The 62943-nt window shown below is 37.4% G+C and overlaps 2 protein-coding genes across 3 annotated transcripts; both read left to right on the top strand.

The window, feature by feature from the left end:
- Positions 1-2220: 2220 nt before the first annotated feature.
- On the top strand, positions 2221-41924 carry LOC129239068 (uncharacterized). 2 transcript variants are annotated; one of them, XM_054874349.1, is made up of 2 exons: positions 2221-3086; positions 41032-41924. In XM_054874349.1, exon 2 carries the CDS (start codon positions 41058-41060, stop codon positions 41922-41924), a length of 867 nt encoding a protein of 288 aa, XP_054730324.1. In that variant the 5' UTR covers positions 2221-3086; positions 41032-41057. The 2 variants fall into 2 exon arrangements, with proteins under 2 accessions (XP_054730324.1, XP_054730325.1); XM_054874350.1 differs by lacking the exon at positions 2221-3086 and adding an exon at positions 27830-27906.
- A 13-nt stretch (positions 41925-41937) lies between these two features.
- LOC129239067 (glucose dehydrogenase [FAD, quinone]) lies at positions 41938-44266 on the top strand. Its single transcript, XM_054874348.1, has 2 exons — positions 41938-42054; positions 42122-44266. Exons 1-2 carry the CDS (start codon positions 41938-41940, stop codon positions 43844-43846), a joined length of 1842 nt encoding a protein of 613 aa, XP_054730323.1. The 3' UTR covers positions 43847-44266.
- Positions 44267-62943: the final 18677 nt, after the last annotated feature.

The following is a 62943-nucleotide window of genomic DNA, read 5'->3' as shown; positions in this document are numbered from 1 at the left end:
CTCCTATTTGTGGTGTTCGTCTTGATGTTGTTCCACAAATGGAGGGACCTACAATTTCAAGCCGACTCCGAACGGCAGATATTTTTATGAGGAGCTTTTTCGTGGCAGAAATACACTCGGAGGTTTGCCATTGAATGCCGAGGGGCGACCGCTATTAATATAGAAAAATGTGTTTATTAATTTTGCTTTCACCGAGATTCGAACCAACGATCTCTCTGTGAATTCCGAATGGTAATCACGCACGATAGGCTTTATTAAATTTCTAGAGTTCATGAGCTTCTAAAATGAAATTAATAATTGAAAAATTAGAAATAAAAAATTTACTCAAAACAAAACATTCTTTATAAATTAGTTATGCGTCCATTAGCCATCCAAATACACGTGGAATTTTCTGACACTGCCCGATCTGCAAAATCAATGGGTGTCCTTGCGAAGGAGCTTAATGCTGCTGAGAGTCTTATCCATCGAGTTGACAATAAAAATCTCCGGTATAAATTCTATGTTTGCGCAGAAGACAGTTTAAGACAAAAGACCAACCGCAGAAATGACCAGAATACTGATAGATATGTTCTAATCCTAAAAAGGTTTCTGTTGTCATTCACACAAAATTTCCAGCCGTTGTTATACAATAGTTTTAGGTGTTGCGAGCAATTGAGAGCATGCTACCACACTTCTTTACTCAAAGATTTCGAGCGAATTCTGCTGCACATATTGAGGCTATGGAGACACTTGTGAAATCCTAGATTGATAGTGTACGTGGTGATAGCCCACACATCTTTCAGCAAAACTCTGGTGCTTCTTCACACGCACCTGTATAATTCTTAGGTGTTTGGCCGAACTTCTCGGGATGTGCATGTTGATGGAGTTCTGCAAAGACCAAATGGTTTTTACCTGAAGCTATTTCAGCAGGAAGCCTGGAATTCATATGGCTTTAAGAGCCGAAATCAATAGAGCTGATAATTTTGCAATTTTTCCGAATAAAACGCGCAATATTGTGCACAACTTAAGGCATCACTACCTAAATCCCGGATGGCGTGCATCTTTTAGAAGATATTTTGCCCAGCTTCCGATGTGCCTACCGATGAAGTTCCACAAATAGAGGTGACCACAGCGACTAGCTTTTATGGCAAGCTCTTTCATGGCAGAAATCTTCTCGGAGTTTGGCCATTGCTTGTCGCTATTAGGAAAATTTGTTCTATAATTTCATGTTCCAAGTTTGAAATGGGCTTCGCAACCGGAGTCCATATTAAAAAAAATATATGTAGGAAATACGCAACACCTTCAGGGAAGAAAATTTATCAAAAATCAACGAGAATTTCGAGCCACTTCAAGCTTGCACTTTATTATAAATACTAAAATTTAATGGGCTATAAAATTCGTTCCAAATGTTTGATTTTAAATTCTGATTAAAAAGTTACTGAAATTAAAGCCTTTTGTATTTTTGAAATCTAGCGTTATATGGAAAGTTATTACCCAATTAATTTTCAGTATGAACCGCACCAGAACTAAGGTGATATGGGTATCAAATTTCACTGAAAACTCGAGCATACCAGTTCAAATAAAGTGAACAAATTTGTGGCATTTCATTTAGTCTAACTGTCTAATTGATAATTCAGGTGTTAATGTGCGTTGATGAGTGTATTTACCTGCATATTACCAATACTTAAGTGCCAATTTAAAATTTGCCCAAACCCAAAAATGTCGCGTAGACGGCTGCTCAGCACTTGTAACCTATAAAGACCTGCACGCTCCCCGCCTTTGCATTCCCCTACACAGTACCAAAGCTATGAAGGATGTGCAGTTGCATAAATTTGGATTTAAAACTTGATTTGGTGGACAATCGAAAAAATTCGAGTCAAAAAATTCCAATTTGGCCTTACTGCATGACCAAAAAGCTTCAACCAAACCGGAATAGTTGGCAGACGTGAGCCAAGCCGGGTGGCTCTTATGGAAATTGTACAGTGAATAAAAGCAAACCCACTAGACATAAAATAAACACAAACAGAGAGTAAGAGTAAGAGTGAGAGTGAGAGTGAGAGTGAGAATTAGAGTGAGTGTGAGTGTGAGATCACAGTTGAGCAAAGTAGAAAAGCTTTCGCCAATTGTTGGTTGTTGATCGAATCATTCGATGATGGTCATGACGGCGCCGAATGAAAAATGCAGCGAATGAAGACTTTTGGAATTTCGACCAGAGCCAACCGATCATTGGACAAAGTGCAGCCGAGCAATAAACAGATGCGTACGGCAAAATAGCGGCCTGTGAAGTACCGTGTACGAAAGAAAATGAAAGTGAAAGAGATTTAAAAGCGTGCAGAAAACAAAAATAAATAAAGATAAAGTTAAAAAAAAAAAACAAAAACAAAAGAAAGAAAAAGACAAATGCAACATTAAAAACATAATCGAAGATAAACGAAAGTGTTAAGTGAAAAACAGTGAAGTGTGTGATGCGTTTCATATAAGACAAGTTACATTTTTAGCAATTCAAAAACAGAAAAAAACGCGGCGACTGCGCGTAAAGTGTAAAAATATCAAGTAACCAAAGGAAAGACATGCTTACCTATATAATTTTCCATGCAGCAGACTAAAAATAACTTACCATAACCATTGCGGAACGTAACATTCGAGAAAAAATACATACAGCGCATGGGAATTTCTTCCGTTAGTGATTTCCTCATTACACCTGCTTCGTAAAACTTTCGAGATTTTGAACACAAATTTGCGTGTTCACGTGAAATTACAGCAAAAATCAAACATGCAAAACGTACAATTCGACGCGTGCGTGGCGCGTGCGTGACTAAATTGTGGTAGGCCTAGAAAAAGATACCCAAAAAAGAAACTGTCAATTGTGGAATGTGTCCGATTTAAGGGCAAGGCAACGAAAGCGGAAGAGTACCTGCATACTCACACATACTTACATATATGTATCATAAAATAACACGGCACAAAGCAAGTGGCGCAAGAAGAGCAAAAAAATTGCTTCAAATATCCGACGCTAGAAAATTCACTCAATCGTTTGAATATCTCTAGCTATGGCGGGAAGCACTGATCACTTCTAAGCTGTGACAATGTTTGCTTGAATTAAGAAGGTAAGCGCAGAGTGTTCTCCCAAAAAATTTCGAATTATTGAATATTTCGAAATATAGTTTTTAAGGCGCTTACTTACTAAGTGCAGACAACCTAAGCTTAAATTTTTGGCGACAAAATATAAAATAAAACACTTTATTGCACATCAAAATACTTTAGAAGTGCGAACAACTTTATTTATTGGGTATGGAAATAAGTCTCCGTCATTTCTTAGCCAAAGTTACGAATTACTTTAACAATTAATGATATTATGTGAAGTATGTGCCATTGGAAGCTATAACTTTACTCAATCTTTCAGGCAGCATACGGATTCCTGTGACGAAAAATTCGAGTTCTTTTGACTTGTTCCATTCAATGAGCCAGTTTGCGGTGCTCTCGTAAGAAGTGAACCACTCTCCAATAAGGGCTGACTGCATTGATCGGAACAGATGGTAATCCGAAGGTGCAATGTCTGGAGTATACGGCGGGTGGGACAAGATTTCCCAACTCAGTGCCTCTAAATATCAAAATCAGTTTGTCTTGTCTATCGTCACATTCCAGCCGTTTTTCTTTGACAGCTCGATTCATTTTAGCTCGCATTAGCTGCAGTCGGTAATGATCGCCAGTAATGGTTTCAGTTGGTTTAAGGAGTTCATAATAGATGACACCCTTCTTATCCCACCAGATGCACAAATATTTTTTTGAAGCATAAATATTTTTTTTTCGCTGTCGATGAACTGATTCACCTGACAGGCTCCAACATTTTCAACACTTAGGGTTATCATAATAAATGCATTTTTCATCGCAAGTGACGATGTGATGCAGAAAACCTTTTCTTTTCTGCCGTTCAAGAAGCGTCTCACACATCACCAAACGTCGCTCGATATCCCCCTCTCCTTCAATTGATGTGGCACGCAGTTAGCGACATGCGTCTTCATCCAATAATTGTTGTAGTTGAGTATCTATCGAATTTTTTCGGTGCCCCTTCGCGTTCTTTATCACTCACGTTGAAATTGGCACTTTGGAAGCGTCGAAACCACTCTTTACCAGTTGTATTTGATAGGGCCGGAATACTGTAATTATTGACCAACATACGGCATGTTTCTGCTGCGCTTTTCTTTAAAAGGTAATAATGGCATGGCTTCCCGTAACTGCTGTTTTTTGCGGAACGAACGTAGATATTTTTAACGTCAGATGAAAAAGGATCTTTACGCTTCAAACGAATGACAACAACTGCGATCGAGAGCTCACATATGCACCTTCAAATCACCAGTATATTACTAGAGCGAACACAAAAATAGTATCAGCAGCGACACCTCTTTTACGAGGGCGGAAACTTATTCCCATACCAATGGGAATACCGAAGTATTCATTAGGATTTAGATGGAAAATGAACCGATAAAGAATTCAAGATATCTCCAATTTTTCCATTTAGCACTGCCCCACATTCTCTCAACTGTTTGTGTATGTATGAACTCCGGTGTCGGAGCAAAATCGACCTTCGCCAAGTGATCTTTGGCCGACTTGCGGGTTTCGGTCCAGTGCCATTATCGTGATGTTAGCTGGTGGTTTTACAAACATGTGCCACTTTCTGCATTTGATTTGCGATAAGATGGGCTCCTCTTTCGTTTATCTCCATAGCGCGTCTTTGCTGATGGTGTTCGACCAGAATATTCTAGAGATAATGTGGAGGCATTTGTTGAGGAAAGATTGTAGCCTCTGTGTGTTGGTGTTGGAGACCAGCCATGTTTCACTTCCGTACAACAATATAGACTTCATACAATACATCAGCTGAATATTCGCAGTTTAGTGCGTCTGGAGATTCGCGATCGATCTCGCCTAAGATTTGTATTCGCTCGCACGCCGCCCTTACTTTGTTTAGTCTGCAGTTGACATCTTCATCTGCTGCGCCGTCTATCGTAGCAGAAGCTCTCGACAAATTCCATCAGACACCCGTCAACCACTATAGGTCTTGCTTTATTGTGGTTGACTCTCATAGCCATTGTCTTGGCGATGTTGACCTCCAGACCGACAGTGCCTGTCCGTCCCTGTCATAGGCGAGGTCCAGGTAAATGTTTAACTTTAGCGTTATGAAATCCTTCTATTTCTATTATATTTGTTTGGTAATACTTCCAATCGTCAGAATAAATTGTGCCACCATCTGCAATGTTTTCAATAATTTTATCAAGAAGGATAGAGCCAGTTCTATTAGGAACAGTGACAATAATCGAATCTTTTGTTTCTCTACATGTGCCACCAAACACTTACTGTTCGGGTAATACTCGACAATAATTATTTTTACGTTTCCAAACAAACAAATTTTCATGAATTTTCACAATGCAACCTGGTCCACCTATCTTCTTGTTTGGCTTATTCTCCACATACAAGTCATTCATAATTCACGCATGTAATTGTTAAAATCTATAGCAGTTTTATCTGATAAATCAAGCTGCTTTTTACAATCGACGTCAACACCTCGCACCAGCCGTTTATGAATCTCAAAGCTGAACAAAATGAAATTCTGCTTAACTCAAACCAGTTGTCTTTCCTAAGTCTCACTTGCTGATCACACTGTCTTAAATTACATTTCCAAAAGTTACGTTTACTAAATTAAAGTTTCATGTCATGGGAATTGGTACATTTTAGTGTTTTAGGTAAAATATTTCGCTGCTGCAAAAATAAAATTGCATTTCGTTCTGTTTTTGGCAAATCCCAAATACGCATTTTCGTAGCACTATAAATGGGGTTAAAAGACAGCAACAACAAGAATACCAAAAGATTACTTTGTGCACAAACGAACAACAAGATTGCTCTTTATTGACGAATTGACAAAAGTTTTGCGTTAATACGTAAATTTTGTTTTTGAGTTGCTCAAAATGAGAATTTTCATATGTAGGAGCTGCTTTATTGGTTTTAACTACAGACGGCCGGTATTTTTTACCGGTAAGCAGTTTAAATTCTTCAATTTGGTGGGATGTCTGGTGTATACGTTTATGTACCTTTTCGGGACTTAGTATATCTTTGCTTGCTGAAGTATCAGTTGTGTGCAGTGTCATTTGTTTAATTTATCACTATCTAAATTTTGTAACCGGTAAAAATTACCGGTGGTCTGTCTTAACGTTTGTATTTCGTGTTATAATTAAACTGGATAACAGTTAATTTTATGTATATTATAACTCTGTCATTTTATTTTAGAATAAAGTCATGGATGGAAGAAGTAGGTAGTCCAGGCCCTTCAAAGAGGGTTAAAATAGGAAAAAAAAATTTTGAAGAAGCTGTGGAAAGATGGCTGGAAGAAATTAATTCTGATGTAATTGATTTAGATTCAGATTCTGATTATGTGGAAAGCGGCCATGACACTGAATCAGAAATAGAAGCAGAAGATGAGGACACTGATAATCCACCTACTGATGTATGTGAAAATATTAGCTGTTTCTATGGTAAAAATCGGTTTAAATGGTCAAAAGATCCTGCAGTACCTAAGCATACCAGAACATTGTAACATAACATTGTTGTCAAGTGCCCAGGCGTTAGAAGTCACACGGCACATGCTGCAGATCCTGAGGAAGTTTGGAACCTACTTTTTGACAATAATATCCTTAATATCATTCTTCGTTCAACCAATGCAAAAATTGCGAAAATAAGGCAGATATATATATACGGCGAAAGCATGTCGGATCTTCGAGACTTAGATCTCTTAGAATTAAAATCATTACTGGGATTACTAATTTTAACTTCGATATTTAAATCCAACCACGAAAATATTCGATTTTGATATTTTCAGATGTGTAACGAATATCAACTGTTTTCAAGTAATTGTTTCTTGTATAAGGTTTGATGATTTGGAAACCAGAAACGAACGAATAAAAACCGATCAACTGGCTTCTATATCGGAAGTTTTTAAAGCATTTATCGCAAACTGTCAATCTATATACTGTGTTGGAGAAAATGTGTGTGTAGATGAGATGTTGGTTGCATTTCGCGGCAGATGTAAGTTTAAAATGTATATGCCTCTCAAACCAGCCAAATACGGACTGAAGATAATGGCGCTTACCGATGCAAGGACGGGATGCCTCTTTAATGCATATATTTACTGCGGAAAAAATTCGGATGGATATGATCTCAGTAAGGAAGAAAATACATATTCAAAGCCTACACAGGCAGTGCTAAAACTAGCGAGACCTATTTATAACACAAATCGTAATAAAACTGCTGATAATTGGTTTTCGTCAATTGAATTATTGAATGCGTTGAAAACTAAAAATCTAACCTATGTTGGGACATTGAAGAAAAATTAAACAGAAATTCCACCTTCGTTTTTGCTGTCAAGACAAAAAAAAATTGACTCGTCTCTTGATGGATTTACAAGCAACATGACATTATTGTCTTATGTCCCAAAAAAGAGCAAAGTTGTATTGCTTATTTCGTCAATGCATCATAATCAAAACAATTGTGTTCAAACTGGTAAACCAGAGATAATTGAATTTTATAATCTAACAAAAGGCGGAGTTGATAGACTAGACCAAAAATGCAGTATTTATTGTTGTAGCCGCAGGACTCGTCGTTGGCCCATGGCTATATTTTATAGACTTCTAGATATAGCATCTGTGAACTCATTTATTGCGCATCAATCTTATCGAGATAATAAGAAAATGGAGCGCTATGATTTTTCTAAACAATTAGCAATGATGTTGGTACAACCAGAAATGAAACGCAGATTTCAAAATACGCACCTTCCACGTGAAATTAGACTTTCCTTGCAACGTATACTAAAAATGGAAAATCCACACCATAAAGTATTTCAGTCAAGCAATGCGAAAAGAATAACCTGCAGGAGATGTCCAGCTAGCAAATATATATCAGATATATATTAAATAAATTTTTCAATTGCTTTGCAAAAATTTTATAAATTTAATATAACCGGAGGTCTGTACCAAAATTACCGGTGGTCTGTACTAACGTTCATATAATTTGACGTCTGTAGTTAAGGGTTAAGTTGCTGATCGTACCTTTCTGCGTACTAGGGTGCGCTTTGGTGCAATAAAGTGCTAATACGCTACTGCAAATCTTCTACTCGTGTCAAATTGAGTTTTGTACATTTATAAAGTGTATCTAATTAAGATTCATCATCATCATCATCATCATTGTTGACGTGACGGTACCTCAATAACTTCGACCAAAAATCTTGATTCTTTGTAAACATTCTCCAGTTTTTCAGTTCAAGGATCTTGGCTTCCTTAGGTGACTCCTTTCTTAAGGCACATACAGGTTATTATTGTAGATCCATTTTGAACTCATGCTTAGCACACGTCCAGCTTACTTAAGACGCTGAAACTTGAAGTATGCGGCGATTTGGAAGACGAGAAACAACTCCTTTAACAAATTCATTTTAATATTTTTTTGCTTCAGATGATTGTTGCGAGTTACGATTTAAACCGCAAAACAACTTTTTTCGAGGCGCCTCCGGAGTTTCACTGTTACTCATTCAATTTTCCATATTTTGCAATGAGAATTTAATCAAATGTTTCATTATTATACAGGGTGGCGAAAAATTAATCGCTCAATTGTGTTTTGAACAACTTTTTAGCTAAATAAAAAATTATAATTTTAATTGATGGAAATCGTTGTTTTGACTTTTACGCGCTCGTTTTCTTGTCTGTTTGTATACTGCAGCTGTCTTCTTCACAAGTGTCAAATATAACTGACATACAACGCGATTTGCAAAAAGTATAAATCTTCCGATAGGCTGATTAATTTTGCGCCACTTTGTATAATAATGAAACATTTGATTAAATTCTCATTGCAAATTATGGAAAATTGAATGAGTAACAGTGAAACTCCGGAGGCGCCTAGAAAAAAGTTGTTTTGCAATTTTCCAATAAGAAGTATTATTTTGATATTCAAAGAAAAATGTTATTTTTTAATATAAATGATGGGATGTTTATTTCATTATAAAGAGGAAAGTATGCCGTTAATAGTGGAAAATAACATCACAAAAAAAAGTCACAAGGGGTGAAATCACAAGATCTCGGTTGCCAATTGTGATCACTTCTTCGAGAGATAACACGGTCCGGAAAATTTTCACGTAAAAGATCAATGGCTTCGTTGCTTGTGCGGCATGTAGCACCGTCTTGTTGAAAATAAACGTTGTCCAGATCAATACCATCCAATTCCGGCCATAAAAATTATTAATCATCACTCGATAGAATTTTATATATTTAAATAACACCTGTTATTGGAAAACCCTTTACAAGGCGACGCAAAATTAATCACCCCATCTGAATATTTGTAAAATTTTTGCAAATGGCGTCCGTACAACAATTCAAAATTTCAATTATTCAAAATAAATCGAATGATAAATTTTGCGGCTCTTGGTAAATATGTGGAAATCGACTGAGTAAACTAACACTATCTGTATCGCCACAAAACAAAATTCTTAAAAACAACCCCTTTTCACCGAATCAGCCTTATGGGTTGAAACTTATTCCCATACCCAATATAAAAACGAAAATCGTATATTTAAATTATTTGGAAATGGTCCAATAAAAAAATAATAACTTAGATTTACAACTCAAATATACAGTGGGGCACTAATGAAAATATGGAAATAAAGGAAAGTTGATAAACTAATATACTATATTGTGCAACATCCCTTTGCAATAATTACTGCTTGTAGAGGTCATTGAACAGAGCCTACTAGAGTTTTGGTGACATCTCTTGGAATATTTGCCCATATCTCTTCAGTTAAAAAGCTAGAGAGAGTCCAGAGGTCTGCACTCATTGGAATCAGTTGGGCGCTTCGAACTACTCCTACTCTGGCGCTTAATGTAATGTTAAATGTGGCACCTATAGACATCGCAGGCAGAATTGCCGCTGCACGTACCGCAATCAGACTGAGGGGCTTGGGCTATAAGCTCAATCTCACATATGGGCACTCAAGCATCCTCAGAAACTTTGAGTTCATCCCCTCGTCGACGGATCAGTGTGTGCCCTCGCTATGTTCAAGCGAGACTTTCTCCACCCATATTCCACCAAGGGAGGAGTGGACCGTGGGCAACACTTGGGGACAGGGCCTCGTTAACCTGTTCACGGATGGCTCGAGGCTAGACGGTAGGGTTGGAGGAGGAGTATTCTGCAAAGAGCTCCCCATCAAACTCAAATTCAGGCTACCGGATCACTGCAGATTGTTCCAAGCAGAGGTGGCCGCAATTAAAGAAGCAGCTGACTGGCTACTTACTTGCGTAATAATTGTTAAGAAGGTAAATATTTACTCCGATAGCCAAGCGGCTATTAGGGCCCTAGGCTCTATTATGGTGCATTCGAAGCTGGTCAGGGAATGCCTGGTCTCACTCTCGATTGCATCAGAATTCTTTGACATAAAGATAATTTTGGTACCGTTCGTAGTCCACAAACACTCACCATTCCCCATCCCTTCCCTTTCTCCCCTTTTTTTCCTTCACCCTCTTGCAATGGTATCACAAAGGATGAACCAAACTTTTTTCGTCCAAGTGGGCCCTACTCTCTGGGCAACCATCACTACCTAACCTAATCTCTTCAATGGTTGATTTTAGATACTTTTTTCCCACTAATCTGCCGCGTGTGTAATTCTCATTCAATGTGGGCTCACAAATGCCCAATGGAGTTCAGATCTGTGCTCTAAGGAGGATAGCGCATTGCCTCTTTTACATTGTAAAGCAACCATTTCCTTACAATTAGTTCAGTATGCTTTGGGTTGTTGTCGTGCATGCAGGTGAACGATGCTGGTAACTATAATTTTTCGACAATTTTGGGAATGCTTTCCTTCAATATTTCTAGATAATTCATTTTAGTCATAGTGTCTTCAATAAAAAAAGGGGCCCATTCAATTTGCCGTCACTGCCCCCCAACTTATAACATGTCCATGTTTTATAGTACCGACCATTAGACGGATTGACCGCTGTATCTTCCCTTGTGCGAGCATTCGACCTTATCCTATCGTATAATCCTTCTTTATCTTAGTCACATTTGAATTAATTTATGAAACTCTCAAAGTACTACTTTTTCTAAGAAAAAAATGGTTTCCATTATATTTTTTCAATATACAGGGTGGGCCATGTAAAATTTACTTTTTGAATCGGCTATAAAAAAAAACGAATCAATATTTTTTTAAACTTTTTTTTTTACTCTGAAGATTGAACATTGTCATTTATGAATGAAAAATAATATCGTTCAAATGACTGCCACGACTGGCTTTACAGTAGGCCATTCGATCAACCCAATTTTTAAGCACATTTTCGATTATTTGAGCTTCAATTTCATGAATGGCAACTTCGATTTCGTGTTTTAAAGCATCGTCGCAATCGTCTCTGGATGGTTCGCATAGCATTTGTCCTTAACGGCTACCCACAAAAAATAGTCCAACGGGCTTAAATCACAGCTCCGAGGCGGCCAATTGATATCGGAATTTCGGCTGATTATTCGGTTTTCAAAAACGGTAGCCAAAAGTTCGAGTGTAACTTTGGCAGTGTGACAAGTTGCACTGTCCTGTTGAAACCAAATGTCGTCCATGTCACCGTCTTCAATTTTTGGAAACAACTCGGTAAAGCTTGTCATTTACTGTAACCGCGGCTCCTCGCTCATTTTCGAAAAAAAATGGTCCGATGATGCCGCCAGACCAAAAACCGCACCAAACAGTGACTCGTTGTGGATGCATTTGCTTCTCTACAGTAACGTGTGGATTTTCTGAGCCCCAAATCCGACAATTTTGCTTATTGACGTAGCCACCGATGTGAAAATCAGAAAAGAAGAAGAAGACTCACCACTTTGGAAATAGGTTTTCAATATTTCCCAATTTTGTTCAAGCGTATAGCGTCCCATTTCGTAAATGTCAAACGTTTAAGTAAATTATGAACACATTTGACATGTCATTTGTGTTACCATTCTCAAAAAAATAGGTGGTTCAAAAAGCAAACGCTATATGGTCCACCCTGTATTAAATACTGTCGTCCAAAAAATTGCCATTGCAGAAAAATCCTCGCAGCTACCAGATAGATAAAATATGAAAATTTAACTATCATCCGTTTTATTTATATTATGTTCCTAAACCAAATACCTTAAATTTAATTTCCTCATTAGTTTTTTAAGAATTTTTTTTTTGTAGTTCGTTGCTTCAGGATTTGCTTATAGTGAAGGTTTGAACCATTATGGGATAATTAACCCATTGCTGTACTTGAAAGAGGTATGATTTTTTTTTAAGAAAAAAAAATTCTCTATAGCTTTTTACAATGAAATGGAATATTTTAAATCATTAGAATGGAATGAATGTTTATTTTTAACTAATCTAAAACTGTCTTTTTTAGAAACATATTGGACCAGCTTTTTTATCTGTTATGAGCTGGTATTTTGCTGGTGCAAGGCCTGACAAAAATTGACATTTCGTAGAACATCGTCTGTGGTAAAAATTGCACTTGCTAACGAGGAAAAAATATAGAGCACGAACTGGTAGTATTTTGCTGCAAAACTGGTATTTTTAACTGCAGGGTAGCCATTTCAAATGTGTGAGTTCACATACACGCATATATACACATACACTTAGGATCACCCACCCAAATATATGTAGAGGAAGTGCAATTGCATGCCTAACTTAACCATCCAATTTAGTGCTGCAAAATTGTGCAAAAAAAAAAGGCCGGCACTAAAGATAGGCAAATGTGATCGTGAGCAATACGAATGGGTTTTCTGCAGAAATAATTTGACGTAACTAATTTGCCGGTTGCATACTTCTTTACTCACTGTTGTGAACAGCAATAAAAAGGAATGAGTTAATTTACGCACTGCTATGACAGACGTTGCCTCCCAACTAATGAGAAACCTAACTATTGCATTTCGATTTCGATGCTTTGTATGCAAAATGCAGCCAGTGGAAATAATTTGAGTGGGCAATTAAATCTAAGCAATAAAATTTTGTTATGTGGGTCAGAGAAAGTTTGCGAATTTCGTGAGTTGATGGATGATTTACTATTTTGAACTATGGCAGACGTGAATTATGTTCTGCATAGAAAAAAAGTTAACTAAAAATAAAAATCTAGAGAGTAGTAACAATCAATACTTGAAAGGTATAAAAAATGCAGGCACTTTTTTTTTGTTCTACATAAAAAAAATTTTATTTAAAAAAAATTAAAAAAAAAAGTATAAAAAATAGTAACAATCAATACTTGAAAGGTATAAAAAATGCAGGCACTTTTTTTATTCTACATAAAAAAAAAATTAATTAAAAAAAAAATTTAAAAAAAAATTAAAAAAAAAGTATAAAAAATAGTACAATAACAATCAATACTTGAAAGCTATAAAAATGCTAAAGCAACATAAACAGCATTTTTTATATTTAATTTAAAATATTTGCTCTAACTCACTTTCTAAGGTATTTTCGCTACCTTCTCTACTCGAAAACCATTTTTAGCTATTTTTTATGCACCTCACACCTTATTTGCGTGTCAACGCGTGAGACGCGCATACATCACACTTTCATAAAAACTACAGCTACACATTATTCACTGCAATATAAATGTTTTATGACTATGAAAGCATGAACTGGTGGTCATGGTTGTGGCGCATAGCTTTCCAAAGAAAAGTTTACTGCCACACCAACCCAGCGAATCATCTCTGATAAACCGTGATGCCATTTAAAAAGCAAGTAATTTCTTTTAAGTGTCTATTATTTTTACGACATCAATAATTATTTGCACAAACTTCGATATTGCATAACACAAAGCCGAAAATTTTGCTGAGCAACAATGGACAACAATCATCGCTTGTGCTGGGAATTGATGTCAAGTGTTGTGTGACTATGAAGATGATAGAGGGAGAGAAAGAGAGGGAGAGTAAAAGAGAAAAATGTGATACAAATGTTATTTGCGTTAGTAAATATAGTTGCCAGATTGTTTCGGTGACCCCAATTGAATCTCCGGGAAATCAATTTATTTGTGCATCATTTTTTTTTGCTTCATGAACTGATAACTAAATGCAGCGATTCAAGCTCACACGTGGATATATTATTTTATCATCATTTCTTGTCCGAAACAAAGCGTTAAAGTTATTTGTTGTAGTTTTTTGCTATTTGGAATAGTTCAATAGCTCAATAGTTCACAAATTCGCCCGGACTTTTTCTGTGGGCAACTGCGGGCGACCATAATGATGATATGATTTCTTCTTCGTTATTAATTACAGTATAAAATTTCACACTTTTCACCCGTTTTTTCAACATTTCTGACGATATTCGTAGCAAATATTTAAATTTGTCATTAACTTGGGATTAAATTGAGAATTAGAGCATTGCCTAAATCTCCAAGGTTAATTCTCAACATTATCTCAAAGCAAACTGAAAGAAACAAATAGTTTTTTTTTCGACATAATAGAAGCACGACGTATTACCAAGTGCAAACTGAAAAAACAATTTTTGGTTTACGTTTTTATATAGTGCAAATTCTACCAAAAAAAAGCCACATAACTCGAGGCTTAAATTTGTATGTACAAAATTCAGAAAAATTGTAAAAGCTTCAACCTCAAAACTCCCAACTTTTTATTAATAACCCATTCAATTTTGGTATAATTAAGCCTAAGTTTCATTTTATTATACTCGTACTAATATTGAAGTGGGTATAAAAGTGCATACACAATTTTTTCCAAAGATTCTGAATAAAAAGCTGGAAATTTTGTTAATTTTTTTCATTTAGGAAATTCAATTTTTGAGATTTTTGTACAACGGTTGCGGCTTTGAGTTAAATAGTTTTGTTGTAGAATGCATTATAAAGGGTGGCGCAAAATTAATCGGGTGGCGCGAAATGAACCATTCAAGTTTTTACTAAAAAACATTTTTTTGAATGACGGAAATCTTTATTTTGACCCTTACGTGCTCCATTGCTTGTCTGTTTGTATGCTACAGCTGTCTAGCTCTCAAGTGTCAAATATGATTGCCGTAGGACGATATTTGCAAATATTATAAATCTTTCCATAATTGATTAATTTTGCGCCACCTGTTAGTTTTATAAAAGCCAATCGCTTCTGGTGTGCATATATTTTATTATATTAGATATACTAGCTTTAACCCGCGGCTCCGCTCGCGTAGGATTAGTTTTGAGGGATTTAGGATATACTTCTGGCTATTCCCAAAACTCAAGAGACCACTCCGGCGAACGCGTTTCGAGTCGATTGAGGAGATAAAAGCTGAATCGAAGAAGGTGCTGATGGCTATACCGGAAATGGACTATTTGGCATGTTTCGGGGATTGGAAAAATCGTTGGCATAAGTGTATTTCATCGAGAGGGGATTATTTTGAAGAGGATGAAATTAAATTACAAGAATAAATAAAGATTTTTCATTTTACAACCAAATTCACCTTACTTTTTGCCCACAGTAGTATATAAAAGAATTACAAACAATAATTTCATAGAAAATAATTTTTTATTAATAACCATAATATTACAATAGCCGGCATCCGTTGCTATCGGTCGGGTACTTTTTCCCCCGGGCCCGGAGTTTTCAGAGGGGCCCGGACTCGAGGGTAATTCCAAGAAATTTCCCGCTTGAAAAAATATAGTAAATAATACTTCTACCAGAGTTCCGTCACAGACTTTTTTTGGTGTCACCATATCGAATGTTATGATCACGATTACGAAGAATAAATATAATATGGTGATACAAAAGTATATATTATTGAGCTCTTATTAAAATGGAACGTTTTATGCTACTGATTTATAAGGTAATTAATAATTATAGTGATGATTAGATTAAATTTAGATAGTTGTATTTTAAATGAAGACCAATTTTGAAACGTAGCTAAAGCTATTTGTTTTTACGTTGATAAAGAATTAAATGTAGAGATAGCAATAATACTTTTTATAGACTAGAAATTTTTGATTTTTCACTGGGTATGTTATTATTAATTATAAATAATTTTTTAAATTCGTTTCTCCAGTCAATTTCACACTTTTATTTTATTTTTTTATGTTTCGGCAACTAATGCGTGGCCCCTTTCAAGAAAAGTTTGCTGTGTAAAATTACGTTACATTCTGGTAATCTTGTCAATTATTTCGAGTTTAAAACATATAGGTTCTGAACAAGTGAACACTTTTCGCATTTTAGATACTTCATAAAAGAAGTTATTTTGAATATTTATGACCGCCGAAGAAATTGATTTCAAGTGGAACACATTTCTCGTCATCATGGACTCAGTTATCACTGGTATTGAAAATCGGTTTACTGCAATTAAAAACATAAACAACATTATCTCATTCCTGTGGCTATTTCCTAAAATTGAAAAAGCAGAACTTCAGACAGCAGCTCTTAATTTTGCTATAAAATACCCTTCTGATGTGTCGGAAGAAATCTCAATTGAGATGTGTGACTTGAAGAGTGTGTACAAGGCGAATTTTACTGGAAATTCGGAATGTTGTACGCCTCCGTTCGACTTGTTGAATGCCATCATAGCTAAAAACTTGGATACTCTGTTCCCGAACATCTGCATTCAGAGTGCAGAATCTTAGAAAGGTTACATCTTGAGTTAGAAAAGACATTGAAAATAAATATGAAATCAAAAAACTCTTTGCGTTTATTTGAAGCGACCGCAGTTGCCAAGCGTTCCTTGCTCAGCTTCCTCTACCTCTTGGAATTAGGGTGTCGACAAAAATGCAGTCGCTCTCCCACACTACTTTATTTGTAGTGTACCAGTACCATATGTTGATATGCACATATTATAGCTTTTCTTCTTTCATCTTCGAAATATACATAAGTATATCTGTACATACATATAAGCAAATAGCTTTCGCTGGTTGGCAGGCTGCTTGAGATGGATCAGCAGGTGTCTGACAGGTGTTTATTGTACTTGACATACAGTCACACACACCTTATTTGATACAGATACGATTTTTTTTTTTTGTAAAGTGTTTTATATTTCATAACTTTACATTTTGCAAAAATGGAAAAACAGAGTATGCAGATATTTTATTTATTTTGTTTTATTTCATTTCTTACATGAACTTTTTGAGGTCTGGAAACAGATGTAAGTCGCTAAGTGCGAAATCTGATGAATACGGTGGATATTCCAACAATTCGAATAAATGCTCTTGTGATCAGTCAAAATATTGATTAAACTGTCCAATGAGATGCTTAGAGCTTCTACTTCATCTCTTCCAGTCACTCGACGCATTTCCAATACGATATCCTGTATTTTTTCTACGATTTCCTGCGTAGTTGCTGTTTTTGGACGTTCTTCACGTGCATTGTCTTCAAGGCTTGCACGACCACGTTTAAACTCAGCAACCCAATACTCTGACACGTCCATAGTAAATGGCTTGTAAACAAGGAATAAACCGAACTGAAGAGTACACCAAAATAACAAAAAAAAAAAATGTAGGCTAGAAACAACGCCCTCTCTAACAACCTTGTACAGGGTGGGCCATATAGCGTTTGCTTTTTGAACCACCTACTTTTTTGAGAATGGTAACACAAATGACATGTCAAATGTGTTCATAATTTACTTAAAGGTTTGACATTTACGAAATGGGACGCTATACGCTTGAACAAAATTGGCAAATATTGAAAACCTATTTCCAAAGTGGTGAGTCTTCCTCTTCTTTTCTGATTTTCACATCGGTGGCGACGTCAATAAGCAAAATTGTCGGATTTGGGGCTCAGAAAATCCACACGTTATTGTAGAGAAGCAAATGCATCCACAACGAGTCACTGTTTGGTGCCGTTTTTGGTCTGGCGGCATCAGCGGGCCATTTTTTTCGAAAATGAGCGAGGAGCCGCGGTTACAGTAAATGGCGAGTGACATGCTCAATGAGTTTTTGTTTCCGAAAATTGAAGAGGATGACATGGACGACATTTGGTTACAACAGGACGGTGCAACCGTTTTTGAATTTCGGAGCGGTGATTTAAGCCCATTGGACTATTTTTTGTGGGGAGCCGTTAAGGACAAATGCTATGCGAACCATCCAGAGACGATTAGTGCTTTAAAACACGAAATCTAAGTTGCTATTCATGAAATTGGAGCCCAAACAATCGAAAATGTGCTTAAAAATTGGGTTGATCGAATGGCCTACTGTAAAGCCAGTCGTGACAATGTTCAATCTTCAAAATAAAAAAAAAAATTTTTTTTAAATATTGATTAGTTTTTTTTTTATAGCCGATTCAAAAAACAAATTTTACATTTTATATCAGTACAAGTGCACTCAAAACTTGCGTATGTAAAATATTTTTCAAGCTACTACAAAACCTGCCTCAAGTCAAAAAATAGAGGAAGCCATATATTTAAATTTTATTTTTCTATTTAACTATTTTTTTTTCATTTTGAAAAATTGAAATCTTTGACGGCAGTACTTTCACAAATTTAATTACAGTAGAAGCCCGATAAGTGCAATACCGATAACTGCAATTTCGCGGAAAGTACAATTCGATTTTGAGTCCATAGAAAACTCGAAAAGAGCAATAAAAAATTGCAATTTTCGGGCGCAAAAGAATTCTTGTTCGAAGAAATTTTTTACTTAATACGGCAATGTATTTGCGTTCATCACGCGCGAAGACACAGCTTTATAGCTATGCACAGTTATGGTTCTCGGAATTCTTGCGACCAAAAACACATTTGTGACATTCAACACGCGTTAGTTTCAAGCTGGTTCTTGAGAGTAAAACAATCGTTCGGAGTTTGAATCATTTTTTTTTTTTGCTTTCATCAAATAAAATCATGGGAAAAGTGAAAAAGAATCTACATTTTCTTACATTGAAAGAAAGAGATGAGATTCTCCAAAAAATTGAAAAAGGCGTTAAACAACAAGATCTTGCATTCGAATACAAAGTTGATTGCGCAACGATTTGCCGAATAAAAAAACAATCCCGTTCATTAAAAGAAAATGCATACAATTCATTTTCACTTGGAAATAAACGGAATACTTTGCGGTTTGGCAATCATCCAGAGCTCGAGAAGCGTTTGTACCAGTTTTTCATGAATCAGCGGCGACGAAATGCTTCTGTTTCTAGCTTGATATTGAAAAGCAAAGCATTAACAGATGAATAAAAAAGGATGGAGAACAATTCAATGCAAGTGATGGATGGTTTTCGCGATTCAAGAAACTCTTCGGACTTCGCTATTTGACTGTGACTGGTGAATCATTATCTTGTGATCCAGAAGCCATTGAGCCATTTAAGGAAAAATTGACGGCGAAAATCGCTGAAAAAGGATATATAACATCACAAATACATAATGCTGATGAAACGGGGCTCTTTTGGAAACTTTTGCCAAATAAAACCTACGTTTCGAAAGATGAAAAGAGTGCTCCAGGCAACAAAGTTTCAAAAGATCGAATCAGTGTTCTTTTGTGTGCAAATGGTGATGACAGCCACAAAATAAAACCATTAACGATCGGCAAATCTATGAATCCACGTTGTTTTAACAATTTTCGTCTACCGGTGAATTATGCTAGCAACAAGACTGCTTGGATGACGCGGGATATTTTCAAAAAGTGGTTCTTTGACAATTTTGTCGAAGAAGTGAAAAAATTCGCCAAAGAAAATGATGTTCCACCCAAAGCATTACTTTTGCTGGATCAAGCCCCATCTCATCCGCCCGAAGAAGAATTAGTTTGTGGTGAGATCGAAGTTATGTATTTTCCGGCCAATTGCAGAGCGATTTTACAGCCAATGGATCAAGGTGTTATTAATTTGACAAAAATTCAATACAAAACATTGCTAATGGAAACCATAATTAGTGAAAAAGATTCTTCATTACATGAACTATTGAAGAAAATTTATTTGAAAACCGCCGTGATCATGTTGAGCCAAGCATGGGGGAAATTGCTCTCTGAAACGATCGCTAAATGCTGGAAAAGCGTATTGGGTACAAGCCCAACAGTTGACGCGATTATTGAATCTAATCCAGACGATATGCCATTGGATATCGAAATTGACGACCCCCTTCTTGTTGGAGGATTACAACGGTTAAATGAGATGGTCGAAAACTATGTGGGTGAAGCAGACACAGATGAAATCCGCAATTGGGTTTTGGAATTAGGAATAGATGAAGGTGATAGTGAAGCTAATGAACCCGAAGATACCATTCAAGAAGAAACAACCGAAAAAGTCCAGCATGAATCGATTTTCGGCTGTGCCAATACAATTTTGAAATGGGGTGAACAGAACGATGTACTGTCATTCAATCAGATCGCATGTTTGCATGATATCCGATCAAAAGCACTTGAAAAGTGTTACGAGAAAACGCAATCGAAAATAAGAAAGTTTTTCCAAAAAAAATAATTGAATTTTGGAGCACACACTCATATGTCCTTCCGCATTGATCTCTTTGTATTAATTTCAATAAATATGTATTCATTTTTCTTGAATATCGACCTTTTGAGCTCATTAATTGCATTGAATAGAGTTAAAATATTTTTCCCTAGGTATTCCTCGATCCACAGGAGAAATTCGCAAAAGTGCAATTTTTCGCTAAGTGCAATCATTGCTGAAATTTTCCAATTGTACTTATCGGGCTTCTACTGTAAATGAATCCCAAAAATAGTGTTAAACCAGCACTGAGAAGCAACCCTCGCGGTATCCATCCATAACCAGTTCAAAAGTCTAAACAAAAAAGTGTTCCAACCTAATATGAACACATGGCGCTACAGCCTTTCTTGGGTAATTCGCCGAACTCCTCTTCACATTTGAGGTGAGCGTTTTGATACTTTTCCCCAAATGGAGGAACCTTCTCTTTTATGACGCCGCCGATTGGCGGTTTTTTCATGGCAGAAATACCATTGCCTGCCGAGGGGCGAGCACTATTAGAGAAAATCTTTACTATAATAGGTAATGAAATTGAGTAAATAATAAACCCAAAATATTAACTTAAACACATATATTTGTACGCAAAATGTACAATTACCAACAAAAATATTGAAACTGCCCATACAACTACGTACATAATTTATATCAATTCAAAGTCCACAAAGCAAGTAACGTGGGAATAAAATTAACTTGCGTTTATACAGATCTACATATATATGTATGTGTACAAACTCGTATGCAAATACTACAACAAACACAAGCGATGCAAACTAGTAGCCTTACAACCCGTAAAATGACGGTTCATGTTGAATAGTAGTCACTCGTCATATAACCGGAAAATGTTGGAAAGATGAAAAGTCAAAATATTCATTACTTTACTATTCATCAGAAAACTGGCATGAAAAAGAGACAAAAAGGTAATAATTTATAGTCATATTTTCGGTAGACAAAGGGCTACATATTAAAATGGAAATAAGGTTTTTATGCAAAAGTAGGTAAGCTCGCGGCTGCGGCTCGAGCAATATAAGAAATATTTTGAGAAATATAAGAAATCTATATTTTAGTAAATGTTTTGTGACTTAAGGATTTCTCTGCCAAAATATGTAAGTATTGTAGTTCCAATCAGTAGTAGTTCTCAAATCAGCATAGCACAAACATATCGATAAAAAATATTCATTTTTAAATTTTCCCTTTTTGTGTCATTTTTTCAAAGAACTCTTTTTTATTTTTGCTTACAAAAGAAATTCACGTAAGGTTGCGGCAAAAATTTACACAAATGAATATACAATAGAAAAATTTAGAAAATTCTGAATAAAGCGTGAACTGTTATTAACCTTAAATTCATTTATTTGTCACTCTGCAGAACACTTCAATATCATACTTGCTGTGACATGGGATGACATAAGATAATAAATTTTTTTTTTTGTTTTTTTTGTATGTATACTTTTATTTGCAATCTATCTTGACGACAATAAGCAAATGTTATAATTTTTGTAATCTTAACCTAGGTACTTAACAGAAATGCTTTAGTCTCCACTGAGACTAACCATTATATGCCATTTTATGTTGGGATATTTTATATTATTTATTTGATAAATCTAGTATATGGAACCGTTTTAGTCGTCGTATACTTTGACTATTATCTAACAGATTTACAGCTAGGGTATTACAATGATTGTGGAGTCGATTATAATACCTTTTGCTATATTGTTTTATCTCTTCTTTAACATAAGGAATATGTATCTCCTCATTTTCACAAGCCAAGGAGCACCTGTTATTAGTCTTAGAGTTTTTGACTGGCAACGTTGGACTATTTCCACATTGGAGTGACTTGCTGTTCCCCAGAGTTGTAAAGCGTAAGTCCAAATCGGTTTTAAGATTGCATTATAGATTCTTGCTTTATTTTCCAGGCTTAGTTGCGATTTTTTACTAAAAAGCCAATATATCTTTTTTGTTTCTTGGTTAAGTTGCTTCACTTTAGAGTTTATATGCGATCTCCAGGTCAACCTTCTGTCAAGATGTACACCAAGATAGTTCACAGTCGTATTTTGTGGTATTTGAGTACCACAGAGATTAACAGGAGGACAGTCTCCTTTTCTAAGAGTGAAAGTTACCTGTGTAGATTTTTGGGGGTTGACTCTAATCCTTCATTTGTGCATCCATTTCTCTACTTCATAAAACTCTTTCTGTACATTCAGCGACGCTCCTTCTGGGGTCAGAGATGTTGCAATTATAGCTGTATCATCAGCATACGTTGCAATGCTTACATCTGCCCACACTGGCAAATCGGCAGTGAATATTGTATACAGAACCGGACCTAGCACACTGCCTTGCGGCACACCAGCAGTTATAGAGTATATATTAGATGTTACGCCTTGATTTACAACATAATACTTTCGGTTAGTTAAATATAGGATTTCAGTAATAAGTAGTATGGAGCGGGAAGTATTTTCTTAATTTTATATAAAATTCCCGGGTGCCAAACTCGATCAAATGCCTGTTGTATGTCAAGAAAAACTGTTGTACAATATTTTTTACTTTCCAGTGCCTCTGTAATATGATTGATGACTCGGTGGCATTGCTCTACTGTTCCATGACCTCTTCTAAACCCAAACTGGTGTTCCGGTATTATATTATGCTTGTCCAGTACTGGCAGCATTCTTCTTAAAAGTATTCTTTCAAATACTTTGGAGAATGTTACCAGCAAACTTATCGGTCTGTATGAAGATATAATGTTTTCAGGTTTATTGGGCTTATTTATCATGATAACGTCCGCACATTTCCACTGCGTTGGGTAATGGTCAAGTCTCAGCATAGCGTTGTATATACGCGTTAATAGTTGAAGACACTTCTGGGGCAGATTTTTTAAAGTTTTTCCATCTATTTTGTCATATCCTGATAATTTTTTATTATTGATGTTTTTAATCCCTATCTCTGCTTCTGTTGTGCTAATACGGCTTATTGGAAAACTCATTTGGCATGGCACATCTAAGAAATTAAAAATTTCTTCGTCTTGTATTCCATCACCATCGGGATTAGGTTGGAACACTGTAGAAAGGTGTTGCGCAAATGCCTCCACTTTTTCTTCATTTGGCCTGCACCAAACTCCAATGCTGTCTTTAATAGCGACATTTCTTCTAGTAGGACGCTTTAGATATCGCGTAGCTCTCTATAGGGTGTATTCATAATCATTTGTAAAGGGATCAAGATTTTTTAGAAAATCAGCTGTTGATTCATTTCTTAATTCAGCCATTCGTTTCTTAAGATCGTTTCTTGCCTTATTGAACATTGTTTTGTCCAAAGGCTTTTGGCTTGTTTGCCATTTTTTCCTCAGAGTTCGCTTATGTTTGATTTGTCGTCTGATTTCTAAAGATATAAATTCGCTACTTCTTGCCCTTTCTTTTGGAGGTGGCGCAAAAGAAAATCCAGCGACAATAAGTGACAAATAGTGTGAGTGAAAATAAAATAGCATCAAAGTTGTGAAGAAATTAAAATTTGCATTTTCCTCAAAAATTAAAAAATTGTCTATTTGCCAACAAACCTTCATCCTTAAGAATAAAGGACGATTTTGAGTTATACCACCTTGAGCTATATCACCAAAAGTTTCCAGAACAACCGCCAGGTGACGCTCTAAGCCTCTAAGCCAACTAATTTCAAATTTGTTCGGTTGCACGTAAATTTAACATATTTTTATTACAACTAACGAATTGAGCTTCCAGGTAGCTTCCTAAATATTAATTTTCTACCGATTTAGGGATTCAACCTTTTAAAAAGTATCCTCGAACAGGACGAAAAAGGCCAGACCCGTGTGTTGGGAAACTGTTTCGGTAATGATACTCTAAAAAACACAGCCCTTTACGAGTGGCATAAACACTTCAGAAGAGACCGTGAGGCCATCAAGGATGACGAACGTAGTGCCAGGCCGTTGTCATCGAAAATTGATGAGCACATCAATAAAGTGAAAGAAAAGTTAATTGTTAACCCTAAATTAATCACCAGAAAGCTGGCAGAAGACTTGAACATTGCTTATAGATCCGTTCATTATAGTTAATGATTTGGGTTATCGCCATGTTCACCAAGACTTGATTTCCAAGGCTGAATCTGGCGCCACATTCATCAAATGCATCATTACTGGAGACGTGGTTTTACGAGTACGACAGCAATCCCCACAGAAGAATGAGTAGAGAGCTCCGAATGCATAAAGACCAAAAAAACCATGTCGTTTTCAGTCAAAATATAAAGCGATGTTCACGATTTTATGGATTAGAGCGGAATTGCACACCACGCATTTTTGCCAAAAGGTCAGACTGTTCAAAAGAACTATTATTTGGTGCAAAAAAACAAACACAGAAAGACAGATAGGTCAACTTCAGCGCAGTATCTCCACGGTATAACTGGAAACCTGTTTGAATTACAGCCAAATCGGGACTTTCAGATAACTCAAGATAGCAAAACGGCAGCCAGAACCTCAGTAACCTCATCTGCCCGACACTCAACTTTGCTGCACTAATAGTCAGAGTTGTTGTGGATGAAAAGGGGAGCCCGTACGTACCCTTTGCGAAATATTGTATCAAATACCAAATGACTTAAACCACCAGCATTTACCTACTCATCAGATGGTTTAATGATTTGTGCATTTGTTAGTTGTCTAATGCGTGAAATTCAATAAAAACCTTAAATCGAGCAAAAGGCAAAAGTACTAGATGTGGTCGCACATGCACACACAAGGTGGCGCAAAATTAATTTCGCCATCGGAAGATGATGAATATTTCAAAGCACTTTGCGTCTTTGAGTTGTTAAAAGCTTAATCAGCCCCAATCGACAGGGTTTTTTGGCCAAGCGTTCCAACTTAGCCGTTTTCAATGAATTTTGTGTTCTCGCTTTTACTTTTGGGAGCCAAATAGACTGCTTATACGAGGGGTGCCTTTTATTTGGCAGGATTTAGCAATCCTGGTGTTGAAATCTGGCAACTGATAGCTGTATCGCAAAGTTTGACATTTTTTGGCATTTACGTACTCAGAACGTTTTGAAATACCAGCGCTATTTGTGTTGTTTACAGTAACTTAAAAGATTCATCTCGGTCCAAAAATGGAATTAAATCGTGAACATTTTCGTGCGATTATTTTTTACAACTTTCGACGTGGATTAACTCAGCAACATTGCATGGATGAACTTAATTCATTTTTCGGCGATGAAGCTCCATCAAGGACCGGTGTTTATCGATGGTATGGTGAATTCAATCGTGGTCGTAGTTCACTCCAAGACGAATTCCGTGAAGGTCGTCCAAAATCAGTTGTTCTTCCGAAAACCATTGATGCTGTGCGCAAACTAACGAACTGATTGCAAGATCGTCATGTGACCTATCGTGAGATTGAGACAATCTTAGGCATTAGTGGGACCAGTATACATTCAATATTGCATAAACATTTGACTGTCAAAAAAAATTTGTTCGCGTTGGATCCCACACAATTTGTCAATCGCTCAAAAAAAGGCTCGTGTCGGTTGGTCGAAGGAAATGCTCAAAAAATACGATCGCGGGGCTTCGAAACACGTCTATGACATCGTGACAGGTGATGAATCATGAATTTACGCGTATGAGCCGAGCCCGAAAGTAAACAGCAGTCGACTGTATGGGTGTTTCAAGATGAGCCAAATCCAACAAAAGTTGTTCGCGCACGAAGCACTTCCAAACAAATGGTCGCCTGTTTTTTCGGAAAAACTGGACATGTCGCAACCGTACCACTAGAACAACGCAGAACAGTAAATTCTGAGTGGTACACAACCATTTGTTTGCCAGTTGTCTTCCAACAAATTAGAAAAACCACTCGCCAAGACGGATCACTCTTCACCAGGACAATGCGAGCTCTCACACATCGGCTCAAACAACTGCATTTTTGAGCACCCAAAACTTCGAATTAATGGGTCATCCGCCACATAGTCCTGACTTGGCACCGAATGACTTCTTTTTATTCCCATACGTAAAAAACAAACTGAGAGGTCAACGGTTTTCGACACCTGAAGAAGCGGTTGCGGCATTCAGAATGCATGTTTTGGAGGTACCTCATTCAGAGTGGCAAAAGTGCTTCGACAATTGGTTCAAAGGCATGAAAAGTGTATAGATCTTCATGGAGAGTATTTAAAAAAACAATAAAGTGATTTTCGATGATTAAAATTTGTTTTTGTTCTCTAATCCCGAAATATAAAAGGCACCCCTCGTATACAGCTTTCTTGTAGGCTTTCGATACAGTCTCGCACAAGACAATTCATAAACTTGCTTGGCTTGGTTTACACTTCATTTTTCGGCGTTGATTTAAGTTCTATAAGGTGGCGCAAAATTAATCACTTTATCCGAAGATTTATAATTATTACACTTATGAACTAGACAACTGCAGTATACAGACAGGCAAGCAATGGAGCGGGGATAAAGATCAAAATAAAGATTTCTGTCATTCAAAATATTTTTCTTCTTCATTTCATTTATCGCCCAAATTCATTTTAACATAGGAGTTTACAAAGTTATGATAAAATTAGACTGTTTAGCATTATTCTAACATACATTTGTATTTATCTAGGGGTTTAAAACTTCTTTTTCTTTTGGTATTTAGTAAAAGTTATTAAAAACAAAATTCGATGATTAGTTTTGCGCCACCTTGAATGAAAGTCCAATACAAATTAAAAAATAACAAGGGCTTTAATTAAACTGTGCACACAAGCAAAGCTCTAATGCTGCCAAAAACTATTTCAGAAATCATCAATTAAATCAAAACACAAAAACGTGTGGCTCAACTTAATACGCCTCTGTGCGGACTAACTTGACTCAAAGCCGCGAGTGGGCAGCAGCCAAAGTTGCGGCATCAATGTGCGCCAGTTTGTTACTAAACCACTACACACACACACACACACACGCACACACACACGAACATGGGTTCGGCGGTTGCAACACAAGTGCGCCCATAGAAACTAATCTACATTCATTCATTCATACATATTGTACATACATTCACAAAGTGTTCATTGTGGCAAACGTGTGGCGGCAGTAATTATCAACCACACACCAGGGCCAGGCCATCAACATGCGGACATGGTGGCAGCACAAGCGCCGCATCGATTTCGATGGCGCGCTCAATGAATGCGGCTGCACCAGCGTCAAACAAAAAACTCAACCACGGGTAGCTGTAATTGTGGAAGACTCAAATAAAATATACCAACGCTGACGCTGTGTTTGTTGCTTTGCCTTTTCTGCAGCTTGAGGCGCTGTTGTGCGAACACATTCGATTCATTGACGCTGCGTTCCATTGTCTGTTGGATTGACGGCCGACTCAATCGTTTGGTAATTTGTTTGTCGCTTTGTCTGTGGCTTAGCTAACTAAATAGCTGCCCACTTGTTGACTTTGCGGCTACTGCAGCAGTAATCATTTACGATTTACTCAGTACCAATTGAGACGTTTTGGCATACAGGTCGTATACGTAACCGAAGGCGATTGTAGCGTTTGCAAGCAACACTCGGCGTAAAAATTTATTCATTTATTTCGGGTAATAACCAAAAACGAAAAAGTAGAGGACTGAGGTTTAAAACTGTAAATTTATACGAATAATTCCAATAATAAAAGATAAATTACAATTACTAAAACAAAAATGTGTGTTTATACGAGTATGTGCTGTGATCTATAATTTTTTGTACTGCGTTTTAATAGCATCAATAAAAAATTAATTACAATTGGTTAAATTTGTGAGGTGAAAATATCTGGTTTTTGCGGTAATGAAATAATGAATAAGCATTTCTGCAGCATTTGAGCTGAAGCTGCAAATTTAAAATACACTTTTAATAACAGCACAACTATTGCGGATTAATTAAGACGAAATAATTTGTTTTTTTATTTTGATCAAAAGTAAAATTTTTTCTCCTAGGTGGAAAATTTGGTTTGAATCAAAAATAGAGACCTTAAATTTTTGTTTTTAATGCAATTTTAATAATAGCAATAATATTGCGGATTAATTAAGACCAAATAATTTATTTTTGGTGATCAAAAGTGAAAATTTTAAAATTTGTTTTGCTAGGCGAAAAATTTGGTTTTAGTAATCAAAAATAGTGGCTTTAAACTTTTTTTTTTTAATAACAGAAATAATATTGCGGATTAATTAAGACCAAATAATTTATTTTTGGTGATCAAAAGTGAAAATTTTAAAATTTGTTTTGCTAGGCGAAAAATTTGGTTTTAGTAATCAAAAATAGTGGCTTCAAACTTTATTTTTTAAATACAGTTTTAATAACAGAAATAATATTGCGGATTAATTAAGACCAAATAATTTATTTTTGGTGATCAAAAGTGAAAATGTATAAGTTTTTTCTCTGAAAATTTGGTTTTAATAATCAAAATAGAGACTTTAAATGTTTTTTGTGACATTCATTCGATTTTACTTTTTTTCCTCACCAAATGAGAGTAACGAACCCAACAAAAAAACGTTTCCTTACAAGTGTCGAAATTTGGAGTTCTATACAAATCTATGATGCATCAAATGGCAACGCGAGGGATTTTCTTAAAAGAAACGGAAAGAAACTCACTTCCAGAATTAAAAAAATGATTTTAATATTTTTCTGAGAATACCTAACTACGGCTAAATAAATGCCCGAAGGACTTCAAACCAAACTAACTACAGTAGATTCTGTTTTTATGCGGTAGATACGTTCCGCAAGAAACAGCATAAAAAAAACAGCATAAAAAAAGCTACCAGTTCTATAGTAAAACTATAGATACGTTTTAAAAGTGCTAAGAACCGCATAAATCTGAAATAATGTAATAAAACCGCATAAAAAAGGGTACTAGTCCCATATTATAACTATAGATACCTTCCATAGACCGCATGAATCTGAAATAATTAAATAAAATCGCATAAACAAAAATTTGTATTTTTGAAAATTATATCTTTATTTAAGAAACGTCAGAATTGAAAAATAAATTTACATCGTCAGAAATATTTTATTTTTATTTTATTTTATTTTATAAAGGCTTACATAACAATAAAATTATTATACAAACTGAAAGTAGTGCAGAAATAGAATCAGACAATACCCCTATGTTGCGCATTCGTTTAGGATTTGGCGTAAAATCACTTCCGTCACTTGAGGAAATGTACACGTCTGATCTGGATGGTGATGCAGGCGGCTCCATACTTGTAGGGTTAGCATTTTTGATGTAATCTGTGATGAGTTTTTGCTTAGCTGGTTTAGAATCTTGTTTATATGTAACGGGTGATCAATCATGAGGTGCTTTTTTCAATAGTTAAAAAAAAAACAAAAATGTAAATTATGTTCAAAACCTTTATTTATCATTTGAAAGGGCATTCTTTGACATTTACTTTTTGAATATGACTTCATTCAAATGTTGACCGCAACTACGCTTAAGGTGGTCCATTCTGAAGGTCCAATTTTCAATCACTCGTTCGAGCATTTCGACTGGTATGTCGTGAATAACACGCGTAATGTTGGCTTCCAGAGCTTCAATCGTAGCTGGTTTATCAGCATAGACCTTGGACTTCACGAATCCCCAAAGAAAAAAGTCCAAAGGTGTGATATCACAAGATCTTGGTGGCCAACTCACAGGTCCTAAACGTGAAATCAGCTGCTCTCCGAAATGACTTCTCAATAAAGTCATTGTTTCACGAGCTGTATGGCAAGTGGCTCCGTCTTGTTGAAACCAAATGTCGTAGAGATCATTAGATTCAATTTCAGGTAGCAAAAAGTCCGATATCATGGTACGGTAGCGAGCACCATTCACAGTTACGTTGCGGCCATCATCATTTTTGAAAAAATATGGACCGATGATTCCACCAGCCCATAAACCACACCAGACCGTTGTTTTCTCTGGGTGTAAAGGTAGCTCTCGAACCTATTCTGGTTGCTCTTCATCCCAAATACGGCAATTTTGCTTATTGACGTAACCATTGAGCCAGAAATGCGCCTCATCGCTGAACAAAATTTTGCTCGAAAACAGCGGATCTTCTTCAATCTTTTCAAGAGCCCAATCAGCAAAACGGTGACGTGCAGGAAGGTCATTTGGCTTTAGTTCTTGTACGAGCTGTATTTTGTATGCTTTTAAATGAAGATCCTTCCGTAAAATTGACCAAGTTGTTCCATACGACAGTCCAAGTTGCTGAGAACGGTGCCGAATCGATTCATCGCGGTTTTCACGTACACTCTCTGCTACTGCCGCTATATTCTCAATGCTTCTTGCTGGACGTGGTCTATTCGGTCGAGAATTATCCACCAATGAATATTCGGATTCAAATTTGTTGATGGTATGTCGAATAGTGTTTAAGGCAGGCCGATTATGTTGACCATAATGCGGTCTAAGCGCACGAAAAACATTTGTCACAGAACGCTGATTTTCATAATACAGTTGAACAATTTGTAGACGTTGTTGCGGTGTGAGTCTTTCCATGATGAAATGCCAAACGCTGTTCAACAAATCCACGATGACAGTTTGCCACAACTCGCGCGCGATCTGTAAAAAAAACGCAAATGAAAAAAACTCCTCTTAATTGATCACCCGTTACAATTCCCGATAGGTCGACATGCATTAATTTTTTTAAAAACCGCACTATTTCAAAACCGCATAAAACCGCATAAACAGAATCTACTGTATTTTTTTTACTGTGTGAAAATTCATAACGTGTGAATTTCCTAGACATATTTTTAGCTCTAGTTGACGAAGAATATGCCACTTAAGGGACCCTAGTCTGTTAAATTTATCTATTCCTTGGAACAAATCGCAGTAATACTCGTACATTCAATAATTAATTACAATGTGTTGTTCAAAATTGGTGTACAAATTTAAAAATGTTCCACATATGGCGGAGACTAGTCTCTTCCAACGTCTTCTGTCATATGCCTAACTCCTTATTTGGCATCAGAAACCAAAACTCGCGCACACTGTTTGGGAGCGCGTAGAAGTCTTCATTTGAAATTATGTTTGGTGTGTTAGATGACTATAACTTATTCTCCAGTTTAGACAATTTATTTTTGTCTTATTTAGTTTTTATAATTTATATATGAAAATATAGTTCATTCTCCTACAAAAAACTATATAAATTCAAGTTTTAAACTCAGTGAAAATTAAAAAAAAATCAATAAATTTTCATCTAAAGTTCAAACTTTTTAATCAGAATTTGTAAGAAAAATTTCGGTCATACAGTTCTATAGCCAATGAATTTTGGTATAATAAAGTGGAGGTTTGAAGTAGCTTAGAAAGAGCCACCCCAGGCGTCCGAATATGTGCTTTATATGAAAAATATTACAATAGCTTCTTCTTGATTGGCGCCATAACCACTAAAGCGATTTTGGCCGAGCAGTCGTTGTTCCATCGTCTACTCGCCGTCACCAACGTGCAAAGGCGCAAAAATCTTCCGTAGAAGCTTTCTCTCAAACACTTCAAGCGTCGCTTCATCAGATGTTCGTCATCGTACAAGCTTCTACGCCATGCGTTAGGACTGGCATGATGAGAGCCTTGTAGAATGTTAGTTTTGTTCGTCCAGAGAGGACTTTACTACTCAATTACCTACACGGATGAGAAATATTGCAAATACGAATTATAAAGAGATCAAGGCACTTAAATACATAGCCTGCACAAGCGCTTTGCCTTATATTGGTAATTTTTTCTGCAAAATCTGAAAAATTATCACCCAATAGACTATAAATTGCCGAACAGCTAGCGGCTAACACTAATGTAAATTGCCAAACAAATATTTTATTATTGTTGAAAACTTATGAAAAATATATTTACATAAAGTGAGAAGAAGAACTTCCTAGTAAGAAGTAGAGAAAAGTATCAACATTTACGACTTTGAGTGGCAATTCGAGAATTTAAAAGTACAGAACTTTTTTTCTGAACTTGGCTTAGTATTTTCGTATAACCACTCAGTAATGCCGAAGTGGATGAATTTACATATGTGTCATGTGGCATCTAGAAGTTGTGATTAATTTCCTTCCAGCGCTCACACCATTGATGGTTTGATGGTGGCATTAATTCCATGTCGGTATGCAAAAGTATGGACCAATTATGCCTTTGGCCTTTTCCGGATGTAATGTAGACTTGTGTGATTTGTGAGAACATACACTAAATACAGTTATTTGCTCTTGATAATTTCACGTTAAAAATTCGGTTCAGCTAGTCAACCAGCCAATTTTCAGCTCATTCACCGAACGTACAATGCACCAGTTACGAGCTTCTACGGGTGAATTGCAAAACTTGTCCTCAAAATCTTTCAAGCAGCGGACGGGCAGAAGTAGAGTTATTGAGAACGGGATACAATTACATTCGTTTATCCTAGTGTAAGCTCTGGATTCAAATGTAAAAAAGAAAATATTTTTTTCTATAAGCGGCCGGTCCTGGTGTCTAATCTAACTTATAATAAGAGTAAAATATGCATCAAATTGAAATATGTATCTCGATTTTCTAGACGTAGACCATGTAGAGAAAATTCAATTAAAATCGGGGCATGTTTAGTACTTTTGAGCGACGCTTATACGGGGACGACACACTGTGCACCTTTGTGATGCACGTTGATATGGGTATCATAAAACAAAGGCAATTGAATCACTTTACTTCATGTGTGTTGTGTTAGAAATGAGCGAATTGCCATTCTAAGTGACAGTCAGGCAGTACTCATGACCCTATCGTCCTATGAGTTCAAATCCTCACCGGTCCTTGAGTGTATCGAGAGACTTAATCTAGGAATGCACAATTTCATCCGGCTATTTGGGTACCAGAACACAGGGGTATAACTGGTAATGAAATAACGGACGCATTGGCGAGAGAGGCTGCCGCCTCACCTTTAATAGGATCCGAGTCCTTCCTTGCTATGAGAGAACGCACCAACTGGGAATGAAATAACGGACGCATTGGCGAGAGAGGCTGCCGCCTCACCTTTAATAGGATCCGAGTCCTTCCTTGCTATGGGTGAACGCACCAACTGGGAATGAAATAACGGACGCATTGGCGATAGAGGCTGCCGCCTCACCTTTAATAGGATCCGAGTCCTTCCTTGCTATGGGAGAACGCACCAACAAGGAGATGCTTAGGAGTAAAGAGCTGGGGCTAAGGGAAGGGTTGCTGGCACCAAACTATAGTCATCTGCACATCATCGGGATCTGGTCTACGGACTTTTGTCTTTTCTGCGACCAATCTCAAGTGACGCCAATGTACCTTCACCTTTAATGCAGCGCTATAGCGCGGAGGCGGTTGAGATATCTTGGCCAGACATCTTGCAACCAGAAGAAAGGCACATACGCTCAATCCAATCCAGCTCCATCTTGAGTTTGGAAAGGGAAATGGGTCTGGATGAGCTACTGTGATGAATAGAGGCCACAAAAGACCATGAAGTAGTGCAAACCTCATATAGAATCTAATCTAATCATTTTACTTTGATCCACCTCTTACAGGTGCTACTCTAGTCTGTATACCTAGACTGATTTTGCCTCTACAAATGAAATGCTGAGCGCGAATGACCAGTACAACTAACATTTTTTAAGAGGATTTTCACTGGAGTCTGCAAATTTCACTGGCCAACGGAAAACTTTTTTTTTTTTCAATTGTGTAAAACTGACTCATATTTCCTAAAGCAGCTCATAGCTATTTGTGGATGCGATTGCATCAAAAAAATGTCGTCAACAGGAATTATCTTTTGTTTTGTAACCAGCTACAGCTCGTTGACATGAAGTAATGAAGGCAAGCAAGAGCTTGCCGTAAATGGAAATAGAAATTATGTATATTTGCGACGCTAGCCATAAAATCAGAAACACGCGAAAGGAAATGCAAAGAAAATAAGATAAACGCCTGATGTAAAAATGCTGTTGGAAAACTTGGTATTGCAACGATCTGCAATTGCAATGATCGCTCTTCCGCATGTGACGACACATCGAGGAGATAAGCGATTCGACTACAGGAAATTTGCAAAGGAAAGTATGGAAGTGACCAAAACAGCAGCAGTCAACGCAGCCAACGGAGCCATACGAATGGACGCGATATGGCAATGAACTTGAAAAACATGTTCCTCCAACCATTTCGCAATAAAATAGAAAACATTTGACAAACATAACAGTGCCGCGACAAGCCAGCGATAGCCAACAGCCAGAAGATGGCGTAAAAAAATATTTATGCGCAAATACGCCAACTGTAGTAAATATAATAATTAGAGACTGCAAGTAAATGAAATAAAATAAAAAGTGCAAAAACGATAAAAAATATATTTATTGTACAAACAAATACATTTCAGCTAAACGCAAATGAAAATGAAATTTCACACACACACACGCGCACACATGAATCTGGCAAGAGAGAGAAAGAAAAATGAGACCACGCATGCGCGCGCGCGCACAATGCAACGTCGTTTTGTGCGTGTGTGTGCGCGTCAAATTGAAACTAGTTCGTTGTTGCCTAAGTCTTTTGTTTACCATCCGCAGTGGCCGCTGCTTGGCTGCATGACGCACGCCGCCTGTGCAAATTGGGCAATCAATAACGCTAATGTTTGCACCAACGGTTTTTATTGTTATTATTATTATACCCTGTTGAGTTAGCTTATTGTGGCTGATGGTCGCTTTTTCATTTATTGTTGCCTCGTTTTTTGTGATTATTTGTTTTGGTTGTTGCGCTACTCGCCTAAATTAACATACGGCTGTTGAAATATTTACCTATTACTGTTGTTGTTGTAGTTGTTTTTACTTATTCGCGTTGATTGCAATTTATGCATACATCTTTTGTGTCCTAACTCTACCAACGCTGGTGTTGAGAATTGACAAACTGCAAATATCATCTTAACAAACGCACCGACAAAGACCCAAATAACGAAAAAAAAAAAACAAAAAAAAAAAAAATACATTTGGCCTATTTCTGACGTGTATATTTTTTATAGAGGAAATGAGCGCCTATAATAATTTTGCCATTGCATAACAGGACCACCTTCGCGCTGGTTCGTTAGTTTAATGAAATTCAAATTGATTTTAATCATGCAATTGTTTAATGTTAATTTTTGAAATTAATTTTTATATGCATTTCTCGGCTATGTTGCCAGCGTTGAAATGTAGTTGAGCGCGTGCACATACACACACCCATACAGTACTAATTAATTAAATATTCATTATATAGCAGGAAAAATCAACGCCTTTGTCTTTGAGTTTCGGCTTAAGTTTCAAATAAAGTTGCACGCGATGTAGATTTGAAAGGAATTCTGATTTTCTTTTGGCCTGCTTCATAAGAATTCGCGGATATAAAATGCATGCAATTAAATAACCCTACAACCAAATTGGAAATAACTTAGTAATAATAAATAAATTGAATAATTAATTAACTAATTTGATTGCAAATGAATTTAAAATAATTCTGCGGCTTTATTCATTTGAGTTTCCGCATAACTTGAATAAATTGAAAAGCATAACTTAGACGAAATGTTTTTATAGGATTTTTCAAATTGAGGGAGTGTTTGAGAAACATGATTTTCTCTGTATCACCAGCTCTTGCCACCTACGTAAGTCGATGCATATCGAATGCCTGCAGTTGCGGATATACGGACACTAAAATAATTGTGGTTTTTTCCTAAGTAAAGTAATTTATCAAAGCAAAGATTTGGAATAAATATTCAGTAAACTTTTTCTTCGTGATTGCAACAGGCCCTTTTATTTTTCAAGAGCAGATTTTTGGTATTTGCGTGGTTTTTTCTACATCATCATTACAAAAAAAAATAACAACAAATTATAAATCATTTGTAGGGAAAATATTATAATACTAGATACCTTTTGCTTTTTTTTGTTATTCTCGAGAAACGACGATTCTTTGGCTGGAGGTCTTTTTCAGAAAAAGCCTTATGCTAGGGCATATACCAAAAATCTGGAGGAGGGTTAAGGTGATCTTTATCCCCAAAGCTGGTAGACGTGGTCATGATACAGCGAAAGATTTCAGACCCATCAGCCTATCCTCCTTCATCCTCAAAACTCTCGAGCGATTGTTGGATGTATATCTCAGGGAAAAGATTACAGACATAACGATTTCACCATCCCAACATGCCTATCTCAAAGGAAAATCCACAGAGACAGCTCTTCATGAGGTTGTAAGTGCGATTGAGAGGAGCATAGAATACAAACAATACTCACTAGTTGCTTTCCTCGACATAGAGGGGGTCTTCAACAATGTTAGCACAAGATCCATAATTGAGGCTCTTAACATGTTAAACACAGACATAGGTCTCAACGAATCGATAGAGAACATCGGTGAGGTAGGCAGCAGCACGATAAAACGCTCTGTCAACAGGGGAACCCCTCAGGGAGGGGTCTTATCCCCTCTGCAGTGGTTACTAGTCGCCAACAACATCCTCACCAAATTTAACCGAAAGGGAATTAAAGTGGTGGCGTACGCGGACGACATAGTGCTTATGGTTTCAGGAATGTTTCCAACCACAATCAGTGAGATTATGGAAGGAGCTCTGGTATTACTCAGCAATTGGGCCACGGACTGTGGTTTAAGTGTAAACCCGAGAAAAACTGAACTGATGCTATTCACCAAGAAAACCAAGGTGCCAAACTTTAATCTCACAAAACTAAACGGCGTCAGCCTCACGCTAACCAAACAGGCAAAATACCTAGGGGTTATCCTGGACCCCAAACTTAGCTGGAAGTCCAACGTAGAGTACAGGGTAAAGAAAGCGAATATAGCACTTTACACGTGTAAGAGAATGTTGGGAAAAAATGGGGTCTCCAACCAAAACTATCCAATTGGTCCTATACAGCCATTGTAAGGCCAGTGCTAACATATGCGGCACCAGTTTGGTGGCCTGCAACAGAAAGGAAATACAACAAACCTAAGCTGAACAAGATACAAAGAACAGCGTGTATCTTAACTACAGGAGCGCTTAGCACCAGTCCTACTAAGGCGCTCAATGTACTAACACATCTATTGCCATTAGATTTACACATTAAAACAATAGCTACTTGTAGCGCGGTGAAACTCAGAGACATAGGAATCTGGACAACAAGGTTGTACGGTCATAGTAAGATCCTCCTACAGGGACTCTCGCTGCTCAAAAACGGATCAGACTACACAGTCCCCGACCTCAACTTCAAGAAAGACTTTACGGTACGTTTTCCACCGAGAGCCGATTGGAGCAAAGGAGAGGTGATTGGAAGACACGATATCGAAATTTATACCGATGGTTCTAAAATGAACTGTGGTGTGGGAGCTGGCTTCCATTCGGAGCCACTCAACCTATCTCAGTCAATTCGTCTTTCTGATTATGCCACCGTATTCCACGCAGAACTTTTAGCGATCAGAGAAGCATGCAAATCCCTAGAGCTCTATAAGGAAGTTGGTGTAAGAGTAGCTATCTTCTCAGACAGTCAAGCAGCTATTAAGGCCTTAGACTCCAACTACATTTCATCCAAACGGGTCTTACAGTGTAGAGAGGAGGTGGAACTGCTCAGCTATTGGCTTGAAATTACTCTGATATGGGTCCCCGGTCATAGGAACATACGGGGCAATGAGATAGAGGATGAGCTAGCAAGAAAAGGTTCGACACGAGACATAAAAGAGGCGGTGGCAGTCTCCACCCCACTGAACACATTAAAAGCATCCATTGCTTCACACTATCATGCTTTAGCCGAAAGAAGATGGAATCAAATACCTACATGTATTACAACAAAAAACACATGGTCGTCATATAATATCCAAAGGACGAGTGACCTGCTAGGATTTTCTCGGCCAAACATTTCACGCATCACTGCAACCCTTACAGGTCATTGGAAAGGAGGAGATCATGTAGCTTGACTCAATCTACCCTTCAAGTCTTTTCCACTATTTATGTGAATGTCCGGGACTAGCCAGGGCACGACTCCGATCCTTCGGTAAGCCTTTCCTACAGCAAATTAAGGAAATCTCAGACATCGAGATAAAGGATTTGCTGTTATACTTGGACCTCACTAAATGGATCTGACTTGGAAACAAAAAAAATACATCATCACACGAGACAGTGGTAGTAAAACGGCGCTGGTCACTAATTAGGAGTATTTCAGTGGAAATGTTCAACCACCTCAAAAACAACAACAACAACCTTTTTTATTTCGAGCGCACCATATCCTTTAATCGGCTTCTTATAGTTTTTAGTAGAAAGCACCCGAGAGTACTGGTGGGTGTATTCATAGGGCAGAACGCCTGTGATCAGCATATGGCTACCATGGGAATCATTGGCGTCCCAATACCCCTATCCAGCCTTGAGAATGAGCACACTGCATAGCATTTTCTGTGTAGCTGTCTGGCGCTTTCCAGAATCAGACTTAGGCTGTGGGGGCAGGATGTACTGTGTATGGATAAGGTTTATACTCTTCCTCTTCGGGATTTCTTAAGATCCATGAGTGAATCCAAAAAATTTGCTGATGAATGACCTCAAACCAATTGTTCCGTCTGGTCAACCATCTATCCAGTCTCTCTATCTTCTCTCTCTCCACTGTAATCTATCCTGGTGTAGTACAATGGTTTTCCTAACTCAGTGTTCAGACTGGTCCAACCCTCTACAAATCTGATCTATATTCCTTCTATAGCTCTTTAATCTGAAATTTCTTCAAAGGACCCAATTCAACTAAAGTATACATCTCTATCTTTTTCTTTTCCCTTGTCTTAATTTTTATCTTTAACTTGACGCTTATCTTAATTCTTATCATTATCTTAATCATTATTTCTATCCCTATCTCTGACTAAATTTTTTTTTTATATCTCAATTTTTTGGTAGTAGGAGGAAAGCATCGAAAACCTAGATGGCCATTGTGGGTGCCAGTGTGAGACTTTAACCCGAAGTAAAACTTCCTCTTGTTCTGCTGCACCAGTTACTGTGGTCTGAGGACTGCCTTTCGGGCCCATTCCTTCTTACGCTACGCTAAAAGTATGCCATTTGTCTGCCTCGTCGCGCTGTGCCCTATGAGGATCACTTCTGTTGGGAACTCACCGAAGGCGTTTAAGAGATAATTTCTTTCGTTGCCAAAACAAAGGGCAAATAAATAGAACGCGCCTTGCAGTTTCTAGTGCGTCAGGACAGACAGGACAAAAAGGGTCTTTTTCTAAATGAAAGCGATGCAAATATTTTGTGAAACATCCATGGCCGCTCAGCAATTGTATTACATAAAAGTCAACTTTGCCGTGCTTTCTACCAAGCCATTTGGCAATGCCCGGTATTAGATTATAGGTCCAGCGACCCTTTGTAGAATGCTCACAGCGCTGTTGCCATTATTTTATGATATCCTTCCGCTTCCCTTTTTTAACGCTGCAAGACGTCTTCTTCCCTCTTGGCTTGTACCCCTTCTTGATGAGCAGATCAACCGTGATTTTTCTCGATATTACGGCTATCGTATCATCGGAAATCATGCGGTAAGTGCTCGCGACTCTTAACACTCTAAGCCTGTGTGTCGCTTTTACTTCTTTTATGAACGATTTTTTCGCATCGGCCCATATCGGTGCTAAATACACTATAACAGGGAGGGTAACTGACATTTTTCTTTGCGTAGCCCTTCTATATTTGGCATAAGTCCTGATAGAGCACTATGCACTCGTTCTAACTTTGCTGATATCAGCCACTTCTGTATGCGCGAAATGGCATCATTGCATTTTATTCTCAGGGGTTCGTGACGTAGACTAACGAGTGTTGCTCCAGTAGGAAGATCGAGTCTCAGCACACCGTCGTACATGGCGTTCCATAGACTCAGTCTCAGTACAGAATTTTACGGTACGCCGCCTGTCACCTCATACTGTTTAAACCCATCTTCCGTGTCATAGAAGAGGATCCTGTTTTTAAAATTGTCGCCAATAATTCGCAGTAAGTAGCTAGAGACCTTAAATTCTGAGAGTACACCCATTATGTGTGCCCAGTTCGCCGAGTTAAACGCGTTTTTTATATTTAGCGTTACGATAGCGCAGTATTTTTTGCCAGATCTTCGGCTCTTACCACTTAGCGCTTCGCGTGCAATATCCATTATCGTGTTAATGGCATCCACCGTCGGCCGAGCTTTTTGGAACCCAAACTGGTAAGAGAATAGCCCACCAGGCTTTTCCAGGTGCTCCGGTAGTCAATTGCAGGTTATTTACTCTAGCATTTTACCAATAGTATCCAACATGCACAGTGGACGGTACGATGAGGGTTAGTCAGGTGGCTTCCCGGGCTTCAGCAAGAGTACTCACCGCTGTCTTTTCCACATGTCGGGAAAAACGCCTTCCAGGAAACAGTTGGAAAACAGCGTGACAAACAAGTCAAGTCTCACGGGGCTTTATAGTCCTGAATACATAGGAGAGATACTATGGATAGTTCCATTAATAGGCTTTTTTCTTAGCAGTTTTCCATTAAGCAAAATGTGGTTGTGCTTTACCTCAAAAAGGGTTTATTGAAGGAAGGGAGGTGATTTCGATATTGCATGGGGACTTCTCAGTTGACTCCAGATTTATGCAAGGAGTTGGGCGTATACTGTTAAATATAATATCAAACATTCACTTCATTTGAATAAATTATAATATTTCCAACTTTCATATTTCCCGTCATTTACATTTACAAAAGTAATATTTCTTTAATTAAAAATTTCGACTATAAACTACATATATTTCACAAGTTACTAAATTCTCGTTTCTCATTTTGTCACAGCTTCCTATATTCCACCAAAAAAAAATATGGGACAGGAGATATCTCAGCAAAAGAAATGTAGCATTGTTAGACGACACAAATCTCACCAACAAATACCGCAATCTCTCCAACCGCATCCACAACGAGAAACAACGAAAAATCTAAAACCATCCTCTAATTTCACTTCGTGCAACGGCAAATACACTAGACACTCACAGGACTTCACTAGCATCTACGCACCTTCCTCAAGCATATCGACCACGTCCACCAGTTCTACCGACGACGAGCATTATCGACTCCGCCAAAAATACAATCTGAATAAGCAAACTTACGAAAAATCTCGAGTGGCGAAGAAACTCAGTCTCATCAGTAACAGCACAGATCAAAGCAGCAGCACGTGCACCACCTCAACTCCCGCCAACACGTCTACCTACCAGAACACGCAGCAACCAAAAAAAGCGACGATATACGAAAATATTGAACAAAAACCCAGTCATCACAAACGCAAAAATTCTTCGAGCACAGATAGCGGCATTTACTACGCCTCGTGCCATTGCACATCCTCCTTTCTGTCATCTTCAGCCACCTCCACGTCATCGTTGTGCTCAACTAGCGCTTGCGGCTGCTCCACTTCAGTCGAGTCGTCGTCTAACCAATCGCGCACTTCGCTAGATCAAAAGAAAAATTATCTTTGTCGACATTTGTATATAAAATCCTATCTGGATATTTTGGAAGAGGACGAGAAGGCTCGCGCTCAGTTCAAGTCGGCAAGACCAGGTGGTATACGCAACTATAAACCGAAGATTTTGGGTGAGACTGCACTGTCGAGCAGTGCACCACACAGCACTGGGTTCAGTATCAGCAGTAGTAATTTGAAGCTACGTGAAAAGTGTAAGGAGGATCCCTGGATTTGACAATTACTGAAAAATGGCATTTGGCACAATGACATCTTTGCTTGGCATGATCCCACTACTGGCGATCGGCATGAACTATTATCGCTACCAAAGCATCGATCCGGAGAACAAAGTGCAGGAGCCGCAAATGGTGAGTAAGTCAATATTTATACAAAGGAAAATTTTTTAATATATAACCTTTTTTATATCAACCTTAGACGCGTCGCCAATATGACTTTATTGTTGTTGGCGGCGGTTCGGCTGGTGCAGTCATAGCCAATCGCCTATCGGAAGTACGCAACTGGACGGTTCTACTACTCGAAGCTGGCGGCGATGAGACGGAGATATCAGATGTGCCTGCGCTCGCCGGCTACTTACAGCTCACCGAACTAGACTGGAAGTACACAACAACACCTTCGCCCACGCGTCAATACTGTCAAGCTATGAAAGGCGATCGCTGCTTTTGGCCACGTGGCAAAGTGCTCGGAGGTTCCAGCGTACTCAACGCCATGGTGTATGTGCGTGGCTCCAAGAATGACTACAACCACTGGGAGTCGCTCGGCAACCCCGGTTGGGGCTACGAAGACGTGCTTAAATATTTCCTTAAATCGGAAGATGTACGCAACCCCTACCTAGCTAAAACGCCCTATCACGAAACAGGCGGCTATCTAACAGTGCAGGAGTCACCTTGGCGCACACCACTCTCTATAGCTTTTCTGCAAGCAGGCATGGAGATGGGCTACGAGGTGCGTGACATTAACGGAGAACGACAGACCGGCTTCATGCTTACGCAGAGCACCATTCGCAGAGGATCACGTTGCAGCACAGGCAAGGCGTTTATCAGACCAGTGCGTCTACGCAAGAACCTCGATGTTCTGCTGCATGCGCACGCCACCAAAGTGCTGATAGATAAAAACAAACGCGCCATAGGTGTGGAGTTCCTCAAGCATGGCCAAAGGAACGTAGTATTCGTGAGGCGTGAGGTTATCTTGTCCGCCGGTTCATTAAACTCACCACAACTGCTTATGCTTTCGGGCATCGGACCTGCTGATCATCTGCAAGAATATGGCATCAATGTTCTGTCCGACCTGCCAGTTGGCGACAATTTGCAAGACCATGTTGGTTTGGGTGGACTCACCTTCGTTGTGGATGCGCCACTAACAGTTACGCGTACACGCTTCCAAACAATACCGGTCGCAATGGAGTACATTTTGCGCGAGCGCGGACCTATGACTTTCTCCGGTGTAGAGGGTGTCGCCTTTCTAAACACCAAATATCAAGATTCATCTGTAGACTGGCCCGACATACAATTTCATTTTCTACCCAGCTCGATTAATTCGGACGGCGGTGAACAAATACGTAAAATTCTCAATCTACGCGATGGTTTCTACAACACCGTCTACAAACCGCTACAGAATTCGGAAACTTGGTCTATCTTACCGCTGTTGCTGCGCCCCAAGAGCACTGGCTGGGTGCGGCTTAATTCACGCAATCCTCTACAACAGCCCAAACTTATACCAAACTACTTCGCACATCAAGAAGATATCGATGTGCTTGTTGAGGGCATCAAACTAGCCATTAATGTGTCCAACACGCAGGCCTTTCAGCGTTTCGGTTCGCGCCCACACAACATACCACTGCCCAATTGTCGCCATCACGAGTTCATGTCGGACGCCTATTGGGCCTGTGCCATTAAACAGTTCACATTTACCATTTACCATCCCGCGGGCACGTGCAAAATGGGTCCCAGCTGGGATGCGACCGCCGTGGTGGATCCACGCTTGCGTGTTTATGGTGTGTCTGGACTGCGTGTTGCAGACGCCAGCATAATGCCAACCATAATGAATGGAAATCCCAACGCGCCGGTCATTATGATTGGTGAAAAAGCGGCGGACCTCATAAAGGAGGATTGGGGAGCGCGGCCAGCGCGTCGAGATGGATGAGATGGATGAGAGGGAGGCCAAGTGGGCAGTTCATTAATATACGAGTATACATTTGTACATGTACGTGTACTTCAAATTAACACTTTCGTTGTTCAATTTCGAGTTTCGCTAAAGCTTTCGCAAACTATGACTAGTCAATTTTTTTCAAATTTTTATTTTAATTTATTTGTTTTGGCATAAACTAATTTTTATACGAAATTTGCGAAATCATTTATAAGCCGCGTTCAATTGAACAATGTCGTGTATGTTTTATGTCAACTTTCATTTGCTATCATTGTAAATTCATCGCTGCCTACATAACTTCGATAGTACTTTTAAGACATCATATGTATTTATGTATGTGGATAAGTTAAAAAAAGATTATGATACAACTATTTATTTATTAACTCAGATTGTAAATAAAACTGCAGAAATAAGTTACATTCGGTTAGTTGTTGTTTGGTTCATCCCTCCTTTCATATTTTTCTTTGTTCCTCCGCCGGCGACTGCGGGATCAGAATATGCATGGATCTGCACACCCTGAACGTCAATCATCCGGTCGTAGACTTTATTCTCACAGGAGATAGCGACGGTTTTGCAACCTTTTGTAAGGCAACGAATTTTTGATAGAAGGTTCGGCCGTTTTTCATATTCGCCAGCTACTCAATCCCTTTGCACAAACGTATTTCGGTCTATAGTAGCTTTCTTCGAAAAACCTGAACCTCTCGAGCCTCAGCTCGCGTTGCGCCTGATCGCAGCTATGTACTGCGATTCTGGCTTTTCGATGCCGAGATGTCCTTGTGAAATTAAATCCTTCCTACAACAAGATGACCATCCGACTTAAAGTTGGATCATTATATAACTAAAGCCCTGGAGTGTGCTTTCGGAACATGCTCGCTTTTATTTCGCGTTTTTTGATAAGTGATGCCAGTCATGTAGCCCACAAATATCGGGCAAAATCTCTGAACTGCCACATCGTAAAACATCTGAAAAATTTCCACAGAATCCAAAACACATTTTTCAGCCTAAAAAATAATATTCATCTATACATATTAGGGCGCGTCGATTTAAAAATCGCTCATTGCTCTGTGAAAATCGTATTCTAGGGATCAAAATAAGAAACTTTGCCGAAGGAACCATACCTCTGATGTCCCCCAATTTGGGTCGAACGAAAAATCCCACGTTGACCCATTTAGAGTGCTCCAATCGAGTCCAAATGTATGACCGACCCCCACTAACTTCGGACGGCCGATCCACCCATGCCAGTGGCACGATCCACCCACCATTTTTGGCCTTTACATGAGAAAAGAAACTAAAAAGTTCGTCCCAAATTGGGGGACATCAGAATTCGTTTTAGAGATATGGTTCCTTCGGCAAAGTTTCTTATTTTGATCCCTAGAATATGATTTTCACAGAACAATGGGCGATTTTTTTGCCTCCCCACAAAAGACACTAAAATTTCGACCCAAATTGGGGGACATCAGAATTCGTTTTAGAGGTATGGTTCCTTCGGCAAAGTTTTTTATTTTGATCCCTAGAATATGATTTTCACAGAGCAATGGGCGATTTTTTTGCCTCCCCACAAATCGACCCGGCCTAATACATACGCATATGTAGGCTTTTTGTTATTGTAAATTGCTTTTGAAGAAATCCAAAACAAAATTTGTTTCTAAAACCTGTAATTCTTCGAAAAAGTCAAACACGAAATTATATGAAAAATAGAAACTTTATGAAATACAAACTCTTTTCGTGAAATATCAAACATAAATTTGACAAGATTTCTTCGCATTCATAACCAACTTAAGGCCCTCGCCTCAATTTAAATGGTTTTTTTTGGTGTTTCTTTAAAAGCGTGTAAAACGGAAATGAAAAAGGATTTTTCATTTTTGTTTTCAGTATTTTATTTTTTGATGCATTGTTAAAAAAAAATTTTTTTTTGCCATATGAGGTTCGTTCAAAAAGTTGTCAGCCTTCAAAAAATGGTTTTCCAAAAAACGGTATGTCGCTGGCAACACGGAGTATGGGACTCACAGGTATTTGAAATCAAAAAGACAAAAAAGTTCTTGTTCGTTATGAATGTCGTTATCGTGTGAACTAAGATCTTAAAAAAAAAAATTCTACAAAATGGTGGACGTTCAAAGATGAAAAACCGTTTATCGACGCTTTTTTTACTTTAAAAGCCCGAGAAAAATACTAAAAATTTTGTTACCCGAATGATCGTAGTTCACATTATAACAACAACAATTCCAAGTCATATAAATTTTAATTCATCAAAATCGGTTCAGTAGAACCGGTTATATCTGTGTCCATTGTACATATGAAGATAATTTTTTGAAGACTAACAACTTTTTGCACGAACCTCGTATGCCCAAAAAAATTTTATTTTTTAACAATGGATCAAGAAATAAAGTACTCAAAACAAAAGCAAAAAATCTTTTTTCGTTTCCATTTTACACACTTTTAAAGAAACACCCAAAAAAATTCCATTTCAAATAAGGCGAGGGCCTTACTATCATTGGCGTCAGATAGATACATATGCATTAGGTCATTCTAAAACTTTTGATGGGATTGGGAATTATGTGTTAAAAGAAAATCGTTTTAAATGTAAAAATGCCTCTTTTCCCCATTTTTATAATTTTTAATTTTCAAGTATGGGAATTTCCCACAATCTGGCATCACTGTTTCCAATCAAAAGGCAGCCAGCCACATATCTTGAGTTATATTTTTGTTTCCTGAAACCTGGTGACGTGTAGTAGACTACCAGGGCTTAGAGGGTGTTTCGCCCCGTAGGCTAAATTTTACGATTATATTTTCTAATATCCCTTCCATTGAAATCCGCAAACACGAAACGATGGGTTTCAATATCTAAATGAATGAGGCAGTTGTAATTGCTTTCTAGACTATCTAGGGTTGCCAATGGTCGCAGAAATTGGCCTTAGTTGCTAGGTTTTCATATAGATTATTGATGGTGTTCGTATAAATGTTGCAATTATTAGTATAATCAACGTCTTTTGTAGAAAATCAATAGTATTTCTGATAAACAAAGTTGAGTTAAAAAAGGTGACTTAAATGCAAATTTCAATTCTCCTGCACGATTTTGCCCATTCGTTTTCCGCTGCTGATATGTGTAAATTTGGATATATCTACTTTACATCATCTCCACAATCCCCATTTCCTCATCCTCATAAGAGTCCCATAGCGGTAAGGCTTGAATAATTTGGGAAATAGTAGTTTGCCACACCACATCGGTCACAGCGTCATCAGATCGGTATACACCAATAAGCCAACTTAACGAAAATTTTATATGGGTTATACAAGGTGGCGCAAAATTAATCATCCGATTTGGTTTTTGAAAAACTTTTGTGTAAAAAAAAAATAATAATTTGGGTGATAGAAATCTTATTTTGAATTTTACACGCGCCACTGCTTGCCGGTTTGCATACTGCAGCTGTCTAGTTCACAAGTGTCAAATATGATTGACGCACGACGCCGTTTGCAAAAATCTCAAACCTTCCGATTGGGTGATTAATTTTGCGCCACCTTGTATCTCATATGCACCTATCACTTGCTTTTCACAGCCCACCAATCTCTATTAACTAATCACTATGATTTGAAATAGCTCAGATATTAGACTCCAGAGGCGTCAAATTACATAAATTGCTAGACAAAAGATGAGTGGCTGGCGATAATTTTCCCATTTAATTTGCACTCCATTAAATTTACTAAGTCTGCCAAAAATCTAAGTCTTATCTACCCATATTGATTTTTCTCCATGGTGATACAGAATTGACTTCTCTTCTCTCTACAACTATGATATGAGTCACTGCCTTAATAAATTTCGATTATATCACACAAAGTATAGGCAAAATAGGATTCAAGGCATTACACTTGAAATGTTAAGAAATTAAAAAAAAAAATCGATCAGCCGCTTTTTCATTATACCATTTTTTCTTGACGATATCGTAAAATACTAAAATGTTGGTATTTCGTTATCGCAAAAACTTATATGAAAGCTAGACATTAGGATGAACGCCATTTCGCCATAACCAAACATCTTTACATTTTGATTTCCTATGTTCACCCTGTACTAACTGCTGCCTCAGATAGCGGCGTACTCTAGCGACAACTAGCTGTATTAGGTGATGCTCAACTTAGGCGTAATGCACACGAAGCGCATTGACATGGACGTGTATTTAAAGCGACGTACGAATTTAAACGTTTCGTTGTCGCACACACGCAAATGGAGAATGATGCACGACCCATCAGCAGTACGAATTCGTCAGAGGCGGTTAGCTGCAAATTGCTCAGCCTTCCGGGGTTTTCGTCGATGCGCGTATTTGGTTTATGATTTTCTGTTTGCATTTCTACCATGAAAAAGCTCCTCAAAAAAACATCTTTTTATACAGCCATTAGTTTTCCCACCTAGGAACCATTGGAAAAAATATATAAAGCATGTCAAGACTGAGTTTTGACATAGAAAATAAATTCAATTTTGCCACTGCAATAGCAAAAAATAGCACTCATTATTTATCTATGACTTCTTTTTGTACTGATTCATATTTATTTACAGCATTTCTAGGGAAATATATAGGTAATTATTAATTTTGACATGATACCAAATTAAGAAAACACGTCATATAAGCCATTCCTTTCACTCTTTTTCGTGCTGTCTAAGTCGATTTAAAATCGACAAAGAGATGGTACGATCTTCTTTCATGAGTCTTCCAAGACTTGGTGTACTGTGAATATCTAGTCGACAATTGATTTGCCAAGGCTGAAGTCACACTGATAAGGTCGAATCTGTTGATTCCTGATGGACGTCAGTCAATATAATACTCTGGTCCAGACCTTATTTTCGGTGTTTAGAAGAGTAATTCCGCAACTGAAATCGTTTTAGCGGTATGGTTATTTATGGATTATTTTTTGGCACTATGCGCCCAGTGATCGGAGCGATAGTAATTAATCATCATCATCTTCATATTTGGATTGAATTCTAATCGAATGATTTGATAATTTAATCGAATTTTTCCACTTCCCATTCATCAAGTGCCTTAGGCCGCAAACTTTTCAGCCGGCACTCGTACCTTAGAATAGAGGAAGATATATTCTTTATGATTATGATGATTGAGCGCGTAAAACAAAGTTTCGGCTAACTATCAAGCGATCAACTTCAACAGTTTTCCAGTTGATAGCGTTGAAAAAAAAATAGCTGAGGAGCTCAGGAGGATCGATAAGTAAATATACTTCTGGCAGCTGATCAACTTAGTATAACAAGAAATGAAACTGTCGCGATTTTTTATTTTATAATCTCATCCAATTTATTTAGTTACCAGTTTATCGGGTCATGAAAATTGGTCCAAGAAACTTGAAAAGATGTGCAAGTAGTAATAGTTTCAACAGGGACTGTAAAGATAAAAAAAAAAATCGCAGCCCATGGGCAAAACCGCAAAAGTATACTTCCACTTATTAGGGGATAATTTTCTTGAATCAAATACTACGCTATGTCGTCGCTCTTACGGAGTACCAAATGCAAATCACAAAGTAGCATTCCTTTCAATACAATTGTGACCACGTTTCTTCAGGCACCTCTCGCCGCACAATGCGCCATTTCTGCGCCAGAGAGGTCGCCATCGAACTACACTGATCAAGCGTAGGTGGTCTGGTGGTAGGAGTTGATTTAGGGCGTTCGGTGATAGCGAGCTGTTTAAGCGAAAATTCGTAATGAAAAGTGTTGCTGTGCGAAGCGAACAGGGATCCGCCTCAGGAGTCTTGAATTTTCAGTTTATACAGGGTGCGCCATCTTTTATGTCGGTATGTAAATGAATAACTTTGTCATTTACGAACCGATCGACTTCAACATACGTCAATTCAGTACAATTTCAACCATTGATCGCTTTACACCGAAACAACCGAAGTCGACGCTATAAAACCCGAAATGCTTGACAAGGTGATGACAAACGCAGAAAAAAGATCGCAGTTTGTGATTGCTAGTATGGTGGCCACTTGATTGATATTGTATTCAAAAAATAGTTTTAATAAATTGTAAATAAATTACATAAATTAGTGCTAGGACGGTATTGATCCGTATGTCGAACGTTCAGTGCGTCCAGTGTACAAAAAAAAACCCAGCCTCAGGGCTATGTAATACTCAATAAGTTTACAATTAACAATGGAGATATAGAAAAAACGATGTATGAGGGTAACGCAGAGTTGGGCTTATCCGACTTAAGCGAGCTCACAGAATGCAGTTAGAAGGGTTATTCCAATTTTCCGTGCCCTATCCCAAACCCTGAGATGTGTTCTGGCATACCTTTGGTATCTCACGGCAGTACTTCCCATGTAGGGATTCATCACTACGCTCGAAAATAGTCCATACTCGGAAATGTGATTTTTGCATTTCATTTTGCGACGTTCAAATCCACAGCCTGTGGGATATCTCATGGAGCTCACTGTCTGTGGAAATCTTTCTCATTGAACTTGTCTTTTAATAAATTTATTACATTTCTACTTATAACAAGCAAATCTACACCAGCACCCGTATATGGCTTGTTTCTCCATGGAGATGCTTTTGTTGCAACTAAAACTCGACAATGGGTCTCTGGAGAACATCACTCTCGAAAACACCACTTTTTTGGCCAACCTACTACGGGAACTCTCTATAGCCACGAAAGATGATCGGCACAGTTACCCAGGGAGGCTGGTAGTTGCGGCTGTCTCCATCCTTGCCTAGAAAGGGGGCGCACTTTAGAGTCGAATGGGCAAAGGATGATACAGGTTTTCTGGTTATTTTAAGGGCCCAGTTTGTGGGTATAATAAGTTTTTAATCAGCCGAGCTCGGATCTGCTAGACGAACACAGAGGTAATGTTAAAAAGAGAGCTTCCTTGAACTCACCAAAACGGAAGAGTGACAAAGATGATGGTCGACGCTTTTAATTTCTTCATAGTTATGAGAGTTGCTATAAAAGTCGTTTGCCTCCAAACACACTACAACTGGCATGTGCACCCATTAGACTGATCAGACAATGATCAGTGATTATTCCAGTCATAGGAGCAGTAATGAGCATATCAAATGAATGAGGAGGTCAAGGCCGCTCTTATATATTTTAGCCTAAATTTATTGTGATATGCTACGAGATGATTCTACCAATTTTTTTAGATTTTATTTTAAGTAAGGCACGCATACACTGCGAGAGCTGCCTGGTATATTTCAGTACACTGACCCGCTTACTATGTGGGTGGTGGTGATGTATTGAGCGGCTAGCTGGTTTGGAAAATGGTTTCAATCGATCGTTGTTCCGTTGATGAGCTTTTGCAGCTGTGGATTAATTTAGTGCCCGCCTGACTATCGCGAGTTAATACCAATTGAATATACATAGGTGAAGATAGGGATGGATCACCCAGAGTGCAACTCTTCTTACATCTATTGCGGGAGCTCAGCTTGAAAAACGCTACAGTGGCCCGGCAGTCGAACGCTGAGATTAACTGAGAGACCTTGCGAGTGTGTCCCACTGCTTAATTTTTAATTTTGAAATGTCAGCTTAAATGGACGTAGAGTTACCATACAGGTTTAAAAGGAAATCATATTTCATTTCATTCTTTGAAGGGATTTTGGCGGATAAGCCGGTTCGTAAAGTCAGAAATGTTGTTGTAGGTACTTGAATTTTGCGTAATAGTTATTGAAAATTTCTGAGTGGACGATCTTTGTGCCATTCCATTTTTTTAAAGCATTGACTCTGACTGCACTACAGCTTAAATAAAAAAAAAGGTGTTTGGCCGAGCTCCTCCTCCTATTTGTGGTGTGCGTCTTGATGTTGTTCCACAAATGGAGGGACCTACAGTTTCAAGCCGACTACGAACGGCAAATATTCTTATGAGGAGCTTTTTCATGGCAGAAATAAAGTCGGAGGTTTGCCATTGCCTGCCGAGGGGCGACCGCTATTAGAAAAATGTTCTTCTTAATTTTGGTGTTTCACCGAGATTCGAACCAACGACCTCTCTGTGAATTCCGAATGGTAATCACGCACCAACCCATTCGGCTACAGCGGCCGCTTGCTTGACATATAAGTGAACAACCAGACTCTTTAAACTATCTACTTATAGCAGCGCGACATATTGCACAGATACTCTAAATTGATCCCCCTTTATTTATGTAGCTCAAAGTTACAAACTTTGTACAAAATTTTTAAAAATTCAAACAATTTTCATCAAAATTCCTCACTTTTAGTCAGAATTTTGAGGAAAGTTCTGGGTGGGGAGTTTTGTAACCCTTTAAATTTTGGTATAATATTGCGCCAGTTTAATGTTAGCGGTCTTATGCACTTTCTTCCACATAACGAATGGTCAAAATTTGTTTCATGTGGAGAAAATATGCTAGAGCACCAAAAATATTATCAATCAAGGCTCAAAAGTGCCACTTCATACCAAAATTCAATGGGTTAAAGAACTGCATAACTCCACAGCAAATTTTTTTAGAAATTCTGGAGCAGTTTTTAAACTTAGTTTAGATCTGTAAAAATGGCTACTAAAGCAAAATGCATAGGTTTTCAAGCAATTTAAATTACTCCGAAGGCCAAACGCGCCTAAAGATATGCCGTGAATGCGCGAAGATTAGCACACCTTTGAAACGCCAGAGCTGTAGTTAGTCAATTTTTATATAGGAGCCGCGTTTTTGTTTTGATTAAGCACATGCCGGAATACATACATATAAATATATAAAATTAGTGTAAAATAAAATATTTTTAAATGAATTGTGATGTTGATTTCATATAGAAATATTATGTAGAAAATAAATCACAGCGAAAGCACGTGACTGTGTTGAATTCGCTGATTAGATGCCGGTAGATGATTAACAAAAACCTATGCACCCGGCTAATACGGATGCCATTTTCCAGTGCATGTATTGAGTAACCAAATTCTATAATTTACAACCGCCAATATCATTTGCAACACCAAATCAACTGTAAGTGAAACAGGCTTTCGAAATTTTTGTGCCAGCCACAAACCCACTAATACCCACAAGCACTTACACACACAGAAGCGCATGCGTGAGCATTGTCAACCTACCGCCGCTATACTCTCCTATTTTACGACCGCAACATAAAATTGTATAGTTGATTCAACTTAAAAAAGCGCAGCGGCGAACATTTACTTGTGAGTTATACTCGTAAATTACCATTACACTGAGGGAAGAGAAGAAATGTCACCTTTCGTTTCAGCAACTGTCATAAGTCCATAAGCTTAATTAGATGGCTGTACGCTCTAGCAGATTATCAGCTCATTGGCGGCTATTCGTGTGTGTGTGCGCTTGTGTGTGACGCACCCGCACCCGCTGCTTTGCACGTCGTCACCTTGACATGCCTCTGTGACAGTTGTCCACACGTACGCAATGACACTCGATATAGCCACTTTTTTGTTTTGTTCACCTTTTTCCGCGCTGGGTTGAATAACTGGGAAGTTGGGTTTGTTTGCAAAACTGTGTTGTAGTTCGAATTTTAATTGGTGCGTAAAGGTGTGAAGAATGAGCGGGAGTGCGACGCTCTGTTGTTAGGTCGGTGGTGTAAAATTAAATTTTAAAGACATCGGGCTTACCTGCAAGCAAGAAAAAAGTGATTGTATATTAATATAATATAGGGAAATTGTATTTCTTATGAGAAATATAATATTTTTTTTATTTTGCAAAATGTATAATATTGTTTTTAGTATTAGAGCTCATTATTTGTACCGTTTGCTTCTTCTTCCTCAATATGAAGTTCGGCACTAGCCATTTAATATTTATGTACATTTAAACTAAAGCCAAAAGCTAAAAGTCAAGCCATTTGAATCAACATTTTGTCCAAAGCCAGTGTGCCAACAAAATCATTAGCTATTTTTAATATCTTTGCACAGTGGATCGCTTCTTACAAGTTGATGCCCAAAAGCACCTTAAAGGTATTTTTTTCACTGAAAATTGTGCTAGCATATGTAGAAGAGAAATTTCACGTGTGTTTTTTTTTTATTTTTAACTTATTTTTAATAAACTACACTAGTCAACAACTTTTTTTGTGTCTACAAACTAAGCTTAGAAAATATCAAAAATTAGTACACATATTCATCGTGTTTAGAAATTACGTCAGAATTTCCCAGCTGATGGTGTAATTTTTTGAATTTGACAAATTTATGGATGCCATTTCTTCACCCCATGTAGGGAAACTGCTTATACCTATATTTCCTTCGAGTTGACTAAAATTTTCCAAATTTATAGATACAGGAATACCAAATTGCTTAACTGATTTAATAAAACAATGAAAACTAAAATCACACCAAACTTGATGTGCATGTTTCATACGAATATATTGAAAAAAAAAAAAATTAAAATAAAAATAAGTTTAACTACAATAACTTTTAATCATTATTTTATTTCTAATCGTTTCCTTTCTTCAGTTTTATATTTTGTAAATTTTAATGCTTTAATATAAAACTTTTGCTTTGCCTATAGTCAGTAAGAAACTTATATTTTCATAGACTAAATTTATATATGAATAAATAAATAAATGAATAAATAAAATTGAAATTTAAAAAAATATTAGCCATTAGCGAAAAATTTAATGTTTATAGCTTAGGAAGCACAAAGTTGCTGAAAATAGCTTATTCATCATTTGAGCTTTCTGTGTTCCGTTCTTCAAAAAACAAAACAAAAAATCCAATTTTTATCACATTACATTTTGTACCCAATTTTCATAAATTTCAATAACAACACCTATTCAATGTATAATCGAATCCTTTTTATGCATTCTGTCAAAAAATATCCGTAATTGTTCATTTAAAAAGCGCACATACAGTTGCGGTCAGAATCTTGGTAGTGCTTATGGCTCATTATAAAGTGGCCACGTTTTTTTATCACAACAATTTTGCGCCATCCTCTGTTAAATCCGTTAGATTAAGAAGTCGGCTTCCAGTTATGCAATCATTTGTTAAAGTTAACCTGTTGGTTTCGTTAATTTTGCATGAAATTTTAGTCAGCGGCAACGGGTACTTTTTCCCCCGGGGCCCGGATATGCTTTCTACGGCCCTGCCCATAGTGAACAGCAACCGCTTCAAAATAACCCAACCTAAGGGTCAAAGGTTATATCTTCAAAATATTAAAAACTTTATAGTTTAAAAAATTTTGAAATGATTTCGGAATCGTTGTGAAGGTAACACGACAAAAAACCTTTGGTTTTATGTCCAACAGATCTGTGCATGAACAAAAACGAGTTAACGTTATAAAAATTAGCAATTTATTTAAAATATTATTTGAGTCAACATTGTTTTCGGCCTCTTCCCCATCAAAGTCTTGTTCATCATCAAGTTCGTCTTTGAGCAAGTTTTTCTTTAGCCACCCATATACTCGTATATTAGCTATCAGGATGTGTAAGTTTTCTCCCTTTTTCCGAATCACCATTGGAATATAAATTTCGTAAAGCTTTGACATTTTGTGCATAGATGCAGCATTAAATTCTACTTACAATTACTTGGCCACTACACTTTCTAAATTCATGAAAATCAGCTTTTGAGAACTCGCTTGCATTAGGCGGCCCACTCTGCTTCGTTTGCGATTCCTGTTAGCTAACAACTCTTCTTATAATAATGTCGATTACGGCATTTACGGACATAAAAAGTCAAAAGTTAAATGCGCGATCACCACTAACGATCACTGATCACCAGCTTTGCAAAAAATTAAAAGCAGCACCGGTAAATTGGTTGGCCACTTGGTGAATCACGAACCAATCAAGCGTAGAATTCAATGACGTTATTAATCGATCAAATGGTGCGGCACACTAATCAAGGCATTAAGGAGAAAAGTTTCACTAAATCCAATTTTCACCAAGACTTGTGCTGCATGAAGCAAAGTTGTATATGGGTAATTACTGATGATTGTGAAGTTAAACGCCACAGGCCTACAGTTCCTCGATCAATGACTTTAATGATCGCATCCGAAAGGGAAGGTGGAAAGACAAAGAGGTAGAAACGAAATACAGGTGTACTTTAACAATAGTAGATATGTAATCAAAGAGGCATTGCCCAAGTATTATATATGTTCATAAAAATATTGCCGTCATATATTTCGGAAGCCTGTCTCTGACCTCTAAAATCCAAAACATAGAAATCAGGCATTATTCTTTTGAAAATTGAGATTTAATTATGCAGAGGCGAATCTGCCTCTGACGACAAAAATTTGTACATTATAAGAGTGCCAGTTTAATATTTTGTTATGCCGCGCATTTGTTACATGGAGAAAATACGCAACACCGTCAGAGAAAAAAATTATAAAACAACAACGAGATTTTTCAGCAACTTAAGACTTTCACTTTAGAATTAATTTAAAAGTCATATAGAGTGGGGGCTGTATGGAGTTGAGTGTGCAAAATGTGAGGACCGCATTCTATAAATAGTTTTGAACTCAGAAAAGCTTGTAGATTATGATTCTTGATGTTGCCGGGAGATTTGATGGTCCATTTTTTTTTTACCCACCCCCTTAGTATTCAAGTAAATAGACTGAACAAGTGCTTTGAAACCATTTCAATGATTGTTTTAGTGATAAAATTCAATTATTTCTTATGATTAAAGATAATTTTAGTTAGACAATAAAAAAAAAGTAAATAATAAAACACATATTTTTGATAAAAAATGATTTAATAGGAAAAAGAACATTTTAACATAAGTCATACAAAAATATACAAATAATTAATCTTTTTTATTTTGGCAGTTATTAATACATTTGGACAACGAAATACAATTTAGTTGCAACTTTTTGCAAGCACAAGCCTTTGTTTGACAATTAGATGTAGGTACATTTGCAGGGTTGAATTAACAATTCCGGTAATGGTCGCTTCGTCAATTGTCGTGGATACAATTTACCATCTTTTTTTTCATAGCATAATAAGGTGTAATCAATAGGCTGTAGTACTGTTTGGTCAGAATTTATCCATATATATGTTTGTGCTGAAGCTCTTAACAAATGTAAATGTAAAATTATTTTTAATAAATTTAAGCCGAAGCCGATATTTTGATAAATTAATTTATAGCGAAGTTCATCAGCAGTTAATGTTTTTAATGCCTCAGCAAAATCACCAAAGGTGTTGAATTTTTTTAATTGGATTCGATGAACAAGTGCCATACCATCAACAATATAAATTTTTGGAGTTTGTAAATTTGAAACGTCCTGCCGCGTATTTGTACCACATTTATAATTATTTTAAATTTTATGAGCAAGTTCCGATTTTGGAGTGATTAGTAGTGATTTAATATCACGATTTTCTATAACTGCATCTTCTATGTCAGTGAGTTCAGCTAGTCGCTTAGCTAATGATGACACTTCAAAAGAGTGAGTTGATAATTTATGTTTTATTTCATTAATCAGCTTCTCAAATGCCTCTATAAGAATGTCATGTGGTATTTTATTTGGAGGTCTACCTGCTGGAGTTGCTGAGTTTCTTGGTAGTCGTAGATAATCACGATAACAGTGTTTATGATACCTTACTTCCATTGCAAATAAATCGGCTGGATGTTCGCAAGTGTCAATTTGTGTAAAAACATCATCTTGTCTTTTTCGGGCAGTATTTAAGACTTTTTTCGCTGCTGACATTTCGGAGCACAAATAAAGTGTTTTGTTTTTATTTCTTGTTGGTTTACCACAGATTAAACATTTTAGATCTTTATTAAATTTTAAATTTGTTCTTGATGACCTTCGAGTGCCTTGAGTACCTGACACAGTAGCTTCTGCAGAGCAGGTAGAAATAGAAACATTCTCCTGCTTTTGTAGTGCCAATTCTCGACGTCTTATCTTCTCTTCGCTAATGTAACTTGCCATACAAGTTCGATGCCAAGTACATTTGTATTCAGTAAAGTCTGCATTATTTTTAATTTTCTCACTAATGTCATCTTTTCTCCGATCTGCTGCTCACTGAATATTTATAAATGATTGTGGTTTTGGATTCATCACTAAATTACCCGTAGGGTTTGAGTCCGGTGACTGTGGCGGATGATCCAATGTCTTAGGAGTACGACAAAGCAGCCATTCTTTTACTATTTCTGCTGTGTGCTTAGGATCATTATCTTGTTGAAAGATCCAAGATCCCTGCAAGTCTAATTTCTGCACATTGGTTAGTAAATTATTTTGTAAAATATTCAGATAATCTGTTTTGTTCATGGTACTTTCAATAAAATCCAAATTGCCAACTCCGCGTGCCGCCATACATCCCCACACCATCACCGAACCCCCACCGTGCTTAACTGTGGTTATCAAATTTTGGTCGCCATACTCTTTATTTTTGGTTCTCCAGACTTTAACCGGTTTTTTCTGCCCAAATACCTTGAACTTATTGTACTTTCATCGCTAAACAGGACATTATTCCAGAAAGAAACATCCCGATTTTCGTATTATTTTGCATAATCAACTTGTTTTTTTTTATTAACTGTAGATATTAGCGGCTTTTTCGTGGGAGACGTCCATGTAACCCATTTGCGTGCAACGCTCGACGTATTGTACTGGCACTTACGCTAGTATCTGATGCAGTTGCAACTTCTTGTGATATTTTGACCGCACTTTTAAAGGGAGTTTTCTTTACATCACGCACGTACCTTACTTCAGTCTCATTTAAAATGTTTGGACGGCCTTCACCTGGGCGATTTTCTACTTTGCCGAACTCTTTGTATTTTTCAACTATTTCTTTTACAGTATTATGGCTTCTGTTGACAATAGAGCCAATTTCACGAAAGGTTTTACCTTCATTGCGAAGCTTTAGTACAAATTCTCTAACATCAGTCGAAGTTTGTTTACCCATTGTTAAAAAAATAAATAATAGAATTTAATTTACTGTAGACAAAAACTTTACACTCTGCCGATCGCAACCAATTAAAATACAATATGAAAAAAGTTTCAATGCATCGAAAAAGGAGGTAAACAACCAAATATAACGGTAATTTTTACCGTACAACATCGCTAAAATGCTACTGTGTACCCAGCACAGTGTACACTTTATTTTGACGCGTAAAATATGCACTAAATTTTGTTTTTGTCTTACAACTTTTGTTGTTGTAATTTATTTTTTTGTTGTTTTCTAGTAATTAGTAGAGAATCAAATACTAATTTGAAAAACATGAAATTAAAATATATTGTTTTGTTATAAAAGACTGAAATAAAATCCATATTATAACAAAATGCTTTGTACACTTTATTTTGACGCTCACAGTATATATATAATTGGCGCGTACACTCTTTTTGGGTGTTTGGTCGAGCTCCTCCTCCTATTTGTGGCGAGCGTCTTGATGTTGTTCCACAAATGGAGGGACCTACAGTTTCCAGCCGACTCCAAACGGCAGATATTTTTATGAGGAGCTTTTCCACGGCAGAAAAACATGCGGAGGTTTGCCATTGCCTGCCGAGGGGCGACCGCTATTAGAAAAATGTTTTTCTTAATTTTGGTGTTTCACCGAGATTCGAACCTACGTTCTCGCTGTGAATTCCAAATGGTAATCACGCACCAACCCATTCGGCTACGGCGGTCGACAAAATATAATATATTAAAAAAAAAAATAATAATACGTTAAAAAAAAAATTCAAAATAAATAAAAATTTAATAAACACTCAAAACTGTGCAAAATTTCGCGCTGCGATTATTGTGCCCACAGGTTTCCATATTTTAAGTAATTTTTGCTGATTTGCTCACGCAAACTCTTCTTGAACGAAGAGAAATTTTGGCTGTGGCAACGCTGCTTCCTATTTTTAACTTTAGTGCTTTACGATGCATTGTTAATAAATGTCTGTGTGTTAGTGATATACTCGTACCAACAACGCGGCAACGAGAAATCGACAGTAAAGCTGATATATGGATGCGAGTGCGTGCGTGTGTGCGAGATGAATGAAATCAAAGCGCTTAGATAACTTCGCATAGGAAGAAGCAGTGTATGGAGCGAGACGCACAACAGTAATAATAAGCAGATGCCGAACGCACCAAACAACACGGCAGACAACTGCCAATGGGGTGACCATCCAGACAAAGGAAGCGGATAAACGGCAGTCACTGACTTTTTGTTTTGTTTTGTTTTGTTTTTTTTTGCTCCATCTCCAATGCCTGGGAATTTGGGTCATTAAACGATGCATTTTCTGTTTGCCACCTGAGTACCTGAGTACGCATGCGCCCAGCATCGTCAACGATATAACAGCTTTACAATGTGGGCAATGCGACGTAATAGCAACAACAACTATAACAATACAACACATTCATATGTACATATGTCGAAATTTGAGCTGCCGACATAATAATTACAACAACAACTACTTATGTGTGTAGCGCATGGCAGATTTTCGTACGTGCATTTACTCACAACCACGTCGATAGCAGATAACTTGAAGCAAAATAGCAGAGCATGGAATGAATGGAGCGCAAAGCGATAACGAATAGCAGACCTAAAGCAGTGAAAGACCTATTGGTTGATGAGAAGCTAAAAATTTACGAGTATGCCGAAAATCGCGCGCCAAATCGAAAATGCGCTGTGACCCAGTTAAGCGCTTGTGGGTGCTGGTGTCACTGCTTCCATATGCATTGACTCGATAAAAAGCCGGCTCAACTTGGCACACACACTTGTTGCGCTTGTCTCAAATTATACGAGGGCTGCTATTCGAGTATTTGGTTTGAGGAATCAAGCATTTCCGGTGTAGAAAGTTGTATGCAGAATGACTCTTAAAGTTGATGAATTTTAACAAAAATTGTTTACAACAAGATAATGAATCAGTTCGAAAAATCTAAATATTTGATACCCAAGTACATCAACAGAGAAAAGCACGATGGCCAATTCCGAAATGTTCAAAACAATTCATTTAATAGACGTTTTCCTAAATGTCCAAATGCGTAGGGACAATCACTTCTCGCCACGATAACAAGAGCTCTCGCGCAGTAGCTCAAACAACTCTATATGCAATTTTGTTGTTTTTTTTTTTTTGTTTTTAACTGAATCAAAGCGCCCACCAGCACGTGTGGTAGCTCATGGCAACTAGAAACACTAAGTGAAACTAGGAGGGTTGGATCTCATTAACAATATTTGCCTTACCCAGCGGAAAAATGTTGCTAAATATTTTCAGTTAATTTTTTATAGAACCTTTCCATATCTAACAAAAAAAGTTTACACAGTGGAAACACTTTGTTGTTTTGTAGGTGTCAGCAGTGCACCAACGGTTCTTATGAGATTTATTACTGAAAACCTTGATGTAGCCGACAGTTCCCGCTATACCTGGTCCCATAAATGGCTCTGCTCCAATCGGACACTCCAAGGAACCATAGTTCGTCTGCTTATAAGCCAGTTCGTTGCATTTAACTGATAGCGCCTGATAGCGCACAAACATCGCGAAAGAGAGCAGGTCGTAAGCCCGTTTTTAATTCATTTACGTGTCAAGAGTTGGTTCACCATTTCTCCAATTTTATCGAGATGGAAATATGACTCGGAATTTTCGATCTAAACAGATGTCTTTAGCCATTGAGTAAGAAATCTGGTATTCAAGTTCAGACTTCCTATTTCTGATAATTTCAGATACAACTCTGAGTCATTTTAAGTGCATCTTTGTAGTTGATAAGTTAAGCTCGCGTATGATTGTTCTATTATCAGTCGCTCATGCTCAGACTCCGCCAATAACTTTTCATAGCATTCATCTGGCATACCAAATGCTCTCTGTTGCCCTCGCTGCTGTGAATATTCAGCGGAGAGATAAATTGGACTTCAGCCACCAATACATAATATCCAAATGCTCGTTACAGGAGATTCGCACCTTACGACAAGTAACCGTTTTTGTTGCATAATTCCAAAAGGTGAATAGTAGACCTCGTAAACCCTACGGCTCTCTAAGACTCAAAGCAATAAACACTACGTATACAAAGCTGATGTATGAGCTATCACAGTTTGCCTGGAGGCAGTTACGTCAACACAGAATGTCTATGAACAATTTTCATAATATAACATTTTATTTTTTTAATATTTCAATTATTACCGAAAAATAAAATTAGCGAATTTGGCACAGAGAAGCTTTGATTTTTTTTCAATCACACTCGTATTTCAATTATTGTGCCAATTGAGTATTTTTTGATATAATTTGTTTTCTATGTTATTATTGAATAATTTTTATATTTCTGGGGTAGCTTGAAATTTATTGGTATTGTTATTGTCCTACTGCTGTCGTTGATTTCGTTGCTGTTGTCGATTTCGGATCATAAAAATGTTTACATGTATTTTAGCGTCTTATATTTGCAACTTGACTAAGCAAAGTTATACCAGCAAACAAAAAGTAGAGTGAAGCAATGGATGACTCTCCTCTACAAGCGGGGACGTGTAAAAATTGAGTTGGGCACAGCAAACACTTCAAAAGGCGGTGAATAAATTTAAATTTCCTTTAGATGGCTTTAAGTGTGCAGAGATTTCCAGAGTCTATAGAAAAGGCTATCTCTCAGCAGCATTTACCCTTGAAAGAAATTATTTTCAATTGAATGTCTAACTGAAACTAGGAACTGGTAAAAAATAGATTCACTCTGTTTATTAATATTTTTATTATGTAATATTTTTAAGAGCGATAGACATTTCCTTTTAAAGCCAAGTGGCAAGTATTTATTCCTTGATTTGACGAATATCTGGAAACTTTCGGTTTCTGAATGTTTGTTTTATGAAACTTAAAATATAACTTAGAACATAACGAAAAAATTATGCAGCCAATAAACTACCTGGGCAGGGCACTGCCAAAGTACAGTGGATTGTGCCTGATTGGATCAACTCAGGAAGCGCTTGGCGAATACCTTTCATACAAGAGTTTAAACGAGTTTCTCCAGGTAATCAATCCACAAATTGAAGCATGGAGTTCTTACCCAGGCGCCCTTTAAAAATACAGGAGATGTGTAGCTCTATTCTGCAGTGAAGACGCGTACAAAAACTGATAGTTAGAAATAGTTTATCGGCTCGCTTGGTATTATCACATTATGGCCCTTTGTTTGATTGTAGCAAATCTAATTCACACGAAATATTCTGAACCGATAACACTGTGTGACAAAAAAAAAATTAAATATACTTTTATGGAGACCTAGCACAACTTGTGGCTATAGAAAAACTAAACAAAATGGTAT

This window comes from Anastrepha obliqua, chromosome 2 (assembly GCF_027943255.1).
Source record: "Anastrepha obliqua isolate idAnaObli1 chromosome 2, idAnaObli1_1.0, whole genome shotgun sequence".
NCBI lineage: Eukaryota > Metazoa > Arthropoda > Insecta > Diptera > Tephritidae > Anastrepha > Anastrepha obliqua.
Note: the sequence above shows the minus strand (reverse complement) of the source record. Positions and strands in the feature narration are given on the sequence as shown.

Coding starts and splice junctions, on each gene's coding strand:
- LOC129239068 (XM_054874349.1), top strand. CDS start 41,058: ATGGGACAGGAGATATCTCAGCAAAAGAAATGTAGCATTGTTAGACGA.
- LOC129239067 (XM_054874348.1), top strand. CDS start 41,938: ATGGCATTTGGCACAATGACATCTTTGCTTGGCATGATCCCACTACTG. Junction 42,055..42,121: donor AAGTGCAGGAGCCGCAAATG/GTGAGTAAGTCA, acceptor TATCAACCTTAG/ACGCGTCGCCAATATGACTT.